Source organism: Physcomitrium patens, chromosome 6 (genome assembly GCF_059467195.1).
Source record: "Physcomitrium patens ecotype Gransden chromosome 6, ASM5946719v1, whole genome shotgun sequence".
Taxonomy (NCBI): Eukaryota; Viridiplantae; Streptophyta; class Bryopsida; order Funariales; family Funariaceae; genus Physcomitrium; species Physcomitrium patens.
In genome coordinates this window covers 19156331-19228101 of record NC_143415.1, presented here as the reverse complement: position 1 = coordinate 19228101, position 71771 = coordinate 19156331, and the positions used below count along the sequence as shown (strand labels likewise).

Sequence of the window (71771 nt, the reverse complement as noted above, 5' to 3'; positions counted from 1 at the left end):
GAGCTCAACCTTCTCCATGGACTTGAGCAACAACAACACCTCAGAAAACATCACTTCAGACACACACGGCGTCATGGAGAGGGCATGTGGGTAGCGGTGAAAGGGATTCAGATATGAAAAAAATGTATATTTCTCCTTCAATAATACAATTCAATCTGATTACTGCATCTCCTGATGATTATTCTTATTCTTATTATATGTTTTGATTAAGTGTATCAATCAATCAGGTTGAGGTACAATTACCTCAGATTAGAAATGCTTGTGTAGTAGTGGAGGGCCAAACTCCAGCTATTGTACATTGTATTTCCCTACTGTAACGGCCCCACTTCCATTCAGCCTTAAGGCTGCTTATTTCAGATACCTGTCTGTCATCTTTTTCTCTTTGCAAGACTGCAGTCGTGCATGTACAGTTTGCTATGGTTGTTGCACCTTCGTTACTTCTACGACTTCTAGTCTTGTAAAGTTGGGTGATGGGTTGTGATGAGAAGAGTTTGTGTATTATTAAGTCTAGTTGGGGCTTGACACCTCTTAAAAATTAAATTAAAAAAAGAAAAAGAAAAGAGAAAAGCATTGTATGTCTGCCGCTACTTTCAATAGAGAGTGGGTCACATTGTATTGCAGGCTGGGTGGATAAGTGTTTCCTTGAGATAATAATAGATTTTTAATTGTTTTGATTTATCAGAAGAATGGAAGTCGATAATGAAGAAAAAACCATATATTATAAATTTGCAAGTCAACAATAAATAAATATATATATATATATATATATATGTGCATGAAAGTTGAATTTGAATTTGAAGTGTGAATCATGCATGACAGAATACAGCATACAGCGTTACCTTTGGTAATATGATGATCATTATATTATTGTACCAAAGATTTGTGTTGAGAAACCTATGGAAATTGTCAAACTTAATTAAGTGCAAAACGAAATGAATATTTTGATATAGCTTAAAATTTCACAAATTTCATGAAAAGCGTCTTCAAGTCCAAAAAAAAAGAACAGTGTTAGTTAGATAAATGTCTCTTTAATTCAAATAATTAAAAAATAATAAACACGCATACACACACAATTAATTATTACAAAACCTAGTATATTCCGACATTAGAAGTAGATTTTGTAATCTTATTAAAAATAATTGTTTAGTTCCTTGTTTTTATCTCAATATAAAATTTATTTCATTTCACAATTACATAGTTTTATATTATTAATGTTTTGATTTGAAGTTTGATTCGAGCTCTAAATTTTTTTATAGTAAATTATTTTGTTGAATCCTACAAGAATTGCAATGCACAAATCACACACATAAATATTTCAAATTCTGATTTTATTTGTTTTTATTTTTATTTTTATAAATTTTATTTCTAATCCTGGATTATGAACTACAATTTTGATAGCTATGTATGTTTTGCACGAATTTAAAGGTGATATTATATTGCAATTAAAAAGGATTAAAACTTAGCTACAACTTATAAACTAGGCCAATGATGTCCTAGTAAATATCATAAGAAATATCCCTTAAAAATGATTTACAAACTGGTTGAATTTTTTTTACTAAAACAAAACCTTTTGATGTTAATTGGGTATTGAAATTTTAAATTGACAACTATTATAGAAGTATGAAATTCTTAAAAAAATATTTAATAAGACATAATTATAAAATATAAGCAATGATAGAATATGTATTATTTTAAATACCAAATACTGGTCTGAAAATATATACAACAACCATTTTGAAGTATTTTGATGGTGCAAAGATATAAAAGCCACTATTATAAATTATAAATTTCAAAAAAAACCTACCAAATAAATTAACATATAAAAATTGAATGAAATAAAAAAAATAAAATACTTCATTAAATTTTGCCAAATCTATTATTAAATCATTAGAAATAGACAATTCTATTTGCAAAGCTAAATTATTAAATTAAAAAAAATCCAATCTGCACACAAAACTTTACATGCACACAATAACAGAACTAAAAAACATTTATGATAAATTTTGATAACATGATATGTTATTGTTTGATGTTTTACTATGTCATAAAATACAGCAAATATTTACAATGTCACAGTTTATTGATAACATGACAACCAAAACAAAACAAAAAAGCGATACATATAACTTATTGATATTCACAGAGCCATTCAGTATGGACGAACACGCAGCGAACTCTATAAACATCGGTCCTCTAGAATTCAGCATGATTTCTAGCTATCAAAAAAACAAAAAAAAAACAAAAAACACAAACAGCCCTTCCCTTGCAAATTAAACTATTGCTTATATTGGCTTGTGTGCAAGTGGCACTCCATCGACATTATTTTTACAGCAAATACCTCACTTAACACAACATCGAACTGCGTCGAAATGCTTAAGTGTGAGGTCTCACTCTGATGCAATACTTGAAGCAACTTGTGTAACTTAATCGGTTTCTTTCGTGCAGTCGGTGTTGCGAAATCCTGTCGACTCGAGGGTGGAGTTCACAGTGTTTGGATCAGATCGATGAAATAAGAACGTTGTGACTGGAGTGTTGGATCCGAACCAACATTCGAGAAGGTGTTGGATGCAGCAGCCATGTCGAGGATCAGGGGTGGCGGGCGGGGATCGTGGGGATGGGACTCGATGGATGTGCATCGGTGATGTGGAAGACTCGATTGTGTCCAAAGGATCTCAACTACAAGGCAACAATCTTTCTGTTCCGTCTCGTTGTTGTTGTTTTGCACTTTCGTGCAGTGGGTGGGGCTGCGACCATTGGGTCACATCCTCCTTCTGCTCCTCCAATTGCGACTGTGGAGGACGAAAAGATTCAGCCAGGCTGCAAGGTGGACATAAAAAAAGGGTTGCCCAGCTGGGTTGTCCATCGCTGTGGGACCATTTCCGGAGGCTTGTCCTGCACGATTTAGCCTCGAGAATCGCAGCACTGCACTGCATTCCATCGGAGCTGATTTGGATCGGAGACCTGATGCATATCAGAACACAACTCTGATCCGACCTGCTATTTGTTTCCCACAGTGAAAACAATGTCGCCACGCAGCAATCGGAGTGTGTCGATTCAGTTGCATTAAGAGGAGCTTGGCTTTCCACATAAGCGCCAGTTGCTCACCAGTTCGATTGTTGTCAGTTTTCAAGCAAAGGTATTGAGGAGAAACGATTCAGCGCATGCTGATCGACATCTGTGAATGAATGATACAACCAAAACCCTTTAGGATACTGATCTCCTGTGATTTTTTTATTTTTTTATTTTGTTTTCTACAGGATCTGGATCTTAAATACTTTAGGTGCTGTGATAATTCAGAGGTTATAAGGCCACCCCTTCTGTGAAAATTTATCTGGACAGTCTCTGTAATCATCAGTTTTTTAGTATGATATTCAACGCATTATTTGATTGATGCTACATTCAATAATTTAGATTATTGTATGATAAGTAAACTAATAATGAACAATGGGGTTTGAAAACGAGAGTTTAATTTTATTTATTTATTTATAAACAATGCATGTACTTTAATTAGCATACACTACCTATTTTAGTATTCTGATGAATATTTTATACATTGTGCATAAATAAAGTATTCCCATATATAAAATTGTTTTCAGTATGATTAGATTCATTGGTGATAAAGATTAATATCAATGGTGGGAGGTATTTCTATAATTTGAATGTTCAATTCAATTCTAAGTTCAATCACAAGTCTTACAAAGAAATCAAATGTATCTAATTAATCATTTTATTGGGATACATATAACATTTCAATAAGTGATATAGATTCACATCTAAGGTCTATACAAAATTTTAAAAAATATTTTTTATACAAATATAATAACTTTTATGAAAGAAAGAAGTTTAAAATTAAGATAAATTTGATAAAAAAGACATGAATTTTTTAGTCACCTTAAACTCTCCTTTCTAAAATAGTGGATTAATGTTCTTTGTAATAGTATTCAATCTCTTAAACCAAAAGATTAAATAGATCTACATCCAAATAATTCAATAAGCCTACAACTTAACTTTTACAATCTTATACTATTAAATGAAAGTTATTAAAAATAAATAGTTTTTTCTTGCCAAGTATTAATAAAGTCAAGATATTCTAAGTAAGAGTACCATTCTAAACCTTGCATTGTAACCAAAAAATCTCTATAATCTTAAGTTAAAACAACACTAATACATATAAAGCCATAAGATCCACAATAGAAGACATAGCTGAATTAATTCAAATATTTCATTTAAAAATATTATACAATAAAATTAATTCGGTACTCATATTAAGTTACAACAAAAATATTTATATTTTAAAAAATCAACAATATATATATACATACACACACAGACATACATGTCTGTATTTGTGTATATAAAATTTCATGAAAACATTAATTTCGATTTAATACAAATAAGTATGAGCGGTATAATAATAGTTCTACTATAAAATTTTATTTTTATTTAGAAATATAAAATAAAATTATTATAAATTATTATTTTTTTCAAAGAACCAAAACAATTCAAAACTTGTAAAATATACCTCAACTATACCTCAAACTTCACTTATCTAAATAAGAGCAATTGGTAAGATATATATATACATATTTTAAATTCATACCTTGTATTTTAATGCAAACTAGAATGCAAAAGTAAAAAAAAAAAAAAAAAAAAAAAAAAAAATGTAATTTAGTTTATATAAAATTAAATGTTATTCTTAGACAACTATTTAAGAGTTCTAACAATTTTTGAACTTATGTTAAGATTTGTTAAGAATAAACCATTTTAAAATGGATTCCCTGAGTAATTGGTTTCATGATAGATATTGTATTTAAGAATAAATTTAGAATGACAACCCGGTTTCCTTGTGCCGAGTTTTAGGGCCCATCTGGGTACCCAGTTTTGAACAATTTCTAACACCTTCACTTGTTGCCATATTAGAAAACTCGTATGAAAACAATCTTGTTGCAAGCTCTTCCACGTTAGTGCAGGCTGTGGCAAGCGGCGCAAAGGCTCAAGCTTGCCACCATCAGCGTTAGCAAATGGAAATGTAGTCATCGTGGAGTGTGCGGTGCGTCCTTCAGGCTCACTCAGACGAGCTCACATGAGCAATGGCTTCAGTGTGTTTTTCGCCACAGATCTTCAACTTCTTTCCTCTTGGCAAGTTTCTTTGTTGTTTTCAGACGAGATCAGAGCAGCTAGTCCCGTATCTGGCGCGCATTCGTTGCGCCGTGAGTGTCGTCCTCCATCCGGTGACGTCTTCACCGACGACATGAATTGAACAATGCATGCTAAATTTTGGTGCAAAGAGAGAGAAGGAGTTGGATTGATAGTTCAGTCCATTGAATCCCTCCACATTGTTTTCGCAGAGTACATTGGATTTTGATAGATAGTATTTGCAATGGCTTTTAAAGTGAGAGGTGCTGCATAAAATTTTCCACCTTTCAATGTTCTACTGGATACGAATATTATCGTTATTTTAGTACGTAAATTTAATTCTTCAAAATTATTAAAGTATTAAGCTGTTCTGCATCCTGATCATGAGCTTGTCTCTGCCAAATGAAGAGGTTCGCTGTTGATATCGTCTCTGGTCGAACTCATTCGTGTTGTTATTGATCGTAGCTACAACTAAGTTGGACACACGACTATTGTACAGGTATTGCGATTAATTCAGATTTTTTTGAAAGACTGTTACTGAGGGGCATGCATATGCAATTATATCTGCTGAAGAGAGGTTGCGATTGAAGGTTAGAAAATGGTGGAGAAGTCCTCTCTAGTTACACGAGTACAAAAAAGGAAAGGAATATTGCTCTTGCATATGCTCGCGCTGGTGCGCAGGATCGGTCTGAAATTTTCCTTGGGTGTCTGCTTTGATTTAGATTGTGCTTTGTGTTAAGAAGGGGCATGCAGTCAAGAACAAGAAGATTTTCTTGCCAACCTCACATGATTTCAGGTACGTGATCAGCTCAATTGGAGCAAATCGCTGTCTTGCTAGCAGATTCTGGGTTCAAATAAATGGGGATTGTGAGTACTCCATTTTATAGCGCAAGCCACTTACAATTGTAGGTACGAGAATTGCGATGGCAAGCGTAGCGTAGACATTTTCATTTAATATCAATCAGCATGCACCGAATTGCAGTTGTACCAGTAGCTGACTGGAAATGGAAGTGCAAAAAACAAAACATTCCAATGCTCTTCCCCTCCTTGACTTTGGGTGGAAGTTTAACGTCTGTGTTCAATGGTTTGTGGCTTCATCAGACCGCATAATCTGCGGAGTAATTAAGTTTGGATGATTTGGATGTTTGTGTTATTGAGTGGCAAGCGGTTGGGAGTGGATGTGATTTTTAGCTGATTTTGAAGAAGTAGAGCATTTAATTGGGTTGTGAATGAATATTACCTTCAATAAATCACAAAATGTTGTGGGGGAGAGAGAGCCACATGTTGTGCACTGTCAGGTAGTTGCGGCACTCTCCTTTTTATTCTGTTTTTTTGGGCCCATATAAAGACAAAAATATTAATGGGATTGTCAGACTTCTAATACCTTATGAAGGTCGAAGGTACATATGCTATTATCAACATTCCTAGAATCAAAAAACAATATATATGTGTGCTATTGTCAAGAATATAGGAATATTGTTGATATTTTGACATATTTAAGGGATACATATGATATTTTTCCAAAAGAAAAGACCATATAATATTACTCAAAATTTGTCTTTTTCAAAAATTGGATGATAAAAGACTGTGAAGAAAATAAATAAATATTTAATTAAATCATTCTTTCTATTTAATATATGTTGTAAACTTTTATTTTTAAAATATATAAAATCAAAAAATAAGCAAAGAAGAGCTTTTACAATATATACTACAATAATTAGTAGCTTAAAATTTTAAATTATTAAAAATAACTTGATTAGAAGTATAAAATATACATATTAATTACTAAAATATAAAGGAGCAAATATCAAAAAGTTTGTTAAATTTGTAAATAATTAAAAGAATTTATATCTTTAATTAGATATTAATATATGATTAATAAATAAAAAATATTAGCACTATTATAATAAAAAAATAAAATATCTTCTAACTAAAATCAAATTGAATCTCCAAAAATTATAAAAATATTTTATAATAATTAAAATAATAATTTTAATAATAATCAATTTTTTTAATATTATATATATAATCGATTTACAAATAAGTAATAATATTAAAAGTAATATTTAGATTTAATTACCTATTTATAAATGATTATTTTTAAATTTTGGAACTAAAAAGTCTTGGAACAAGACTAAAGACTAAAAAGACATTGATAAGTGTGAAGAAGGTTTCACTCTGCTATTGATATATATACTATCTAACTAAGAGCTATGTTGTGATGTTCTACAGGACCTCCAAAATATATTGACATTGCAAGATACTATCTTAACTTACAAGTTTTTTACATGTGTGCCATATAGTTAGCTTGTTCTACAAGCTACCAACACATGGTTAATTTGTTGTCCAAGTTTCTAACCTATTAATCAACTACAAACACATATAAAGTCAAAACAACATCTATAAAGCTTCTAAGAAGCTTTTCTCAAAAATATTATGAAATAAATCTATTTTTATCTACTTCTACTTAAATATATAAATAAATATTAGAGTAAATATGTATGTTTATGATATTATCTCTCCTTCTAAAGATGGATTCCATAAAGAAAGGTCATCATATGTTGAAAAAATCCAAAATGTGACGAATTGTGTTTGCCGCATATTCTGATCATTGTTTTCTTTGAAGATGGTAGATAGATCTTTTCAGCTACCAATACTGTCCTATATCAAGGCGAAGAGACTATCTTATTATTTGATCATTGTTGAGGCCTTTATAACTCTCTTGAAATAAAAAATTTAGAACACCATCAAGAATTTTTTCTATCTCTAATAAAATCATCAAACATGTTGTATCTTGTCATCTATTTAAGGGGTGATATGTCATTCTTAAGGATCTTCATCTTGATTAGATTATCTTAAAGGTTGTGACGATTGCAATATCTAGTTTGATAAGTCAGCAAGTAATAGCTCTTAAGTTGAATCTATTGATTATTGATTTTCTATCTTCTTAGCATCATAAATACACAGAAGTTATGAATAGGAGTAGAAGGTAGAATGCTATCTTCTCTAGATCTTATTTCTTTTATAGTAATATTTTGCTATTTTTATCTTAGTTTTGATGGATATTATTGATGAAAAGCCTCAATCTTCTTTATTGTATTTGCAAGATTCTTTGTTAGCTCCTATGTGCATTTACTAATATCATATTTGAGCCAATGAACAAGATATTTTAATATATTTTAGCGCCACTTTAAATCTAAGACTTCTTCCACCTCAAACTCTTCATCATTATCTACTTCTATAGAAAGAGGTGGCATTTGTCTTCTTGCTAAAATATTTACTATCTTAAATGGCTCAAAAAAAAATATAGGGAATATGAAATAGATCTTTATAAATCTAATAGATGTAATTGGAAAAAGTCGAAGCCTACGATAGTCCAACTTACCACAAAAACAAATATTCTTGATATTGTGACAAGGTAACCATATCTTTTCACAAATGTTGAATTATGGTTGTTCTTTGTGACATACATCCTTATTGATCTTTTGTTGTTCTTGACCTTCTTTTAATTACACCTTCATTATTGTATGTAGCTTTGATAAATGATTTGCCAAATCTTCTATCATAGGATTATCAACTTTTGAAAAGTTAAAAGTATTAAATCATGGATGATAACTATAATTAGAAAAAAGTTCTTTGTTGAATAGAAGAATATATTAAATTATTGTATGTAAACTATATCAATGACAAAAAAGTTTTCTAATAATCTTAATGATAGTTGATGCTACATATCAAATACTATTGTAGAATTTGATTTATCCATTTTACTTACCTATTAATTTGAGGATGAAAAGCCAAAGAAAGCTTTATATCCACCTATAAAATCTTAAAAAATATTTTTATAATCTAAATTCAAATTTAATCCTTCTATCCAATATAATGTCCTTGGACAATCCTTGATAGTAATAGATATTATAAAAAAAAAAGCTTAGCCATTTCTTCACTTATGATAGATTTTGTACATGGTAAAAAATGTGTCATCTTTGTAAAATGTCCTATTATTACAAATATAGAATCATACAAACTTAAGATTAGAAGATGTGATGAAATCCATAGAAATAGAAAACCATGATTGCTTTGGAATAGATAATTGTTGAAGAAGTCTATAAGGTCAATGACGAGTAGTTTTTGATTTTGAACAAATTCTACACTTCTATACAAAGTCTTTAATAGCCTTATATATTTATTACTATAAAAAATCTCTTGATATTAGCTTCAAAGCCTTGTTGTATCCAAAATGTCTTACCGTTAGAAAATTGTGAAGTACTTGAAGAATATATAAATATGCTATTATTTTGAGAATATATAGGCAACCTTCAAAATAATGTAGTTTTTTTTTGAACTCAAACTTAGAAGTATCATGAAACTTAAAAGAAGTATTTTTAAGATCATGATTAAAAGAATCAGAAGACATACTTGATTGGACTTATTTGACAAAGGTTGAATCAATAGTCAATGTTGATTTTATTGCTTAAAAATAAAAATATTTCAACTTCTAGAAAATTATTCTTTCTTGATGTAAAGATGCATTTCTTTCTTTTGATGTAAGATAAGAATGTCTAGAAAAGATATTTGACAAACTTTGTTATTTTTTAATCGATAAGTGATCTTGAAATCAAATCTTAATAAAGACATGCTCCAATGAGCTTGGCAATGATTCAAAATAAGTACCAACATGAAATACTCAAGGTTCTTTTAATCCGTATATACAATGACTAGATTTGAGGCACCTTCTAAATAATGATGCCATTCTTGAAATTAATCCATGATTATAAGAAGCTCTTTGTTGTGGATTTTATAGTTAATCTTAGTTGCTAAAAAAATTTTAGAATATAAATCTAGTAAATGGAGCTAGTCATCTCCTTCTATTTGTGACAAAATAATATATATAGCAAAGTATGATGCATTTATTTCCATGAAGAATAACTTAAAAAAAAATCAACATGATACAAGATTGGTAGAAAATAAATGATGTTTTTAAGGCTTCAAAAAGATGTTTTAGCTTCATTGGTCTACTCAAGTTTGTCTTTACATGTTAGGCGTATAAAAAGAGCCACAACTTGAAAAAAGTTCTTGATGAAGATCTTTTAATAATTAATAAATTTCAAAAAATATTGTATAATTTTGACTATTTTTGGAATTTTTCAATCCATGATAGTCTAAATCTTTTTAGGATCTATTATAAGATCATTGTTTGAAATAATATATCCTAGGAAGTCAACTTAAGTAGTATGAAACATATACTTTTCTATTTTGGCATATAAACTTATATTTTTTAATTTTTGTAATATGAAATAAATATGAACTTCATATTCTTTTATATTTTTAGAATACATTAAGATGTCATCTAAATAATAGATAACAAAATTATCAAAAAATTCAAAAAACACATCATTCATTAGATATTGAAAAGTAGCTAATACATTTGTGAGTCCAAAAGGCATGACATTATATTCAAAATGTCCATACTTGGTTTGAAAAGTAGTCTTTTATTGATCTCTTTCTTAGATGTGGATCAAATTATATGCTCCTTATAGATTTATTTTTGTATAAATCTTTGCTTCATTGAATTATTCAAAAAGTCTTGAAATCAAAGGTAGAAGAGATCTATTATTGATGATGATTTTGTTAAATCTTCAATAATTTATATATATCTGCAAAGATCTATTATTTTTCTTCATAAATAAGATAAGAGCTATTGATAGAGAATCCAACTTGAATAAATCTATGAAGGTATTAGAAAGGATACAACCTTAGATAGAACTTAACTTATTGTAGAAATCCTCAAAATTTTAATTTTGTTCCATCAAATATTTTGAGCATACTAATTCTTGTCTCTATCATATTTATAGAAGCAAAACTTCCTAGATTTGGTCATGAGATTGATCTACTTACTTCTTTCAACTGTACAACTTCTTCATGTAAACTTTAAACTTTTTTCATTGGCATAGAATTAGTGTTTTTGTGGTTGGTATTAGTGATGCATGAAATTTCCATCCTAAAAGTGTTGATAAATTTGTAAATATGTACAATAGTTATAAATCTATTCTCACTTTTACAAAGTGTAGTATCTTTGATTTTTTCTTCTATTTTAAACAACTTAACAAATCTACAAGTCAAATTAGAGGAAGATAATTTGTAACCTCTAATATCAAATGAAAATTTCCACAAAGAGGGATAATCTACTCTCTTTAAAGAAAAAATCAATATTAGTATTTGGTTTAAAATTTGGTTAGAATTGGTTTAGAATTTTATTAGGATTTATTAAGGATTATATTAGAATTTGATTAGAATTTAATTAGAATATCTATTTTTGATATTTTTTAAAGATTTATATATTATATATATATATATATATATATATATATTTAATTAAGATTAATTTATTATTTCTTTATATATTTTTTTATAAATTCTTGAAACTTCTTTTGAATTTAATTAAAAATTTATTAGCATTTTTGTAATTTAATTAGATTTTTTTTAATTTTTTATTAAAGTTATTAAAATCATCTTGTTATAAGTTCTATTTTTCTTCCATAGCTAGGTGTCTAGTACATTCTCAAGCAAATTTCACATGATATGACATAATTTGGTGAATCCAATATAAGGAGCTTGAAGTGGAAGGTATTTGGAAATTTTTGGTTTATTTGAATTATGGAGAAAGAAGGCAAGAAAGTAGAAAGAAGAACTTTTGGTGGTACTTCAATTGGTGCTTAAAGTGAAGTTGGAAGTGGAGCTACAAATTGAGGATAAGGTATATACCTTGATTCCAACTCTACAAGCATGTTTGAGGCTTTTGCTCTATTCATACAACAATAACAGGTTAAAGATTGCAAAGAAGGTATGACAAATAAAGCATTACAAGCAATTGTAGAAAATATTGATCAATTTATAAGAAAAGATATTACAAAGTATTTAAGGTGTTATATAAAAAAATAAAATTGAAGCATATTTCTAAAAAGAAAATAGTTCAATTATTTAAATTGGCCTCTATACCAAAAATAAGAAATCATGTAAATTTAATTATTGGACATTTTAGAGGTTCATGGGAGAAATTTTCTTAAGCATTGAACGATGAGTTTTTCTTGGAAGATAGTAATTGGGTTACAAAGAAGTCATTTTTTGAATGGATTGAAAGATCTATGAAGGATCTTTAAGCAACAAAATTATTGAAAGAGTTTGAAAGATAATATTTTTATTTATCATAGACAGAAATACAATTACTAGGTTGAAGAAAAGTGGAGCTATTTCTTCAATTAGTTGATGGAAAATTGTAAGAAAAGTTGAAAACATTTCTTGTAGATAAAAAAGAAGAAGAAGGATTGACAATAAATTTAAAAGAAGTAAAAGAGGCAATAGAGTTGCTTGCAAAAAGAAGAAAAAAAAAGAAAAAGAAAAAAAAAGATATTTAAAGACTATTGCAAACATCTATGATAAAAATACATATTAATTATCTTATGTCTATGATTCAACCTTCAATGGTTATATCAAAGAAAGAAGAAATGGACATTGATGTAATCATATGAGAAATGAGAGATTTATAAATAAAATTTGTAAAACTTGAGGAAACTTCCTTCCACAATCAGATATTTAGTGCATTCTCAAGCAATTTTTTTATAATATGACAATGCATTTAAACATAAAATAAAATAAAATAAAATAAAATATTTTTAAAATTAGATATGAAAATTTTAAATATAATATTATATCTTTTGGACTTATAAATGCACCTCCTATTTTGCAACATCTAATAAATGATGTCTTTTGTAAGTTTTTTGATGATTTTTTCGTCTATTATCTTCATAATATTTTAATTTATTTTATAAATATAAAAGAGAATGAAGTTTATTTTTCTTGTGTATTATAAGTACCAAAAAATATGAGATTATATGCCTAGATGAAAAAGTGTGTATTTTATACTATTCAAGTTGATTTTTTATGATACATAATTTCGAATAATTATCTTATGATAGATCCTAAGAAAGTTTAAACTATCATAGATTGGAAGATTTCAAAAATAATAAAAAATATATAATATTTTTAGGATTTTCCAATTATTATTAGATCTTTATCAAAAACTATTCTTAAGTTGTAGTTTCTTTTACATTTTTGACATATAAAAATAAACTTGAGTAGAACAGAGAAGCTAAAGAATCTTTTGAGGCTTTGAAGATAAAATATATTCTTGAACTAAGCTTGTATTGAATTAAATTTTTTTAGGTATAATTCATAAAAATAGACATATTAGATTTTATTATAGATGTGATATTATGACAATTAATGATATTTAAAAGTCACTTCTAATTCAATCACTATATATACAAATCATAAGTACCTTGAGTATTTTATAGCAACATCTATTTTGTTGCTAAGCTTGTTAGAGCATGTCTTTATTAAGATTTTATTTCAAGATCACTTATTGATTTAAAAAAATAATAAAATTTATCAAACATCCTTTTAGACATTATTTTCATATATCCAAAGAAAAAAATGTAGCTTTTGATTGACAAAAAATGTTTCTCTTGAAGCTAGAGCATTTTCATATTTGATTAATGAAATTAACATTGATTGTTGATTCAATCTTTTTTAAGCAAGTTCAATCAAGTATGCCCTTTGATCTTCTTATTCATGGTATTAAGAATAAATTTTTTTAGTATCATGATACTTTTAAGTTTGATTTCAAGAATAATTTATTCTATTTTGAAAAAAAATTATGTATTCTAAAAGATGAAATATGATTACGTATTTTTCAAGCTTATCACAACTTTTCAACAACAGGATATTTTGAATACAATAAGATTTTAGAGCTAATATCTAAAGATTTTTGATTGTCACAAATGTCGAGGATAATTAAAGACTTAATACAATCACGTGACATTTATTCAAGATCAAAAATTCTTCATCATCAATCTTATGAACTTCTTTAGCCATTACTTATTCTAAAATAACCATAGTCTTTAGTTTTTATAGATTTTATTTCAAATATTTTAGTCTTGAATTCTTATAATACTTTATTTGTGCTAGTAGATTATTTTATTAAAATATCACATATTGTACTATGTACAAAATCTATCACATGTAAAAAAATAACTAAGGGTTTTATTAATAACATCTATTGCTATCATGGATTGTCCAAGAATATTATATTGAATATTGAGGCTCCATTTGTATTAAGATTTTAGAGAATTCTTTTCAAGATTCTAAAAGTCGACATAAAACTATCTTTAGCTTTTTATTTTCAAATTGATAGAATAAAAGACCATGTAAACCAAGTTTTGAAGTAATATTTGATGTGTATTATCGATTACCAACAAGATAATTAGACAATTTTTTTTACTATTGGAAAAATTTACTTATAATAATATAATATATTATTTTACATAAAAAATATCTTTTTTTCATTATGATTATCATCTCGAACTTCCTCAATATTTAATAATCACTTTTCATAGTTGTTAAAGATTTCAACAAGTTTATAGGCTTTACTAACTATTCTTTAAGCAATTCAAAATAATAGTTATACTTAAAAAAGAGAATATTTAAAAATTGATAATAAATCATATTCAACCTATAATCTTTTCTACAATAGTCTTAAGAATATATTATATACAAAAATCAATGAAAAGATAAAAAATAAAAAATAAATAAAAAAAAAAACTCTTATTTTATAATAAACTTAATTTTTAATAAATAAAAATCTTTTAGATTTTGTTGCAGCCTTCAATGATCTTATACTTATATGGGTTAGTCTCTATGCAAAGTTTGCCTTTAAAAACTAGTCACATTTATTGATGCTTATCAATCAACTTCATACATTCAAGATGCCAAAAGGAGGATTGATAGTAGAATATTTTAGCAAAATAACCAATATGAAGAACAAAACTTTTTTCTATGGGAGAAACTATTTCAAATCATATTATCTACTAGTTCATGCTTAGTAGACTATCTAGAAGCTACAAAGATTTTCTTCAAACTTTAAAAAACTTTGAAAAAAATATTATATTGTAATACAAATATAGGTTAAAAAAACCATTATATTATTAAATAAATTAATATAAAATATTCTTATAAATTATATTAGAAGTATAAATAATAGTCAAGAAGGCAATAAAACTAGTAAGTATTGATACTACCTCTTTAGAAAATAGGCTTCTACTTATTTTATATGATCATAAATAAAGTAAAATAATGTAGATTAAAAAAATTGATATGAATATCTTTAGAAAAGAGACGAATTTAATTTATAGTAAAAATTACCTTAAAAAATCAAGAATTGATACTTAGAAAGGACCAATTATAAACTGAGGTCGAAATCAGATCTTGAGGTTCAAAACAACACACTCACAGTAAATTTGAGGTATTTTTTTTATTAATCAAAGAGCAAAGTTTGAGAAAAAACTAAAATAAGATTCTTTAGATAGTGATTTTTAGTAACTTATATTTATAATAAATTTATAAAGGCTTTGCAAAGTAAAGATTGTTTTGAAGTGGCATTGGTTTTTTTGAAAAATATAAAGGATTTATATTTTGAAGAATTTTATAAGATTGATAGTTGACTTATGGGTGAAATTTTGTAATTTTATGATTATATTTTTATTAGATGTATACCATATATTTGAATTTTATTGAATGTTTCATTTGAAAGTTGTCAAAATTCAAGTGTATTGGAATCTAAAGAATTAGAATTTAAAATATTAATGAAGATTTCTAAAATTTATAGTAATCCATTAGTTGGATTAAAATAAAGTTTTTTATACTAGTAGCAAATATGATTTTTAATATTTATGCAAAGTTTAATTTTTTTTGTACTTGTTGCTAACTAAATAATTAAAAGGTATAATTTTTTTTAATTAATATTAAGAAGTAAACTATTAGTTATTGAGGTTTAAATCTACTATATGATTTGATGAAGATTTTATTAGGATTTGATTTGAATTTTAGTTTGGTTTAAATTTGATTAAGGTTAAGATTTAGGATTTAAAATTTGACTAGGCTTTGAAATTGAAGATTTGACTAAAATTTAGAATTTAGGCTTTAACTGAGATTTAAGATTTAAAATTTAATTAGAATTTGGCTTGAAGCTGATTAGACTTAGAATTTAGGATTTAAAATTTAACCAAGGTTTATAATTTAGAATTTAGTTAATATTTGATTAAGATTTAATAAAAAAAATTATTAAAATTTTATTGATGTTTATTTAAAATTTATTGAAGATTATTTAAAGGTAATTTTAAAATTAATTAAAATGTGATAAGATTTACTTAAGATTTTTTAAAATTTTATAAAATATACTTTAGATAATTGTAAGCTTACTAGGATTGTTCAATGATACCAAAAAGATGTTCCTAAATATCTTATGTATTATTTTGATTTTTAAATCAATCTTCAAGGTAAGTTCAAATCCTTCCACATTTAAATGCATGTGTGTTCTCATGTTAATTTTTACATAGCAAGACAACAATTTTAACATTTGAATGTTTTTTAATCAAGTTACTTACTGACTAGCTTGACAAAAGTTGAGAATATTATAACTTGGTAATAAAGAGGCTATAGTAGCCTATTTTTAATACAAAATCAATATTTAACTATTTGGCCATAATGCACCTCAAGCTAAGTACTCATGTGGTTCAAATTTCAAAACTTGCAGCATTTTCAAAGGAGTTGAATACCTCAATAATAAAGCATAATATAATAGAAATTTTTAGTACTCTTCTTTTAATTGCTAAAATTAATATTAGCTAAGTTACATTCCTGAAAAATATAAAAAATAGCTATAATAGGATAATAATATATAGAGAAGTATGTTTAATTTATTTATATATGCAAATATTATAAAAAACTTTCAAATAGCATTATAAGAGCTATCATGACATATTCACAGTTTTCAACTTTAGTACGTAGACAATAAAGCAATACTTCATATGACTAGTTCTATTGCCAACTTTAATCATATTGAACAAAATAATACAAGAGCAAAAATACATACAATTAGTAGAAAAAGCCATGTTGTCTAAGAAACTAGTATATTAATTTTTAAAATTAATTTTGGTGAAATAAACTTAACAAATGTTTTGTATAATCCCATTTTATATAAGAATTTTATTTTAATAGGTATAATTTTAGATAATGATAATTTAGTTATTTTTTCAAATACTTATTACTAGATATTAGATAATCTCTACATAAAATACATTATAGCTATTGATTTTTGAGATCCAATATGTAGAATATACAGATTTAAAATTAATCACTAAATAAAAAATATAGTCAACACAAATCATAGTGATGTTTGGTATTGAAGATATTGTCACTTTAGTCATTAGGATCTCATACATTTGCTAAAATTTAATTAAATAGTTGGCTTATTCATAATAGATTTTCTAAAATTTTTATGTAAAAATTGTCTTGTTAGGCAACAATATAGGAAAAAAAATAAAATAAAATAAAAAATAAATCTTATCATTCTAAGAACAAAGTATCCAAATTTGTAGAAGTGATGTACTTAAATCTTGTTGGTTCTTCATCAACCAAGTCATTAGAAGGCTCTTAAATCTTTATATTCTTTATCAATGACTTATCATTAAAAAAAAGTTAAAAATACTTCCTAGGTATTAAAGTAAAAACATTCTTAAAATTTAAGATCTTCAAATAACTTATAGAAACAAAAATTCAAAAAAAAATCATATTATTAAAGACAAATCATAATGGTGAATTTTTATCACATAGATATTACAAAACTTATTGTAATATCTATGGTATTTTTGGAAAATTTAATGAGATATTAACTTCTAAGCAAAATAAGGTTGTTGACCAATATAATAGATCTATTATTGAATGCATCTAATCTCCAGCACTTCATGCATGTCTTCTTCAATTATTATAGATAGAGGCAGTAGCTTTATCAATATGTTTGGTCAATTAGAGCCCTATCATAGCCAATAGCAATATCACACTATAAGAAATATATACAAGTAAATTATTCAAAATAGACTATCTTCAAATTTTTGATTGTATTGCATTTATGTATGTTTTCAAAGAAAAAAATTAGATATAAATAAATAAATAAATAAATAAATAATACATCTTTATAGATATTATAATATTTTAGCTACATATTTACTGTTTAATGAATTATTTCCTCTTCTCACCTCAAATTAGAAAATTTTAATGAATTCTTTGACATAAACATCCATTTGGAATCTATTGATACAACATACAACTTAGGTTTTTTTAGATTCAATAATAAAATTCAATCTAATAGTCCTCAAAGAAAAAACCAATAAAGAACATAAAATAGAGGACTCTTATTAGTTCAAGAATAGACTAGACTACAAGCACAAAAATATCCAACATACATCAAGGCACCATCAATACAACTTAAGAATTATCTTTGGATATTGAGTACTAAAACAATGGAAGAACTAACTATATATAATGAGGCTACATAAGATAAGTGATAGCTTAATTTTATACAAAAATATATATATATATATATATATATTCTAATAAAAATAGGCACAAACCAAATAGATTTTGAAATCTATTAATCATTGATTAGTAATCTCATCTATGTTACTAATACAGAACCAAACATATGCTATGTTATAAGTTGTATGAGTAAATATATGGATTCACTAAAAGATGCTAACTTAATGGTAGCAAAATAAATTATAAGATATTTGAAGGATATACTAGTTTTTGATCTACACTTATTTTGTATAGATGGTGAATCTTATCTTATATTTATAGATGCTAATTAAATAAGAGAATTACACATCTAAAGATCAACATCAAACATTATTTACAAATTAGATGATTCAAGTATATACTAATCAAGCAAATTACAAGATGTTGTCATGGACATATACATGACAACATTATACATAATTACCTATATGATTTAGATAAAAATAGGTAAAAGTAAATTAATTCTATAATATTTTCTATATAGCTTCTTAGAAGCTTCATAGATGCTACTTTGACTTTATAAGTATCTAAAATTGATTTTTTAGGTTAGAAACATAGTCAACAAGTTGGCCATGTACCACACTTATTGGTAGCTTAAAGAATAAGTTAAGTATGTAGCCCACACCTAGAAAACTCGTCTTGTAAGCTAAAGCATGTATCTTGCAAAGTCAATACATATTAGAGGTCCTATAGAATATCACTACATAGTTCTTAGTTAGATAGTATATATAGAGGCAAGAGTAAAGCCCTCTTCACTCTTGTCAACTCCTTTCTTACTTCTAGTCTATATTTAAGAGTCTCTAGTTTCCTTGTCTTTTGGCAATAGCCATTTTAGTTTCTTTTTAATATACATACTATTTTATTGTTATTTTTTCATTTTTTTAATCACAAATTTTTTAAGTTTATGCATCTTTTTTCACTTCATATCCTTGACAAATTGAAAAGTGTACACTTACAATATTAGATCTTTGTCTTTTTTTTATTAAAAATGGATTACCTTTTTTTTTGATAAAACATAAGTGTATTAGAAGTTGCGGATTACCCTCTTCTAAACAAATATTGTTCTTAGTATCTTCTTTGTTCTACAGTCTCCTATTCTACTTGTCTTAAGCAATATTAGACATTTATTTTCTAAGCATTATAATGGCAAAGCCTGTTGAAATGAAGAGTGCAATGGCACAAATGCAAGAGCAATTGAAGGAATTAATGCTTGCGATGCATCAACTAAGTTTACCACTACAAAGAGCAACAAGAATGGCAAGAAGTGAAGATATAGATATGATTAGAGCTGCTTCAACATCTGCACTCAATCGTGTCCCTTTTTTATGGTAGAACATCTTTTCGGTACTAGAGAATCAAGAATTGGCCTACTTGAGAAGTTTGATGGCACAAGATTGAAGTTTTGAGGATTTATTAATCAAGTACAACTTGTGATTAAACTTCAATCTCAAAGCTATCCAACTTCAGGATCACAAGTTAGATTCATTAGTACGCTTCTTTCAAGTTCAACATTATTGTGGTTTTCATCTTTTCTTCAATGATGAGATCCAATATTAGATAATTTTGAGGTTATTTTAACATAGTTTTGATCCATGTATGGAGAACATGATGTAACTTATTTTGCAACCAACAAGATTCATATTTTATAATAAGGCAATTGATCCATAATCATTATAAGTTTTGATAACTTATAATTGATATCAAGTGGGATGATGCTGCAGTTATTAGCCAATTTTTCTATAAATTATAATATGAGGTAAAAAAATTGATCTTCAACTTACCTGATTCTCAAACATTGAGTCAAGTAATTGACTTTGTTGTGAAGTGTGACAATCAACTTTTCAAATTTCAATATGAGAGTTGGACAAGTAGACCTCAATATTACTATAATTCAATAGTAATACCAACACCTCTTCAATACATACATTTAGAAGTAGAGGATATAAAAATTGATATGATATGTTTCAAACCTCTTATTAAGCAAGAAAAGACTCGTTGCTATCAAGAAGGATTGTGCTTATATTGTGGAGAACCTAAGCATACTACTCAACATTATCCAAAAAAGTGATACAATTATAAAATGAAGAGTACAAATATCAAAGAAGATAATATATTGGAAAATGAGTTTGTCCAACTACAATAGGGACCGTGCAGCTAGAACCTTTTACAATATCTAATGAAGGTCCTATTCTCTCCTCAAAATCCTCTCTTTGTTTTATATTAAATATTATTTTAGGACCTATATATTACAAAGCCTTTGCCTTATTAGATTTAGGAGCTTCAACATATTTCTTAGATGAAGAATTTGCTAAAAGACTTAACATATCTTTAGTAAGGAAAACTAAACTTGTTCATATAGAAGTCATAGATAATCGTATGTTGTCTTCTGGAGATGTTATTCACAAAATCCTTCCTATAGAAGTAATAAATAATGGTCATAATAGCTTTGTGATATTTAATATCATTAGATCTCTCTTTAATCCAATCATTTTAGGTTTATTGTGGTTAAAAAAATAAAACCCTCAAGTAGATTGGATTTCTCGTACTCTTGATTTTTTTAAAAGTATAACTAAGAGTATAGTTAATCAAGTAAAAAATCACAAGTCTAGTATAATTAAACCTATGTTTGTAGGTGTAAGAACTTTCTTACATGCTACAAAAGAAAGATCACCTTGTGTCATTTATGCCACACTCATGTCTAATGGTGCAAAATATTCAAGTGTTATTTCAAGCAAATATCAAGATTTTTAAGATGTATTTGAGAAAAAAAATGGAGATACTCTTCCAGAACATCATCCCTATAACTATTCAATTGACCTTCAAGAACAAGCACAACTACCATTTGGACTAATCTATAATTTATCACAAAATGAATTGGCCAAACTCAAAGAGTATATTGAAGAGAATCTAGCCAAGATTTTTATATGTCATTCCAAATCTCGAACAAGAGCTTCGATTCTATTTGTGAAGAAAAAAGATGGATCATTACGGATGTGTATTGATTATTGAAGACTCAACAAGATCACTATCAAGTACAGATATCCATTACCTTTAATATGTAGATTTCTTGATTAGTTGAATTAAGCTAAGATTTATACAAAAATAGATCTATGCTGAGTATACAATCAAGTATGCATCAAACAAAGAGATGAATGGAAGACTACATTTTGAACCAAGTATGGACATTTTGAATATAATGTCATGCCTTTTGGACTTATAAATGCACCAGAGATTTTTAACATCTTATAAATGATATTTTTTGAGAGTTTTGGGATGATTTTATTATCTATTATCTATGCAATATCTTGATCTATTCTAAGAACACAAAAGAACATGAATTTCATGTTCATTTTGTGTTACAAAAATTAAGAGATGCCAAATTCTATGCTAAGATAGAAAAGTGTATATTCTATACTACTTAAGTTGACTTTTTAGGTTATATCATTTTAAATAATAGACTTATGATAGATCCTAAAAAAAATCAAACTATTATAGATTCAAAGATCCCAAAAACGGTTCGAGATATCTAATGTTTTTTGAGATTTTCCAATTACTATCAAATCTTCATCAAAGACTTCTCTTCAATTGAACCTCCACTTACACGTTTGACTTATAAAGACAAACTTCAATAAAATCAAGAAACAAAAGTAGCATTTGAAGCTTTAAAGACAACCTTTGTATTTACATCAATCTTGTATCATATTCACTTCTCTAAGGCATTCTTTATAGAAATAGACACATCAAACTTTGCTTTGAATTTTGTATTATCTTAAATAAAAAAAAATGATAAACTTTATCCAATAGCTTTTCATTCTAGGAAATTTTCAATAGCAGAGATTAAGTATGAGATCCATGACAAAGAACTTCTTGCAATTATAGATTCTTTTCAAGAATGGTATCATTATTTAGAAGGTGCTTCTAGTCCAGTCACTGTATATATAGATCACAAGAACCTCGAGTATTTCATGTTAGCTTGTGTTTTGAATTATTGCTAGGCTTGTTGGAGTATGTCTTTATCAAGATTTGAATTCAATGTCACTGACTGGCTAGGAAACAACAAAGTTTGTTCGATGTCCTTTTCAAACATTCTTATCTTGTACTTAAAGAAGGAGATGTAGCTTTTGATCAACAAATGAAAATTTTATTGAAGCTAGAATAATTTCATCTTTGAGCAGTAAAATCAATATTAACTATTGATTCAACTTTTTTCAAACAAATTTAGTCAAGTATGTCTTCTAATCTTCTTCTTCATGATATCAAGAATACTTCCTCTAAGTCTCGTGATATTTCTAAGTTTGAATTCAAGAATAACCTAATTTATTTTGAAAAATGCCTATATGTACTAGAAAGAGAAGTACGTTTACAAATTCTTCAAGCTTGTCATGACTTTCCAATAACAAGACATTTTGGATATAACAAGTCTTTGGAGCTAACATCTAGAGATTTTTTGTGGCCGCAATGTAGAAGGCTATAAAAGACTTTGTTCAATCATGTGACATTTATTCAAGATCAAAAACTCCTCAACATCAGCCTTATGGACTTCTTTAATCATTACCTATTTTAGAACAACCATGGTCTTTTATTTCTATGGATTTTATCATGAATCTTCCAATCTCAAGATTATATGATTTTATATTTGTGATAGTAGATTTTTTTTATCAAAATAGCACATTTTATACTATGCACAAAATCTATCACATGTAAAGAAACTACCAAGCTTTTCTTTGACAATATCTATCGATATCATGGATTGCCGAAAGATATTATAATAGATAGAGAGATTCAATTTATATCAAGATTTTGGAAAACTCTTTTTAAGATTTTAAAGATAGATGTAAAGCTTTCTTCAGCCTTTCATCCTCAAATTGATTGACAGATAAAGCATATAAACCAAATTTTGGAGCAATACTTAAGCTGTACCATCAATTATTAACAAGACAATTGGAGAATCCACTTGCGGTTGGCAGAATTTGCTTATAATAATACGATGCATTCTTCTATACAACAAACATTTTTTTTGCGAATTATGGTTATCATCCATGACTTGCTATTTTTGTCTTTTTAAAAGTTGATATCCTATGATAGAAGGTTTGGCAAATTGTTTGTCAAAGCTACATGCAATAATGAAGGTGCAATTAAAGAAAGCTTAAAAACAACAAAAGATCAACCTAGATGCCTATCAAAGGAAATAACCACAATTCAATGTAGGTGACAAGGTATGGTTGCTTCATCGTAATATCAAGACTATTTGTCCTCGTGATAAGTTAGACTATCGTAGGCTTGGACTTTTTCCTATTTATCGACAAATCAATCAAGTTGCTTATTGATTATATCTACCGAATGCAATGAAGATCCATCATATCTTTTACATGTCTCTTCTTAAACCATAAAAGACTTTGAATATACCAAGAAGAAGACAAGTTCTACCTCCTCCTATAAAAGTAGACAATAATGAAGAGTTCAAAGTGGAAGAAGTTCTAGACTCAAGGCAGCACTAAAATAAATTGGAATATTTTATCCATTGGCATGGATATAATATTAGTGAAAACACATAGGAGTCCATAAAGAATCTTGCAAATACAGCAAAGGTGGTAGAGGCATTTTATTGATGACATCTATCTAAATCAAGATGAAGAATAGTAAGTCTTTGTTATAAAAGAAACAAGATCCATAGAAGAATATATTCTACCATATATCTTTCTTTGTAGCTTCTATATATTTGTAATGCTAAGGACATAGAGAACCAATAACCAGCAAATTTAACTCAAGAGCTTTTATTTGAGGACTTTCTAGATGAGATATTAAGATTGTCACAACCTTCAAGACAACAAAATCGAAATAAAGATCCTCAAGAACGATATATCCTTCCTCAAATAACTCCTCACAGTATTCCAAATATTTTATTTGAAGGAATTTATGAAGGCATCAACAATGACCAAATAACAAGGTGGTATTCTTGCCCTAATATGGAATATTATCGATGGCTAAAAGGGCCTATTAATTATCTTCAAAGAAAACAAAGATTGGAATATGTGACAAATACAATTTGCCGAATCTTGGATTTCTTCAACATATGAAGATTGCTCCTCATGGAGCTTGTTTCTAGAAAGAGGAGTAATGTTACACATATATACATATAAATCAATAATTATCTACATGATTTAAATAAAAATAGGTAAAAGTAGATTAATTCTATAATATCTTCTATAAAAGCTTCCTAGAAGCTTCATAGATGCTACTTTGACTTTATAGGTATATATAATTGAATTTTTAGATTAGAAACGTAGTCAACAAGTTGGCCATGTACCACACATGTTAGTAGCTTAAAAAACAAGCTAACTAACATGTAGCCCACACATAAAAAACTTGCCTTATTAGCTAGTGCATGTGTCTTGCAAAGTCAATACATATTAGAGGTCCTATAGAATATCACCACTTACTCCTAGTTAGATAGTATATATAGAGGCAAGAATAAAGTCCTCTTCACTCTTGTCAAATCCTTTCTTGATTCTAGTCTAGATTTAAGAATCTCTAGTTTCCTTATTTTTTGGCAATAGCCATTCTAGTTTCTTTTAATATACATATTACTTTATTGCTATTTTATCACTTTTTTTTAATACAATTTTTTCATATTTATGCATCTTCTTCCAATTCATGTCTTTGAAAAATTTAGTCTCTTTATCTAATATTGAAGCCAAATATAGGATTTTCTTCATAAAGCAATAGAAATAATTTACCTCTAGAAATTCTTTAGAGAATTAAAAGTCAAAAACACAATTCTTATATTTCTCTTTAGTAACAACTAATCCTCCATCTATCTTACAGACAACCCAATTATGCATGAAAAGACCAAAGACATACATATAAAGGTACATTTTATTAGAAAAAAAATACAAACGGGACATCTATTCAATAAGCTAACCAAGTTTGTATTCTATATTTGCTATACAAACAATCAAGAAGAATTGGGCATAATACTTTTATCCGCAGTGTTTTCTTCTACTAGAACCTAAATCCTAATGATCTTTAAATCCAAATATAAATCAACCTCCTTCCCAAATTAAAAGAATTGATACTATGAATCACTAAATTCTTTAACCTAGAGCTCACACTCCTCCTACAAAGTATAAATATTGGAACTAAATCCTTGCTTGATAATGTACAACCTTCTCCTCCACAAGAAAAGCAAGGTTGTAACTTCGCAAGGCAAAACACAACCTACATCACTTCCACGCTGTGTTGGAGATCCAATTAATCCCAATTGTTTCCAACTAATTTTTGCATCCTCAATTGGCTTTCTTGCACTTTCAACTAATTGATATGAACAATCAAGGATCAGCTCCATTAGAATATTGATGAAACCTCAAACAACAACCACAAAAAACCAAATTAATACAAGCAAGAGATGCTACTATATTAAGCACCAATTTCAAGAGTTGTCAAATTTGTCTAAGCATTGCAATACCCTAGAATTATTTATCTGCAATGTAAAGAGACACGCACCCGTCTCAAGGCCTCAATCTGTTGTCGACAATTGATTACAACATTGGCAAGCAAAAACCTCACTAGCAACATCTTGCTTGAGAAATAAGGCCAAGAACAAGAGGGGTTGTAAACATGATTGCTCTCAGTGCAAGTTCATGCATTAAAAGCATTACTTACAAAATCCTAAATTTCCTTAAAACTCATTAGGGTAAACACCATAGCTGTGGCTAAGTGGCTCAAACTTTGCACTCTTACTTGAACTGTTTCTCTGTAAAGACAACCTAATAATACATCCTCTTTGAGAAACTGTTGTTTTCAAGAATTGTCAACCTGGACACCATCCGCAGCACCAACTCAGATTGCACGGAACAGTGTTTATAATTCCGCTTGTCGTATCAACTGTTCTTACGACACTACAGATTCACATCAACATTGTTATTTTTGTGTTACATGAGTCATGTGTTAGTTGCCAGAAAGGTTAGTTTGCTACACAACCGGTGTAGCTTCAAAGCAAAAACCAGTGAGATTCTTAGTGGGTCCTGTCAGATTGGACCACAAAAGCCTGTTGTGGAGATACTCACATCCCAAGAGGGAGGAGGACAATCAACTAGATTAAATCAAAGTCAAAATAAAAATAGCACTCTCACTAACCACAGATGTGGAATTCAACAAAGAGTGAAGCTTAAGAAGAAGTGAACACACATGTGCAAAGTGGAATGCTTATGGAAAAGCAATCAGGGATGAAGAACATGGACCTACTATACTACAGTTTTGAGAAGAAACGTGAAGTTGCATGCTACGAAGCTGCTACGGTGTCGGTGCAGACAGAGGGCTCCGATGGTGGGGCTGCTTTTGCTGCGGAAGAATCCAAACCCAGAGCTTCTAGAATGGCGGCATTGGAAGGGTGGTCGCCGAAATGCTCTTGACGAAAATCTAGCAGAGTTTCGCCACCTTTGGCGAGAACGAAGGTGGCTCCCAGTTGCCGGCCATCGCCCTTGAAGTCTCCCGGTGTGTCTTTTGTCTTCTTAATGGCGTCCTTCACGCTTTTGTTGGAGACCATCATTTTCACCGAGCTCAGGATCCCCACCTTCTGGATGTTTAGAGCTTTGTGGATTTTCTTCCCGTTGTCGATGTAGAGCTCTCCTTTCCAGAACCCTCCCTTTTGGAAGTCCTCCAGGCCGACCTTCTCGATACCTAGACGCCGCGCATCAACATCGGCATCACAAACATCCTTGACGAGGGATTTCCATCGTACTGTAAAGGACTAATGCGACGAATCATCATCTTGTGGTGGTGGTGGTGGGTGAGATATGTACCTATTCCGATAATTCGCACTCCGTGTGCTTCAAGGTCGGGGAAAATTTTCCCCATCTCCACTGCCCCCCCTCGGCATAGCTGACATCCGAACCTTCGAAGGACGTGAATGAGAACGGGCTACAAGAATCAACCAACAAAGCGACTTGTCAGTGTTGATGATTTGGTGTGGTTAGAGCGAGCGAGCGATTGTTCTTTGGGAGTTTGTTGCTGCAAGGATTGTCATTCAAGGTAGACCGCATACAAAATTAGAAAATGCTTCACCTGGTCATTCCAGAAGGTGCTCAACGGGACGCTGCTAAGGTCTCCAGTGGCCCCAACAACCTTCTCCACCTCCAGGGCCCCAATGGAATCTGCCACAGTTCGTGTTCCTCTCTCTGTACCCATGTCTCCGCAACAAATTTATCCACAACTGCAAGGTCCGTCGGGTTTCCTTCCGCTCAATGCAACTAAAACATGAAGAAAAACAAGGAAAATAACACCAGAGCCACAAATCTCGTTTCCACGACTTAAATAGGAGTCACCTCCAAAAGCTCCACGACAGACTGTCAAACAACGTGTTTCTTCTGCTTGAAATGCTTCCGCAAACCACACTGAATCTATTACCAGAGACTCTCTTTCCTTAGCTTCCGGATTATGAAAAGTTCGTCCAATTTATCTGAGATCACTCTACTCCATCGTTTCATCCTTCCGCAGCAAACTATTTTCAGTAACGTTGCCCAAGTCAATTCGACAGTTCTGAATACCGAGCCTATTGAGGAGATGGTAACGAGTTTCAGGGAATTACAGCGGCGATTAATTTCTTTAAAAAGCACAGCCACGTACACTCCTCCGAGCCCCAGCAGGTTGTGTTTTTATAGATGTGACGATGAAAAGATGGATATATATATTCATTTATGTATCGATTGGTGTAATATTCAGTGGACATGAAAACTCCAGGTCGGTGATTGTTCATGTCGATGATCAGAGTGAGGGTCCGGTTCTCACTGACTGGTTAAGATCACCAAATCTGATAGAAAAAAGATAAAGAATTCACATAGAGCCCTGAACGTTAATCTCTCCACAATCGCATTTGTGATGAAGGTTTTGGTTTCTGAAGTATTTTGCTATAAAGTTGAGTTTCACTAGTTCCAACTCCAATTCATAGCACTGTCACAATTCATTTTTATTTTTCAACACCATTGGGTAACATTGCATAACGTTGCATTGTATGTTCTTTTTTTATTGCTTTTTTTCGGAGTAGGAACTTTGAGCTACTCCACCACCTCATTTCAACGCATGATAATAAATGAATATATAAATAAAAAGTGTATCCTGGTCATGAAATGACCTTAAACTACCAAATGATGATAGGAATGCAGCATAAAGTATTATACTAAGGGTTGAGAATTTGAATTCCAGTTGTGAAGTTCCAATTATTTTTTATGATAGATTCTGACTTCAGAGTGTGACTTCTTATTGGGTCAAAAAGCTTCTCGAAAATAAGTATTTGTATAAGTCATGTTACTTTGATTTAAGATAGAACACATATGTTGCTATATGAATAAATATACAATTTAATGATAAAATTAATTTCTTGAAAATAGTTGTATTGTCTTAAATATAAATAAAATTAGATTTAATATTTATGCTCTTATGTAATCTATGATAGAAAAATAAAACTTTAAAACATAATATAAATTCGTTCTACAAAAATCAAAAATAAAATAAAAATAAAAATAAATTGCATTTTAAAAAGAATATATATATATATATATATATATATATATATATATACATTAATTTATAAAGAATCAAGTCAATAATATAATAGGTTGGAAATATTGATAGCTGAAATACCTGAATGAAACTAAAGACTAACATTATTTTGATTTTTTAGAATTATCTAAATTTTAATTACATCTCGAACCTTTTGTATTATCTAATTATCTAATTGGATTGATGACAAGTTCTAAAACTTAAAACATTTCTTTATGATTTGTATCATTATTTCAAAATACTTTGCAGAAACATTGTAGAATTTTGAGGTATTTTTTTTTTTCAGCATAATTGCAAAATGCACAACGTAATAGATACTTACAGTTAAATTTCAACAATCAAATAACACAAATCATATATTAAAAGTAGATTATATCATATTATAAAAAATATATATGATAGTTTTTTATAATATTAACAAAGTAATGAGATATGTTCAAGCACAACTTGCAAGTCAATGCAAGTTGATGCATGCAAGTTTTGAATTTATGTTCTTGAAAAAGTAAGTTATTTCCAAAATATAATAGATTTGAAGTTGCTAATTATGTAAATAATTCTTTAATTGATAATCAAAATGTGTCCTTCAGTCACAATTATAAATTTCGGTATAGCAATGAGGGCTTCATTAAATGAGGTATAATTTTGTATTCATGACTTCAGTAGTAAAAAGCCATTGAAAGCAAACCCAAATGAGTTTTAGATTAAGTTTGATTTGGTTTGAATTGCCTAAAATTTACTTTTTAAGAAACAAAACAAATCAGAAAAAAAAAAAAAAAAAAAAAAAAAAAAAAAAAAATGGCACTTTTAAACATAGTTAAATGTTTGAATATAATGCAACTTCTGGAAAAGATAACAAGTTGACTAACTGAAGAAACTACTTTAAAAATTAGATATGTGCGTTTTCGGGTCTCAGATGGCCCTTACTTACCTTCAACAAGCTAATTGTGAACTACCGTATAAATATTGTTGTGCACACTACACACCAACCTAGAACACTCTCAATGAAATTTACCAATGGATAATCAAAAACCAAGACCTGCTGTAAAGGATGGATTTCTCAACAACTGGGACAGTGGTGATCACATACCACAAAACTCGTTCAAAATTGGTTTAATAAAAAGGATGTGATATAAACCAGAGAGAGGGGTTCAATGAGTCTTTACATCTCAACAGAACGAGAGCCACGCTGCACGGGGAACTGTGCAATGCGAAAGGAGCTGGAAAGCAGCAGCATCAGCTCCAGGTATTTTCTGAAGCTCATTCAAATCTAATTTACAGGAACCAGAGGATGCGTGCCTGTCTCATTTGCCGCAGTCATGGCTGAGCTCCAAGTCCAGTTGACATCGAACAGGAAATATCCTCTAATCGGGGTTTACTCTACAGTTATCGCTATGTACCCAGGGCATACGATGATGTCCTGGTGAGATGTTCTTCTTCTTTAAGTCGGACACAGGGTTTTACAGCTGCACCTAGACAAGTGGTTGCTAATGTCTTGATAGCTACATAGGCTGTCCTGCGAGAAGCTGCTCCGGTGTTGTCATTCGGGAGGCTGAAGGCTTCTAGTTCACGGGCACTAGATGTTCGAAGCACATACCCTTCCAATTGATCACTTGACCCCACCCTTGGCATTGTCCTGAACTCTTCATTCATGGCCTTCAGCTGGGCACTCTGCAGTTCCAAAAGTTTTGGCTGGTAACTTAATCGGACAGATCCACTTCCACTTCGAGACGAGGATCGACTCACTGGGTGCTCAACTAGGTCGTACTGAGAAGTAATCAGATCCTGTACCTGCGATATTTCACACAAAGGGTCGCCTATCACTTCGCCTATAACGAAGTCCATAACCTCGGCTTCAGTATTGTTACAAGGCTCATGAGGTGGAGTAAGCCCCAGCTCATGTGAAATCCCCGGACTGACACACGGAGATAGCGGTGCTGACGGCTTTTTAGAGGTCGATACTCGTGACCTGGACTTAGCGGCATGCGTTTTCAACCAGTTGGCACTAGACACTGCATCGTCGTCACACATCTCCTCGTCTATGTCCACCGTCGCACTTGCACTACTGGACCTAAAAGAGGCACTTGCGGACTTGAAATCCTCAAAAGTTGTCTCTGATTCAACTTCGCTGTAATCCGTACTGTAGGGAGTTGAGAGCCTCCAGGATGTGCGAGGATCTTGAGCACTCCCATCAGCTACACGACTGTCGTCGCCTTCGTCAACACTAATTCGTGTAGGAACCTCTTCAACGCAGGTATTTGTCGCCACAGGCTTGTCAGGGAAGACATGTGCAGAACAAACTTCGGCTGCAGTGGGTTGATCATCAGCAGGGGTTTGGCCAGGCCCGTCTTCCTGTTCAGAGTTGATCATTGTGGCCTCCTGCTCTGCTAACCTAGAGACCCGCGACAACAACCTCTTGTGGTTAGGGTGAGAAGACACTTTTGTTGCTCTACGAGCAGATGCTGCAGGCCATGGCCGCTGTGCATTCACACCTCGCATGACGAACCGTGTCATACCATCCACTGCTGAACCCGAAACTTTTTTCTGAATCTCTTTCAAATCATCAACAACGCACAACATGGAGGGGCGCCTGAGGCGAGATGATCGAACGCACTTAAGGGCCAGGTTTATCAACTGCTTGAGAGGCTTGATATTCCCAGGCAGATCCAGTTTCCTGTCCAATAGTTCATCCATTCTGCCCTGTTTGATGAGCGGAATGGCCCATTCGTGAATGCATGGGGGTTCGTAGGCTAGATCGATCGCATTCCTGCCGCTAATCATCTCAAGCAGAAGAATTCCAAAACTGAAGACATCCGTTTTGGTGCTCAGATCCGATGGAGTCTCGTACTCAGGGTCCAAGTAACCCATTGTACCTGCTGGTGGAGTTGAGGACTTCAACATATCCTCGATGTTGCCTCTTAGAGCCAAACCGAAATCACCAAGCCTAGCTTTCCAAGTTTCGTCAATCAGCACGTTAGAGGACTTTATGTCCCTGTGTATGATGGGAGGCGAAGCCGAGTGGAGAGTGAAAATGCCTCTCGCGATTTGCAGAGCTAATTCAATACGCATCATCCAATTGAGCGTAGTTTTGAAGTTGTCATGAAGGTTGTCATGCAGCGTGCCATTGGACATGTATTCTACAACTAAAAGCTTCTCGTCCTCCTCACGAGTGTACCCCAGTAAGTTGACAAACCTTTCACTCCAGATCTTGGACAATATCTCAAGCTCATTATCGAAGGAGGTTTCATCTTGGAGAAGCTGACGCGCATGTGTTGCTCTTTTGACCGCTACTTCCTTCCCATCCTTTAGCACCCCCTTGTATACCAACCCGTGACTACCCTTGCCAAGAAGACGGCTTTCCGCAAAATTCAAAGTTGCATCTCTGAGTTCCTGCTAAGCCATACGAGACAGAGTTACACAAAAGTATCTCCATGAACATTACTGGGATTGAGATGAGATTTGAGAATGTCAGCAACACTCCACGGACAAACAAGAAGGGAAACTTCTAGCCTTTAAAACAATACCACAAAGACTGAAAGTTGCAGAAGATTGCTCGTACTAATCCAAAGACAAATAGAGTGATTTGAACAGATAGTGGCTATCAGAGGTAAACAGTGCAGGTGCGGAGCCAGAGATGAGCTCAAAAGAAAGTCTTTCTAGGAAATCATGTCTGGACAAGACACTTACAGAGAAAGAGAAAACTCGTGGGATGATATTTCGCGGCTTCGTGGCTTTTTTGATCAATTGATTTTTCTGCTTCAAGTGTACGGATTCACAAGTTCCGATAGCAGCTTCCGTTCGACAGGATAGATACCCCATGGCTGAGAAGTGGATCATTCGGCTGCCCGCATAGTTGGCAAGCGCAAGGAGCTATATCGCATAACCTTAAGGATAAAAACAAAACCGCCAAGCTGCAACCTTCAAGCCATATGAGAGGATTGCACCTTATGTTGGCCTACTGGTCGGCCCTCCGTGCACTAGATCCATACTTACGTCCAAAAAACACAATCACGAATTCTGTAGGTCCAGATGCTAAATCAACAAAGCCCAATAGCGCCACTCCGCCTGTCCATACCTCTGAACCGTTCTTAGTATCAATCAGCACTGAGAGCATGAACCCTGTAAATGCTGTTTCGCTGTGAAATGTGGTTAACTTCAGCGATACAGCACGGCTGCACGTGTTCAAATTGGTCAAACTATCTGACTGCAGTTCTACTCCTAATCACCAGCTTGGAGGTTTGAAACCACCATCATCGTCCCATCGAATGCAACTTCTGGCACTCCTCCAAAGTATCATCCGGTTTAGGTCTCACATTCTTTCCCAAGGATTGCAGCGATGATTTGACCCAAACCTGCAACATCCATTTTTTTAAAACATCCGCACTTGATGCATTTCAATGAATGAGTAAGATTGAGATCAATCTAGATCGACATGTGTTCACTCAGGTTGAAGCAGCATCTTCAGTCATTTCTTTAGTTCAGGAACCTGAAAATATAAAATGAGAAAAAGTGAATAAAAATTAAAATCATTCAGCAAGTATTATTGATTTCAGAGACCACGATACAAATAATCGTCATCACTATCGTTGAAGGAAACCCCAATTCCGTGCAGAATATGACGAAGGAAGTTCTTTCTAAACAAAGCTTATCGTCAAACTGTCAAAACTACCAGCGACGTTCGATGAAGAGAATTAGCATGAGCGTCTCATGCATTGCGATCAATGCTACGCACTCAAAGAAAGCCTTCCGTGCTAGATTACAACTAATCACCATAATACACTGGGCTCACACGTAGTTTCTATCTCAAATCCCAATTTCCTACATTTCAAGGAATGAGCTCCGTGTGCGAGAGAACTCTCAACACCCTCTTTGCGACTACATTACTTCCCAAAGTCTGATGGGCACCATTCCGCATTGTTCCCCTGAGAATCCCGAGTTTGTGCAATGGAAGAATTAGCGTTGGCAGTTCGGAGATCAACTCAAGCATCCACATTGAGGAGAAATGCGACGGCTACCACTCAGGAAATCGATCATCCCGACATCCCTACATATGTCACTATCGTATAGGCCCAGCATTTAATCTGACATGCCTCAAATATTAAGTTGTAGAAACTGATTTCCGGCGTGGGCAATCATGCCACCAGAATAGCACATTGCAAAGCAGAACCCAACACACGTGCTAAAACTCCTTCCTCCAACTCTCCCAACCGGCCCCACTGAGAACGCGTCCTACTCAACCCGTGCAACACCTTCACTGTCAAAAGGCTTCAAAAACCTCTGAAGACCCCTAAAGACCTCCAGGCACCACTTCAAAACGAAACCAGCGATGGCAATATATCGAAAGCTCAACAGCAACCAACTCACCACACCCCACACGCCACAAAACGCACGAAATCTTCTCCACAGAACCTAATCCCCACGCACCCACAGTGCAATAAATTGAAGGGCAACTCACCGATGCAATACAACCACTAACAAAGCCTCTGTCAAATGCAGCCAAGTTCCAGCCTCGGTCCTCATTCGAAAAAAAAAGACCTCCAGCTCTCACACAGAACTCCAATAAGCTTGCTTCAAGCTTTCACAAGTACATCTACCGAGACAAGACCCAGCTCCGCAAAACACACACATACACACAACTGGCGCCGAGGATGAGCAATGAGAGCGAGCAAGGGCGATGGAGTGAATGCACTCACGATCAGCACCGCGTGTAGGGAGTGATCGCTGCGACAGCTCCACAAGCTACACAGGTGGATTCGTCCCACGCTTCAACAGTAGCCTGTGCGGTGAAAGGAGTCCGTTGGAGCGAGGGCGCGACATCTCCGGGTCGGGGAGAGAGGCGTGGATCCCTCAGTGCAGGTACCGATTCTCCCATTTCTCCCATTTCTCCCACCCTCTCAGTTACTTTCTCCGCACACATTGTGTTTTCGCTTTTCCATCTGCTGCTGCTGCTTCTCGCCGAAGCTTTCTTCCTTTCGTTATCCATCGGACGACCCAGTTTGCAGTGTTGGATGTTTTTGCACGAAATGGTTTTTTTACTGCGGTTTGGTTTTTCTTCTCTCTCTCGCTCTCTCTCTCCCGCGGCGAGGCAGAAAAGGACGGAGGAGTCAGGGGAGGCGGGGGACCATCCTCCTCTCGTGCGAGTGAGTGGCTTTCTTGGTCCATCCGTGAAAACCGAAGCCACGTTTCAAAGGCCGCACCGTCTCCATTGCTGCCTGCCTGCCTCATCATGCCACGCTCTCAACAGTCATCCCCGATCGCGGCGGTGGACTTATTATTTTTATTGTTATTATTGATGATGAATTTGGGTCCCTCCCTCCAAGCTTGGTTTGCCACCCCCATTTTCCAACCTATAAGGTGGGGTATTTCCATTAGTTTGGCAACCTATTGTCAACCAGGTCTGACATCCATTGGTTGGAAATAGGTTCGGAGTTAGTTAAAATGATGTTAAGCTATGATCAGAAATAGGTCGGAGTTAGTTAAAATGTGAGTAATAAATAAATTTTATTGTATTCAGAATGAGTATACATGAATTGATGGTATAAGTGGCAATTGTTGATTGGTTGCGGTGGAATAATATAACATAATTATATACTTATAATGTTGATATTGTTCATCCATGTGGATTAAAAACAGCAGTATTGAATGAATGGGGGAGAGCATCAAATTTGTAGATATAAGTAGGATTAGTATTGGAGGCCGCTTCTAAGCTATGTTGGAAGAAAGCACAATTTTGATGTATTAGTTTCTTTAGTCAGTGCTTGAAATACCTTGCCTACAACTTTTCTTAGAACATACATAATATTAAAAAAATAAATTACATGTTTTCAAGGCTTTTCATAAAATTGTTCTTCTGTTGAAATTTGCTTCAGAATTGCATGAATTCCAAAAATTCATGAACTCTGGATAAGCCACTCAAACATCCAAACCTTATGACATATTCTGTAAAATAATGATGAAACTTATATGGTTGTTTGCACATGTTAATATATATATATATATATGTGTGTGTGTGTGTGTGTGTGTGACATTGAACTGAGCTATAAACAAATCTGCAAAACTGATGTTCTTAGTAATATTGAAATACTTTGATTGTGTTTTGAAAATTTTGAAAATACTGCACTCATGTATATTAATGTATTGCAAGTTTAAAAATGTGATTATAAAAATACGGATTATTGGTAAAAATATTAACATATAAATTTACTCTAATTATCACAAAAGATAATTGTATAAATTTATTTTTACCTCTAAATTTACACAAACATATTTTTTACACACTTGCACACCTGAATTCATTTTCATTTATATTTACAGTTCTATCCCAATAAGTTTACTTTTCAAAATTATCAATCATATCATATGAACTGATGATACAATCATACTTATGTACCCTTTTCATCTCTTTCTATATATGTATATATATATATATATATATATGGGTATGTGTAGCTGTGGAAGGGGCACAATCATAATAAATTTAGCCAAAAATAACCAAACAAATTTATTTGTACATCATAATAATTTGAATCAATTGTGTAAGCATAATGCATACACCTCCATTTTTTTGTATTTTTTTCATCACTGAATATATATTTCAGTTCTCAGTTATTCACTATTATTATTATTATTATTATTATTATTATCCTATATTCCAAATTGGATATTTATTAAATACAACTAACCTCACACAATATTGAATTCATATGTGTACCATTACCTTGAAATTTCAAGACAAGACTAGCAAATCATGTTTTAAAGGTTTTAATAAGATTTCCAAGTAAAAAGAGTAAAACATGTGTTGTTTATACACAAGACGAAATATCAACAAATTAGTTAAAACCCTTTAAAAATAGAGTTTGGAAGTTTGCTTAAATACCCTAAAGTGGTATTGTACCACAATGACAACGTATGAATGCCATAGTATAATTTCTTCTTGAGTTTATAATTGTATTGGTTTTATCTTATTTTTGCCGTGTAATGTAAAGCAAATGTTTCCCATGCCTCATAAAGTTCATACTCAATGAATAATGGCACAATAATAAAATCTGCAAACCGCTACTTCTGATAATACAATATTTCTTCATCCAGTGCCCGTGGAGAAGTATGGACGTTTCATCCGCTTTTCGGATGAAATACATCCTTCCGGCTCCAGCTGTGAATGCGTGTTCTGTGTAAATAAATTATCACAAATGCATCAAGTGAAGTCAGAAAAGTCATTCTATAATATAAATGAATAGAATAAATAAATGAATAAAAATTAAAACAAAACTCATACTCATCATTAATTCACTCAAGAGTGGTCAATAAAAGACGGATTTCTTTTGTTATCATTTGTGAGTGAAATCATGACAATTTGAGAATTATTTGGACCCACAACTGACAAATAGTAAAAGGATCAATGTACATAAAAAATAAATAAATAAAAGAGAAAAAAAAGAAAGGAAGGACAATGAGAATTCAGAGATTCAGACCCTAATGTAAATAATTGAGTAAAACATGGCTTTTTGGGAGATAAATATGAAAAAAAATATATAAATAAATATATATATATATATATATACACGACAGATTTCCTTTGCTATCCTTTGCATAATGTAATAATAATATTAATAGTATTTGTATGTTAAAATTAAAACTTTGAAATACAAAACATTACAATGATGTGATATTTTTTTATTGATCAAAGCTCCCATTTTTTCATCTTGTAGAAGTGATCCTAAATTTAATGTATTGAATATCTTTGTGTGTACGTAAGCATGTAAATATAGAAAGGGCAGGGTTGCCAATCTTGGGCACCATGAGAGGATCAGCATGGACACCGCATGTCGGTGAAAATCCCGGAGCTCACTTGAGACGGGCGACCTGGCGGAGGCATCTGCATTTCACAGTTTAGCCTACGCAGCAGGAATTCTGAACACGGCACCTAAGCATCCGTCAATCAATCAGGCTCCAGTCCCAACGGCTCTGGAGCGAAGGGGCCTGGTGTCTGAATGCCCTGCGATTCGTCCGCTCCAGTTCGCAGCAGAGTATCCGGCGACACTTAGAAACGATGCTTCGGAGGCATACTTCGGGTAGATTCTTCCGTGGTTTGTCCGTATTCTAGGACACTGCGACGCATCTTTCTTCCGAAGGTTCGCCTCCGGTTGATCCAAGTTCAAGGTGATCCTGGTGGGAAAAAGGCTGCAGGGAACTACTTCGGGTATCATTTGCTGGTTGCCTTTTGGTTCATGACCTGAGTCGCGACATGGTTGGTTGGGATCAGGCCCTTGTGAGAGATCGGTGGACAGGAAATCTCTCGACAGGGGGGTGGGTTGATTGTAGAAACCGCCTGGTGTTCGTGAAGCTTGGTTTCTACGTTATTTTTTAACGTGTGAGTTACAAGTTGTGCTAAGTCTGTGGCGCAACTTGGCCTTTAGAGTGAAATTCCACCGCAAGTGTGTCCCCCGTAAGTGGCGGAACGTGTGCTAGAGTACTGAGGAAATGAACGAACAGAAGAGACGAAAGAAGGGTGCCCAAAACCATTTCAATTATCATACAGGTATTTTGGCAAAAATGGATCAGAAAACCTTGTCAACTTTGTAGTATCTAAAAACATAGCCGTAGTAAGGTCCCGGAGAGCCTTTCCGTAGCAGGGCCAGTTATGACATGGACCCTGATAACTCAAAACTTGAGGAAAGTATCTGTTGAGATGCAGCAGAGTCTGGCCACATGATGCTCCGTGGGCTGTAAAAGTGGTCCAGGTTTAGAGCTCGCTGCAGGCTTTCGTCAATTCTCAGTCACACTTGAATGGGTCTTGGGAACAAAAAAAAATGAGAGATGGTCGCCAAAGCGCTATAACGTGGTTTGTCAGCTTCCCTTGTGCAACTTCCGTACAGGATCAGTGGGTGGCGAGTTAGAAGTCTCTGGTGAGCACTTCCGCTTGGCTCGCCGAGGGTTGGGTTTCCCATTACCAGCACTGCAACGAGGACAAATATATTCCAGACCGTCCGTCTTTGCATAGTCCTGCATGGGATCAATTGCACTGTTCAGCATGCGAGAACCCACCAGTAAGGGAATTCAGGACTTACAACCTATATCCACAAAGAACCATTCAAGTTGGTTTTAAGATATGCCGAATATGTCGCAAGCTGCTAGCGTGGTTACCTTGAACGCTCCTAGTCCAGTTCGTTGATCGCACCCGAAATGGGCCCACTCACTGCAACTTCCACAGTTGACCCAGTCACCTTCAGCCCCACTGGAGAAACACACAGCATGAGCACGAGGTTCATGTATGTGAGTAAGAACAGGGAATCAATCCTAATTGCACGTCAGCGAGGCACAAACATGTACTCAGGAGGATCCATTTCCGAAATGGCACGTTTGTGTTAGATTTACTACTTCTATCTGACGATCAGTCAATACTTAAACCCAAGGTCCCCAAATCGAAAAACTCGGATTAAGCAGAGAGAACTCGAATAACAGCCAAAGTAGGGTTGATTTTCCGATTATTTCTTCTCACCTGTGGCAAATAATGCAGCAGTCGCCACCGACGTCATCGTGGGCCAGTTCGTATTCCAAGAGGTATACTTCATAATGCTTTTTTAGTGTGTTGCCAACACCCTGCGAGATTAGAGCAACCATGGACATCTGGCTTTCATTCAGTTAAGGATGAGGGAGACGTACGAATTAAACTAAAATTGTTGAATTTCGACCCTGAAGTTACTTCCATGAACAGAACAACACACTCAAGCAACACTTCGGTAAATCAAGGGTCGCACACCCTGCGGCTTACGAAAAAACGCTGAAGATGTACTAGAGATAATTAAATTAAGGCGAAGTTATTTCTCTATACAACAGCCACAAATATCAACGCTTATATCCACAACGGAAGGCAGAAGACGCACCGTCATTTTGTTCACTGATGTATGATTGCGCATCTTAGCAAAAATCTGCCCCTTCCAGTTGATGCCATTTCCAACATGAAAACCTCCTCTTGAAACTACCTGGAAATCCAAAGCATTATCGATACAGTATTCTCAAGATAAAAGACATATGTGAAGTAGTGAATTATTGCGAACAACTTACATAAGGGATGTAAGTTATTCCGCATTAAGATGAAGAAAATATAACATTTCGGTGAACATTTAAAAAGATAAAAAGATAATAAAAAAGACCTGGTTGCAAATAATTTTATATAAATCAAATACAACGGACACAAAAAAAGCAGGACTTGGTGCGCATTCCCGAAGTCAAGGAAAATACCTCTCTGTACAGGTTGTAGAGGTCGAGTCGTTTCCCATTCAAGACCACCTCAGGGAAGGCATCCACTCCGGCTGGTGGAATAAGACGACCATGACCTCTTGATTCCAGAAAACTCACAAGGTCTGCCAGAAACTCCTCCTGATGCATCCAAAAATTAAAAGTAGTTGCACAAAAATTCTCAGCGGGAATTGATGAATATTGGCTTCTTAGAAACTTTGACAGTATGTGAACAGCAGCGTGGTAGAAGTAAGTTGAATAAGCAACAGAAATTCATGTATCATACCTCTGTACATCGTTCCATATGAGGTCGTTTACAACCATGCGACTTGACGTTAAGCGGAGGTAAAAATGGAGCTGCGCCTCCTGCATTATGCCCAGCAGATCCGGGCATGAAGTACGCAGATCTTGGTCTTGCAGACTCGGGCCTTCTTTGCCTTCTTCGATCCACCCTGGTTCAATATTTAATTTAATTGTTTGTGGTTCACGCTACCATTTCCAAGTACCCGTAAAATTGGCGTTTCTTTAAGAACTGGTTAAATATTCAGACAAAGAGAAGAATTACATTTGACAGAATTACTAAGGTCAGACAGACGAATTTTCAAGGAAAGCTAGCTTCCTCAACTCTTCTGGTCTTCGCACAGAGAACTGAAATTTATAATGAAGAGTTGTCACTGACCTACTCGAAACGTCCAGTTTCATGGACCATCCAGCATGCTGAGCGGCCATTACAGCATTTGCAAAAGGCATAAATTTCCTTCTTCCCGTGTGTGGTAATGGTTTCATTGCAGCCAGTAACGCGATATTCCCTTGCTTGCTAGAAGAAGCTGTCAAGGAGTGCCAAGAATTCAATTATGAGTATTTAGTACATTATTTTCAGAAAGCGAAGGTACTAAGAAGCATAACATACTGCAAGAATTAAGCCATTTGTTAACACACCGCACCTTCTGACTGTTGGTAATTTATTAAAATTGGAATCATCATTGCATTTAAAGAGGATTGTAATTCATGGTGCGCAAGACTTACCCCCACCATTACTTGCTTTTGATGCTTTTCTGTCTTCCTCTGCAAAATTATCACTCGACTTCACAGACGGGAGTAATTTCAGCCTCTTGCGACTTGCAGCAGGAGGGGCTAACCATGGAGGTAGTGCCAAGTGATTACTCAACCTGTCATTGTCTGAAGCATCATTCCAAGTGCACTTTAAAGAAACTAAACGAGCAGCATCTTCTTCTTGAAATGCAGCTACGGGGGCTCCCTCTACACCAGCTATTCCCATAGCGACAAGACCACGATATGATGATTCAGCTGCCAATTGTCGTAATACCTGCACAAAAAGACTCGGAGTATAAGCAGATGAATCTTGCAATCTCTCAGCCAAGCACTTTAAAGAATCAAGTATTGAGACGCATATTTAACCTAGGCAGTCAGATTTCCAGAGCTAAAAGCCGATGGAACGTCCGAAAAGAATTCTGCAAAGTAAGTGGTTGTAATAGCATGCAAGACTTATGCATACAAGGTATCAAAAGCTTTGTTAACCTTCATATAAATCGAACACGTAATGATTAATCCGGTCGCAGGTGACAGACCTAACATGGATTACGTACCTGGCCGACCCAAGTAGGAGCCTTGATCCTAAGCTCAACAATAGAAGCACCACATGCCACAGATACAGATCTCCTCAAATTAAGATTCAAAGCTGGTCTTCGTGACTCATCCTCAACAACCACCTGGATATGTTCACATTTGTCCAGCATCTCTTTCTTGACGCTGTTTTCCAGTACCTGAAAGATTTCAAAACTTCTGTTGATACTTTACTCTGGACAGGTCATCACATGAGAAGCTTTAGAGAACATCTTAGACAACCTATGCAATAAGATACTCGGCCTTGTACACTCTAACCTGGTCATCAAAACAAGTTTGAGCAGCTCCAGAAACCAGAAGCGGAACCCGTGCGAAGGTGGAAGTGCAAACATCACACCGCATGGTTACAACTCCACGAAGTAACGATGTTGCAGCGATAGGTGGTGGTGGAGCACTACAAGAATAAAAAATAAAAAATAAAAACAAAAAAAACTCAGTCTCTACGTCTATACATTCTGCACTTATTTGTACAATGAAACTAGTGGTAACTAATCAAGAGTAACAAGCAACTATAGTTGCCTACTAATAGACCTTTGCACTACCAAAGATGTTCCTTTCAGGATTATGAAGTGCTCTACATTAAGTGACTTGTTTAGTTTTCTGTTCTTCATTTGATTAGGGCTACATCCTGCCAACCAGCATAAGTTGTTTTCATTCAGATCAACGAAATCCTTGTCACTTTCTTATACCGTTACCTACAAATGGTAGGTAGAAAACCAGAATCCTATTAATATCCTAGAAGTCACAAGGAACAGGTAACAAACCTGACACGATGCAAGAGTCTGGCTCCTTTAGCCTGATCACAGAATTCGAACAGGAGTAAGGATTGAGATTCGGAAGAGATAGAAAACATATGAAGAGGCAACAATTCCTAATGCATTACTACGCCCTTCAAAAAATAAAACAAGCTTCGCTTGATGTCTCAACAACAAAAGCAAATTCCTGGTTTATCTATGGATGGAACACATAAAGTTGGCAACGTACTTCTATAGTTAAGAGTGCACTTAGACCATCTTCGATGGCTCCAATCCAAGCGGAACTCTGCACACTCAAGTAAACAACGAAACAAATCATGAACAATGACGATATTAAGACATGGAATTCATTGTCTTCATTAAATCACCCTGTTACATTAAAACCAATCTAATCCATACATCCAGAGGTCTCGTTATAACCCTGATAGAGTTTTGAAGCATACAGGTCTGCTAGCTTCACAACAGACAAGAAGTCGAATACTGTGGTTCTCGTCATAAATCTGGACGGGTGCCGTATCAGAGCTGATTGGCTCGTTGCCATTTTCCTCGCCTGAAGAGTCGGACATTCGGTCCTCTGAGACTTTCGACAAAGGAACTTCTAGTAGCACGGGTATCACACTAATTGTTTTCTCAAGTCCATTGACACTGGCAGATTTTGTCTGCCCACAATGCATTTGGAATGAAGCCGAAGCTATTTGAAATGCATCCTTAGCTCCTGTCGCACAACTGTTTGGAGAAATGAACAAAGAAAGAATCAGATGTATTTTGACTCCTTCCAAGCACAATCACTGATAATGTACTCAAAACGGTCAACAAGAGGAGGAAAAAAATCTATGTTGCCCGACAGAATTCACAAAATCTAAACTTCCTGGACAAATAATTACCTTCTTAAGGTCGCCAGTAGAGCTCGGCGGAAGTGGGTTGCTAGAGAAAATGTCGGTGACCCTTTCCAACATATGACGTGCGGTACACGCTGTACTCCGCAGCGAACACATACAACAATTAAATTCTGATAAATTCTCTATTGAAGACAAGAGCTTCAAAAGAGAAAAACCGTAATGTACGGTTTGAGCTTAGACAGTTTCGTACAATGCTATCATGCTATCATACCTTACTCAGGACCTTTGTTAGAGAATACCTGAGAACGCAGCAATTCAGCCAATCTCATGCCAGAAGTCTCTAGGTACACCTGGAGGCAAGACGCGACCAGAATCAAAACCACAATTCTATATTTCATGAACTCAAGTGATTTATGGTGAATACACCAAGATATTAGAAGACAATATCTCCTTAAACAGCCTACACTTAAAGATATAGCGGCCTCCTCAATATTCATTTATATCCCCAAAGGAGACTAGGCTTGGGTAACATAGGCATCATTGAGTTCCGACAGAATGAACCTGCAAGATACGAAACAAGGAAAAACTCCATTGTCGCACTAACCAGCTCTGGGATCTTTGCACTTATGTATGGACTGAGAAATTCTGAAGAAATCACTTTGTCATCTCTTGAGACGAGATCACCAATTACATCTTTTTCAAAGCCTAGCTCTCCGTGAAGCATAAGAATATCAGGCCGTAGTTTCTCAAGTTTCCGCCCAAGTTCCTCGCTCGAGGGACTCTCTAAGATGTGAACCTACACAATGCCAGTTGTATTTTGTTAACACAAGTACCCTAACGCCAGAAATTCACAAATTCCACGCCATGAACCAAAATAAAACTCATTACCGCGTGAACAGGCTAAGCTACTTCCACACTCACATAAAATCAAAGCCTTGTCTATGTGAAGAGATGCAACTTTTAATCCAGCTTTGCCAATGCCATATGATTCTATGCTCAGCAAACCAGTTCCTGAAAAGAAAAGACAAAGCTTTCTTGGCTACACGTTGCAACTTTATCATGGGATTTAATGTTCCAACTCAGATGAATTAAACAGAATGCATATTATGACCTAAAAGAGCATCACCACTGAATGCATCCATGTATTTTTTAATCCATATTTAAAAAACCAAGAATACCGCGATTACAGATTGTTCAGAGGTTTAGAGAACACATAAAGGTTCGAAAATTGGGCCATGGCAGCAACCATATTCACATTAGAGAGGATCGCATTAACTACCTCCAGATATCCAGTCTTCTTCAAGTCTTCGTAATCGATTGGTACAATCCCGCCATCATTTCTTTCAAGACGTTGACTTCCCCTCTCCTTGTTATTGATCTCCACACCCTGCTCTGAAAGGTTACTTTGCGTGACATGTTTGCCGCAAATCACAGCAAGTAAAGTGCGGATTGTACGAGAGCTCTTCGTGACCCTGGGTAACCCGGCAGTGGAATTGCGCAGCATCTTGCACAACTTCGAATTTCTATGGACTAAACGGAAACTGACAAAAAATCCTGATCACTCCACAAGTATTTTCGACAGAACTGAATGCAGCGAACCTTAACCCCAACAGCCCAAGATATTCAGCCCCAAGAGGCTTTCTGCTTCAGAAATAAGAGCATGCTGTTCCCACTAACCCGGCCCTCGTAAACAAAAAATAGCAACGTAATATAATGAAATACAGCCCACGGTTGGGTTGGGCAGTTAGGCATTGATGCTCGAACTATGGTAAAAGCCCCAAATCGCAACGGAGACTGAGTAAACAATTCTCGGCAATTTTTATTTGTCATACCCAGCAAGCAAGGCTCTCGACGACTTCGCTTGAAGGGAACGGACAATGCAACCTAAACTATCGTCTCTTAAGGGAAACACCAACACCACCATTGACGCGTTACTCGCTTCTACGAACTGAAAGCGTCTCATTCTGCCGTACAGGTCCCAGAGAGGAACCTGAGCATATCCCAGAGTTGGCGAAAATCAAAATCCTCAACCAGCAGAATCCCACACTCTCCTCACACCCAACCCGCAACTCAAAATGAAGTCCAACAAAATTCGCTGCGACAGATTCTCAATGCATGCACCATGGCGCCCCTGACACCATCCAACAATCCCTCCACCCTCGAGCCCGCAGGAAACCCTGGATTGAAACCCTAGCAGGCGCGATACCGCACCGGTTACAAACACGGGCTTTAAATTCAACAAAAGATTAAAAGGGGGGACAAAAGTTGGAAGCTTTGGCCGATGCGTCAACGATTGTCGGGCACACGTACGCCCTCCTCGGCAAGTAAAAGGAGCACCCGAGGGGACAGTCGCTGGATGCGTGAGAATATTAGAGGCTGATGTACCCATCGAGAGAATCCGGTACAAAAGGGCTGGTTGGTTTGCTGGCCTATCTCGCCTCAAATCTCACTGCTCACCCATTTATAAGGCTACCACCCAAATTCGTTTCTTTCTAACCAAGTGTGACTCACTCTCTCAGTCACTCACGTAGCGTGGGCTGCCAAGTCCGATTTGCCTGCTAAGGCGTGATGAGAGACACTTGTGGTTCATCAGGGTCGTTGTCGTCCCCCACCCATCCACCACTTGGGATTGGAAATTTGACCCCATCAACCAGGACAGACAATCGGTCGGGCCCTCCAGCACCGCCTGCTCCCCTAAAACTGGTATAAATCATGTGATGAATTTGAATCAATCCGATCAGATGATGTTGTTTCACATCTGAAACTATTTCGCCCACCCTTCCCAGTTTCCACGCCCTCAACAACCAGTCCCGATTGGTCTCTCTCTCTCGCTCTCTCGCTCTCGTCTCCCTGAGGACATGTCAGCTCTGTAGCATTTAAGGTTAAACCCCCGCAAGGATAGCAAAACGAGCAGGCAATTTCTAGTACCACGTGGGATCCACATTGTCACACATCTGATCTCACAAATGCTTCTTTAGTGGGTAAGCTTTGAACTGCTGGGAATTTTGTGGTTGTAACAAAACATTGATGGTTTCGTTGGGTTTTGGATCAATACGTCGAGTATTTGGACCTTGATCGTCCAATTCTGCAATTCCAGTACCTGGTGTGCAGGGCGTCTCTGCCTGCTTGCCATTCGTTCATCCGAAATTCCCGTCAATAGAGTAAATTGTAGCAAGTATAGAAAGAATTGTTGTAGCGATTATTACTTGAAATTTGTATGTGTTGATGGTCGATATTCGGTCTAGTGGCGACACGGCATCATGCGTTGTGAAAGTATATTAGAGGAGAGCAATTTATTGGTTTCATTACAGTGTCGGTTCTATGGCAAAATATATTAACCACCCTGAGAGGTTTTTGGCTTTGGACTTCATGCTGTGGGAAGAATTTGGACAGGTGATGTTGTTTCGGCCCTTTCGGCTACGTACATTGGGTGTGCGCTTCCCGGCGTCCCATCGTTTCATTGGTTTTCTCTCACAATTTGATGTTCAATTAATTGACTTACCCGCCTGCATGCGTAATTCTGAATCTTGAGTAAACATTTCCCGCTTGCGCTTTACATAATTCCTTGGTCTATTTAACTACAATCGGAAGTATTTAAGTGGAATTAATGTCTTAACAGTAAGACTATCCCGGTTCCGAAACTGTGAGCCGGACAGAGAGACGTGTTTCTAAAGCCTTCATCACAGGTAAGTTATTATCAAGGCTCACTCTCGGAAGCTGTGCGTCACACGTATCATGTAAAGTAAATTTCAACAGAAAAACGGGTGATATGACGTACTTCATTTGTTACTCAAATGAAAGGTCGTGGGCAAACAATTAAATTCCACCTTTTATGCATCCAACCACCGATCACTTCCTGCTTCGTAAACTCCTACATAACCTTCGCTCAGTACACCAAAGTCTATTGCAATCTAACCAGAGAAGACAATCAAAACCTCGCTCTGGAAGTTGTGCTCAAAGAAAGGCTTGATTCACTTTCGATAATCCATTTACTACGACCTCCACCACATCAAGATTATTCTCTAAAATCGAGTTGGGTGTTTCAATGTCGGCGTTCACTTCAGCATTTACGAGCTCATCATGGGCCGAGTTGGGACCAAATCCATACCTGAGTAATTGAGAAGGTGCTAGAGGTTGTAAATCGGGTGAGAGCTCGGTTTCTGATTTGATTTCCTCATGTTATCGAACAATGTAATAACTCCTCTAGCCCACTAGTCTGGCCGCTGGCTTCATGTTGTGGCCTCTTGTGATCCACTGCAAAATCCCGAGGATTCATTTATGTTGGCACGAAAATTTCTACGGTGATTCTGAAGGTCATAATACTTGCACACTGTAAGCTCAAATGAAAAGCTTCACGTGCAACAAATACATCAAAATTTGAATCCATGGAAAAGAGAGCGGAAAGTTTCTTACTCTCAGGGAGCATATCCGTTACACCTTCGCGATTAAATTAGATTCCACAAATATCTGCAGGACCTTGACCTCTCCTACCCCGAAGAAGGAAAACTGTTGCCGTTCCGGAACATCAGCTACACTCCGATCATGACCGTCTGAGATTCTGCACCACATCAATCAGTCAAGGTAAGACAAGCCAATTCGGTGACCATTAACCTCAACAAACCGTCTTCTGAGGAATCAAACGCAAAATCCAGCCCTCCTGAAGAACAAGAAGGATATTCAACATCATATTATACACATCTGTCTCTTGGCTTTCCTTAATTGCGAAGTTTCTCATGAACAACGCGGACCTGTTTTCGTCTCTCCCTGCAACCTCCGAGGACGTTTACTCAGCGCTGTCACGTTCTACTTTTGCCTTTCCTTTAATCGCACCCCAAGGTTCATCCGAGTCAGTGGTCTGGCGACCCTCCTCTTCTGTAATCGCCAGACATGAAAGTGAAATCCTAATCTCCATGAAGACTAAAGAACTGAAAAGCATCTATTGCAAACAACTCCATCAACCCATACATAGTTTCAAATGTTTGTAGTGCATGCACGTAGGTAAAGGAGATAGTTCTTTCAGTATCTTCAAAAAGGATTTACCAGTAAGTGATGTGCACAGAACGTTTCTTGTGAAGAATCCAACTAATGCAAAATCATGACCACAACATTTCATGGTCTTCCTGATTCCAAGCTTTGTTTCTCCTTCACCCCGTTCTCAGCCGCCTGAGCTCGAAGTACAAGAATCATGCGCTGGGTATCATCTCCGCTGTCTGGCATATCTCAAGACAAAGTAAACCTTTCTCCCTTCTCCTGCTTACTCATGATACAAAGCTCGTGCCTGGCAATATAGATACAGTAATCTGAAAATACTACATAATAACCAACTCTGAAGAGAAATTGTGCACCGCCACCTCCATTACCATCCTCGCACATCCCATTCCACCGCACCCACCAAAGAAAACCTAAAAAGCGGCACCGGGCAACTCCATTATGGACACCCATTGCTGTGAGGACTGGTACCCAATGCTCGTAGCATCGCCATACTCGGCAGGAGTGCAGAGTAATAAGCAACAGAGACTTGACCTTTGCAACTATCTCATCAGAACATAAGTCATTTCTTCACGCACAAGCTGAACTGAAAATGTTGCTGGAACCAATCAAGCATCATGATAATATTGTCCTCAACAACCATGTCGCCTTCATCCGATGCCTTTCTTTCTCACATAGAATCATCACTCATATTAACTCATCACAATAACACAACAACTCTCATAAAACTCATCGCAACAACACACTCACAGTACTACCCACAATCACAATGACACTCACAGCACTAATCACAACCACAACAAAGCTTACAAAAATTCATCACAACAATAACAATAGCAACAAAGCTCACAACACACTTATCACAACCACAACAAAGCTTACAAAAACTCATCACAACAACACTCACAAATCTTACCACAGCCACAATAATACTAAAAAAACACTTTCAAAAATCCACAACAAATCTCACTACACTTATCACAAGTACATTCACAAAGCTTTCCACAACCACCATGAAACTCACATCGAAGGTGATGAACCGATTTCATCAAGTTTTCATTTTTGTTGTCCTATATGGTAAAGCATAGATTTTGATAATGAAATTGATAATGTGTGTGCTTTTTTATCAATCGCATTTTAATAATGTTTCATTGAAATTTTATTGAAAAAAAACTGATGCGGTATTAAAACTAACTATTAAAGTTTTCAATAAGCCACTCATTTGGGTAGTTCAAAACGAGAAAATGAACTACAATTGTCAATTCTCCAGGTGATCATTTCTTTTCTAATGAATTAAAAAAATCACATTTTCACTTGTTCAAGATTTAATTACCAAATATTTGCATATGTGAATGTAATATTCTGTTTTTGATACTGATATAAAGGTGGTATCACTAGCTTGAGAAGAAGAAAAATAAAATAAAAATGTAATAAAATAAAAATCTAAATCTGTACAAGAATAAATATTTGGGTAGCCTCAAGCTTGATGCTTATGAAAAACAGAGAAATAGAGATTCTTCTGTTTCAAGTTTACTAGTTAAAGAATAATTATTCTAAAACCTTGTCATTAACAACAAGGATATGTTTTTAAAATTTTGACATCTCATTAAACATAACTTTTAATAGTTAATTTTTTTAAAGTAATGGTTGAAAAATAAGATATGCAAGAATATTAAAATATTTTATGCAATGTTTCTGTCCAGTGATACAAAGAGTTGAAATTCCAAATATTAACAGTCAATTCCAGATTGTATTCATGAGACGCTGCTGCCACTGAATGTTTGTTCGAAAAAAAAAAAAAAAAAAAAAAAAAGGCAACCAGATAGGATTGTGTGTTGATTTATGTATTTATTTTTCTCTCACAGTGACTGCAACAATAATCGATCCTTTCAAAAGTCCTTCAGTCAATCATTCCACTCACATGAACAAAAGAGAGCCTGCAAATCATTGAGCCACAAATTGACAAGCAAGCCTTTGTACTTACAGACTGTGATCAAGCTTTTTAACCTAAAATCATTAAAAAACCCCACGATAAAGTACAATACATATATATATATATATATATATATATGAATCATGCGAATATCTTGCGCTATGTGGTATGAAAGTCACGATGCGAAGGCATCTTCTACGTCGTTTGCCGAGTCACGGCCGAAGCTCACTCTGCCTTCCAAATGATGTGCTGCTCGAAAAAGCTGCAAATCCAGCAGCAAAAATATAACTTTTACTACTGATGCCATGTTCCAAGTGCAGAAAGGTGGTCCACCGGCGCACACCAAAACCCATGAGAGAGAGATGAAACTTCACAGTCAAGCACAGAATCGTGTGAGAAAGAGCGAGAAATCGAAGAGGCAGCAGCAGCAGCATCTCAGTACACATCGATATGGCTGTCGGTATATTGACCTCGGGAAGGGGGAAACCCTCCCCTCCCCACCCCCACTTTTCGATGATATTTGAATGCCGCGCAGGGCACGGCGGAGATACCGTGGGCTCCAGGATCCCTCGGCCCCATCGTAAGGATTCTCGTCAAATCACTAACCACAAGCCCATCCGATTACGTGCAATTTCGCGCCTGCAAGTATACTAATCGGTACACTCGTAATTCAATATTCACAGCTTCGCTGGCTATGGATTAGCGCCTCGGGGTTAACACCGCTTGCCCCCCAACTTAATGAGCCGAGTGTTTTTTTTTTTTTTTTTTTTTTTTTAAAATCTTTTGTTTTTATTTTTTATTTTTTATGGGTGGGTGCTGTCTGTAAGCTCAGCAGCATCGTCGTCGTTGTGTGCCCAATGCTTGTTTAGCGAAATCAAAGCTGGTGTGCTTCCCACGGTTGTGTACTGAGCTCACCAGAAAAAAATGAGGCTGTGCATCTGTGCATCCCTGTGAATGTGAAGCGATGAAGCTGTTGTTGGCATCCCCGGGAGGATTGATTATGTGTGATGAGAGCCTGCTCGCCCACGAGTTTCCTTTCTCTTGTTGTATGCATTGCTCACGGTCGCAGACTGGCGGCGCCTTGTGAAAGTCCAAGGTTTCCACCCTTTGACCTGGTCTCCCCGCCGAATTCCTGCCCGTTTAACGTGTATTCCTCGTGCACCAGTGCACCGAGCTCAGCATCTCCTGGATCCTTCGTTCCGGCCGCCCATCTTGGTTTTTTTTTACCGTGCACATGGTATAATTTTAGTGTTTCTGGATTGTCGAGGTCTTTTTCGGGTGCAGGGAGTGGGAAGTGAGGCGGAAGGTTTAGACCTGTCAGTTTTAGCGAGCGACTTCGGGAGACTGTTGTGTGTGTGTGTGTGTGTGTGTGTGTGTTTGTTTTATTTTATTTTTTGGAATTAGTGATGAGGTAATTTTTCTGCTGTTGCGGGCGCGAGTTCGGAGTATCAGGCGGGAGAGCTTCAGCTAGGTAGGAATCTCTGGGAGTGTCAGCTTCGGGCGTGGGAACCTCTCTCGCAGGCTGTTGACCCCTTGGGTGCGAATTGGTTGAACTGCAAGTTGGCTTGTGGAGCCATGGAGAGGGCGACGACGTCACCATGTTGTTGCAGGAACCTCTAAGGTGAAGTTGCACCACAAGGTTGAAGAGGGTAAGCCTTGCGTGTGCCCTAGTGTAGTGGAGAATGAAGGGATTAGAACATAGTACAAGCCGGAAGTGGTCTCGTCGTGAAGAGATGTTAGAGGAGGAAGATGAGGAGCTGCCGGTAATGAGTAAGGCTATGGTGGCGAGGCGAAAGTGGTTACAATGGCGGTGGTGTGGGCTGAACGTTTTCGTATTGGTAATCTTCATGGCTGTGGCGCTTGTTACTGAAGTGAGTGCAAGCGAGGGTGTTGAGCAGTTGTCTGCACGAGTGGAGAATTTGGGTGAGACTGCAGTACCGAAGGCCATGGCAGGACGTTACAGTACTGTCGAAATTAATTCTTGGATCCCCATATTATCTTTTTGCTTCGTGTTCGTTGTTGGCGTGAGCACCGGGCTCTGGTGGAGTGGTTTCCACATAATCCCAAGGGCGGAGACAGCTGAACCTTCGTCTTCTTCGCCACCGTCGTCTTCTTCCCTGGGGGAACTGCGCAACCGGCAGATCGCTCGGGCGAGCTCGGTAGGCACGTTGCGGCAGTTTAAGCTGGCTGAGCTAGTGGAGATGACGGATCACTTCAAGGAGCCGATTGGGCGAGGCGGCCAAGGCACAGTGTACTCTGCTCATCTGCCTGAGGGCTGCAGCAAGGCCGCAGTGAAGAAACTGCAAAAGCATGAAGCGAATCTTATGCTCCGCGACAATGTGGTGAGCGACCATAACCAAGAGGAAATGGAAAGGGCATTTTGGGAGGAGCTCAAAATAATCTCCAAGCTCCACCATCGCAACCTTGTGGCTCTTTTAGGCTACTGCGTCGAAAAGGACGACTTGTTTCTGGTGTATGAATTCATGGGCAAAGGCTCCCTCAGCCAATACCTACACCCCAAAACCAAGGCAGAAGAGAAGAGCCTGAGCTGGAAGGAGCGTATGCAATGCGCAGTTGATGTAGCGCAGGGTTTGGAATATCTTCACAACCACGCAAATCCTTCTCTCGTGCACCGGGACATCAAATCTGCCAACATTCTCTTCGATGATGAAATGAATGCTAAGATTGCAGATTTTGGGTTGAGTAAGCCTGTTATACTGGAACAAGAGGCAAGCATGTCGATTCGACTGCGAGGCACTTATGGATACGTGTAAGTGTATCGAGAAAGCCCTATTGATGTTCAGTGTTTTTCGGTTGAATGAGCTTGACGGAAGCTTGCAGAATTTGTTTCAGATCACTCATAGAGACCTTAATCAATGCGGTGTAACGCAGTGATCCTGTGTATTTGCTAAACGGCCGACCCTGTGCCAAGAACGACGTGTACAGCTACGGCGTGGTACTGTTGGAGCTTATTACAGGTCGGCGTGCCCTTGAGAACAAAGGCAATGTGAACTTGGTACAATGGGTCAAAGAGTCTCTAGGCACACATGATATTCCGATGCGTCAAATTTCGCGCATTGTTGACCCCCAGATAGCCCTGGACATCCTTTACGACCAGTTCTCTGAGGTTGTGAAGCTGGCCCTAAGCTGCGTCCATGAGAGGCAGGATAGCCGGCCCAGCATGCAAGATGTGGTTGCTGGATTGTATAATGCCAAGGCCATAGAGGACGCCCAAAGCACCGAGTCTCCTCTTGCTCATGTAAAGACTATTCTTCGTCTCTGCGTTGAACGGCCTACTTCCATTGATCCTACCGAGCTTTTGTGAGATACCAACATAATTAGGAGAACCCTCTACTCTTATTAACGCCAGTCTGTGAAATTGCAGGTATTGCCTATGAGTCGCAATGGTGGCTCTGTTTATGATGGTAGTTCGATGGGGACTCCGCGAACGCACGCGCTGCACGACTGGTACGCTTGCCTTCTTGTAATAGCAAGCAATTCTTGCACCTATTAACATGTTATTATTCTGAAATGACACTTTTTTATCAGATTATTGCATCTTGCTAATGGACATCTTATCTGCAACCGAGACTCAGCCCCACTTGTGTGTGTCTCCTCCAATTTATGTTTGTGCAGGTCATCATCTTATGAGATAAAGGACAACAGCATCCTCGTCAAATGCACCATCGCAGGTTTCAGAATCATGTTGAGATGTAAGATATGGCCATCCCTCAAGAACTTTGGGTTGAACAAGGTGGAGGCTTCATTGAACGATGCGTTTCTCTGGAAAAAGGGCCTCTGGTTCTACAATGCAAAGAGCACTCGTGAGTTCACAGTTGGTGATGATATCAAGGTGATCGCTGAGTGGCATGTCGCACTAAGAACCGGATATTACAATCTGCCTGCTAACGATCCAAGAAGAAGTCAAGGCCCTTTCTGCGTCGAGTACTTAGCTCTTAAGGATGTGAACGGTCCTTTGGTTGAATACCTTGGTGACAAGTCACCATGGCCGGAACCCGTGGTAATCAATCCATTTAATTTCAATATCAAAAGCGTTTCTGTATCAGTTGTATCCTGTCGATGATGATGATGCCTACGGCACTCTCTTCATTCCATGTTCCCCTTTCCTTGTGGTACATTATCGGTGGCGAGGTTAGGGGGTTTACTATCTCGCTAATTGCTAATGAAGTGCTGATTATGTGGCATTGACAGCCCCAAGAACGGAGGCCGAGGAGGGAGAGTAGTGGGGGGTCTGGTTCCGGCTCAGTAGAACGTCGGAGGAGTAGTGGCCATCACAGGCGTCCCAGTTAACACCCTTGCATTGTTTTTTGATGCACCCTGAAGCCCCAACTTCCAGAGCCTTACTACTATGTTCACGTATGGCGCTGCTCTTGAGCTTTGTCAGCGCTTCTGACCTTACAGTGAGGATTCACGATTCTCAATCTCGTTAGTTGACACGGTAGAGCTGGTGACTATTATTGTATATTTCGGAGATGTAACATTACACATTTATTTCATCAGTGGGTTTCAAGGTATTCGACACTGTTATTGAAAGTCATCGCTAATTTATCTTACTTCATTTGAGACCGAAAATATTTTTAAGAGTATAAAGAAATTTTGTGAACTTCACTCTGTACGATCTGCTTGATTCAGGTCAAATGCTGAAGCGTTCGGAAATAGAGTCCATAGCTAGAGTTCTCACTTTTTGTATTGGATGTGCCTTACCAGGTCAGAATGTGGATGAGAGAAGATGCAACCACGCAGGACATCTACTTCAGATACTGTGCATAATTTATTTGCGCTTAGAGTTTGCAGACCGGTGGATTGTCGATTTTGAAACTAAAGCATATGTTGACCAATTTTTTAAACGCTAGCTGATAATCAGCTACAGATCTCCACTTTGAAATTTATGTGTAAAACTGGTTTTCTTCGAGAATGAAATGTTACTCTTGCTTGAATTATTTATCGCGTTGCTGCACTCCACATGAAGCTGTTTTCAGTGAGCATGATATCTGAATATTGCTCGATTCATTCATTAATGCACCGAAAATCAAACGATAATCATGCACCCTAAGAATCTACTTGAGGTGGATACGGAGTGTGACATAGAACAATTATCATAATAACTGAACTCCTCCGATCGTAACCAATTGGCATAGATCAAATAGATTCGCTTGTATATTAGGTGTAACATCAATTTAGAATCTCAGCATATCTCTTCATAGAATATGATTGACATCGCAATTGTTGAGCATATCGGTAGGCAATCTAACCATTTCAATAATCCTAAACCAAATTGCCATCCATGACACAATCGCATGTTGAAAAAAATCTTATTTAGACTGAAATAGTAAGCAAACATGTTGATTTCATATGAGAAACCAAATCACTGGGGTTCAAAAGTCTGAGAAGAAATATACAATATTCGAAAACTTCACCGAGTCAAAAGGCTGTACAAACTCTTACAGTTGCAATAGCCTGTTGACAGGACGTCCAGAAAAGATTCTCAACACATTACATAATGAGCACAGTAAAAGACAATTAATAGAGTCCAAGGATTGTAACATGCAACCCATACATAAATCCTGAAAACCCTGAGATGCTGGACACGAAGGTGACCCCTGTTTTACTATTCCTCTTCCATTGCATCACCTTCCAGAACTTGTACGTGTTGTCGTAGCTGCGTGATTTTGGTCGATAGAACAGCTGTCACAGAATCAACAATATTTCAATTTAGATTTCAAATAACCCTAAACGCTTTCAGAAATTAAACCGGCAGGTTAATCGTAAGCCACTGCAATGACGTACCAGTATGTCCAATCTTGAAATCATAGCCCTTGGAACGAGAGTAGCTGCGAGGATTAGGCTGCTGGTAATTGCGCAGATATTCCTTTCCTTCCTGTGAGAATGACGCAGCCATTAGAAAAGCGTTTAAATTGCACTCAACTCTGAGAGGTGAATGCTAGTAAAAAAGGAAGAGATAGCAAAGTTTGAAGCAGAACTTGCCTTGGTTATGATGCATAGGTCCACATTACTACCACTTCCAAGATCGTTGAAGATACCAGCACAAATTGCAGCAGACACGATCTCCATTCCCTCTTCTTTCTGTGATTCAGAATACATGGTAACAGACACCCAAAATACGTGCATTAATTAACATATTGCCGAGATTCAGAGTCGATTCAACTTCGCTGGGCAATGTTAATTACCAGCATCTATATGCTAAAGGGTAATTGGACTCTATTCTTTTGTGAACGTGAACTTGCACTGAAAATCTTCCAAGCTACCCAAATAATAAGTTCCTTCTGTAGTCGGTTGATAAGTTCAAATATTTTGTATTTCAATAAGTAGAGAAAGATTTACCGTCAAGTTTTCCTTGTATCTGGATTCAAATACAGACATGGCAGCCAGTGAACCTGAACCCATTGTGGCAAATGGAAGGGTGTCTGTTGATCCATGTGGATAAACCTGAAAAAATCATGCCTCTCGACATCACACTTTCGTTACTGAACGGAAATGTTAACTTTGCTGACAAAGAATCAGCACTCAAAACCTAAGCAATCTGGAATCCGTATTAAAAATAAAAAATAAAAAAAAATAAAAAAAGAAACAGATAGAGCAGCTGATAGACCTAAGATATGGCTGAGATACACACCGCATGAAGGTGAGGTCCAGTGACATCCACGCCCCCAAGAACTAGAGCTGCGCTAACTTGACCTTGGTATCTGCAACAAGGGATTCACAATCCGTGATACACGAATCAAAGATCAGACAAACGTACCTGATGCTGTTCAAAGGTCTACTACTGTAGCATGGCAGCAAGTATTGCCCCAAAGACAGATTACAAACTTACACGACATGCTCAATAAAATAAACCTTCGTTAACTAGAAAATACCATGCGGTGTTTCGTGCAATCAAAGGCAGCACTATAAGAAGTTGTACCGGAAAAGGTGAGATTTAAGCATTGTCAATGCCGTTACAACGCGAGACTCTCTTCCAGTGGCATATCGATGCAGTACCAGCTGGGAACTCACCATATCTACAGACAGACAAGCGATCTTGTTCAGACTATCATGTAGTAGGAGTCATAAAGAACAAATCTTCGAGCCCGTACACCTGATTATGTTGAATAATTAAGCGAACCCCAGTCAAATGAAAGCCGAGCAATCCAAATGTTCAGGGTGCAAACTGAGGAATCACTGGGCACCTTGCCATCGGTTTCACACGGCAAACTCCGAGACAGATAAAATCACAAAAAAATCAAAACCCTAGAAACCTTAAAAGAGCACGCATGAATAACCAAGGAATCGAGAAGAAGCAGACCTGTGACATTTTCAGTATCGGCCGCTGTACCGGCTCCGCAGCAAGAGATATTTGGCGCAAGGTAGTGGATCTTCTCACAATTTTTATCACAAACAATTTCTCCCTCTGTTGCTCGCGTATCAGCTCCCAAAATGACTCCATCCTGACACGAACCGCAAGGTGAGGTATATAAATCGAAACCCTAGAAACAGTCAAAAAAAAAAAAAAAAAAAAAAACGCAAAAAGAGACACCAGGATAAACCGTTTGATGAAAGCACAACCTTAAAAATGAGGCCGACAATGGTAGTTCCCGTCTTGCGGAATTTCGGAAGCTTAGCGCCTTGTTGCTGCAGCATAGTGTTGCGACGACACAAATCGAAGGTGAAACCCCCTTTGGGCGGCACCTCCATCACGTTGGATTTCGTCATAGCGACAAAGCACGACAAAGCACGATAAATGGATTTGCTTCCGTTTTCCTCTCGATCTCGATTGCACTGAATCACAATCAGCTCCCGAGCTCTGGAATGAAAATCTAGAGTAACCTCGGCGATTGCAAGTGATGGTGTCCAGCACAACCGACGAGCTTGGCCACGAGGCCCAAAACAAACCTTGCGAACGAAGGCACAACCTCGCGAAACCCTAACACACCATTATTTATAATTTATTATTGTTATTGTTATTAGTGTTGTTGTTATTTACTGAAGGGAGGAGGGGGAACCGCTCTTGGCCATCGTTCTTCAGCCTCATTCATTCGCTAATCACTCTCGCAAATTGGTTTAGTTAGTGATTTAATGAGTTTCACACTTGATTAGTGGAATCATTATTGAATTGGAATTACTGGTAAATACCCACCAGCCAAATCATTACTATCTAATCGTGATTATTGGGAAAGTTATTTAAGAATTTCAGATGTTACATATTTCTAAGAAAGCATAATCATATATTTATAACCAACAATTTTATCAATGAGGTTGAAATTGTATAAATATGTATATATATAGTATGATAAATTAAAGGGTGTGTCGTTGTAACAGTTTTTTTCCTGTAATTTTCCCAATGCTAACCCTCTGTCTCTTTCAAATATCAAGGAAAATGAAACGAAATTACATTCTATTTAATGTGTTAGCCAAATATTAGTCTTTAAGATTTCAGATCTATAACAATCTGTTAAATTTGAAATTTACTCAATATTTCCTAATATATATTTTAAAAATAATAAATCATAATGAAAGGAAGAATTTCAACAATGGTACATAGTAAATATACTATATTTTTATTATATATAATTTTAATAAAAAATCTAATTATTGAAACCTATGATGTATTTATAAAATACTATAAATAGTTTTGTAATCTTACAAGTTACATCCATCCTTCTAATCAGAACCATATTCTTCAATTTGCTATAGAAATCAATGTTGTAGAAAACCACTTCAGAAGAACTTCTGCCATGGTTTACATAAATCACTAGAAAGAAAACTTTTAAACTATTTTTTTTTTTTTCTTTTTACCAAATTCAGAAATTGTAATACATTCATTTGAATTGTTTTCAGTAGTATTGCAATCTAACAATTTTGAATGCAATTCTACCAATAGAGTTTCTACTACATAAAAAAAGAAAAAAAAGAAAAAAAAAGAAAGAGAGATTTTAAAAATCAATTTTTTAATAAAAATTTTCAAAAAAAAGTTGTAAATTAAATGAAAGAATAAATAAAAAAATAGAATCTTTCTTTCTTAAATTTCTTCTTCATGTTATGTAGTTTAAACTACATCACTATTAAACAAAACAAGAGATTTGGACAAATACTACATATAAGTCTAAACTTTTGATCAACTTTTTCAAAGTTAAAATAAAATTCACTCAAGTCTTTAAGACCTTATAAAAAATAGTTACATCTTAATATATGGAAGAGTTTCTAAATTTTAAAATTATATCACAAGCGACATTTTTTTAATTCAAATATAGAAAACATCTTGTTGAATGTAATTATATTTAATCTTAAATCTATATATAATTAAATTATTATATTTATATTAATATGTTTTATATTTAAATTAATTAAATAAAGAATAAGAGTTGAAAAATGAATATACATATAATATAGTGTTATATAAAAAAACCTTGTAAATAATATAAAATCAAAAAATAATTTCCATTCTTTATAATTTTTATAAGATGAAGAAATCTTAAGGTAATTTTAAGTGTGTTACTATAGATGCTAAGACATAAAATATTTTAGATTTATTTGAATTTTTTTAATTAGATGAAAGAGATTTGTAATCACCCCTTTATAAATTAGAATTTAAGAATATTGCATATTATAAACAATTTCATTAATATACAACTATTAAAAATTTTTATTACAGACATACATATTTATTTCAATAGTTACCTATATATTATGGATAGATAAAAGTAGGTTAATTTAATAATATCTTGTAAAAAAGCTTCCTAGAAGCTTCATAGATTAGATTTTATCTTTATATGTGTCTATAGGTTATTGATAGGTTAGAAACTTGGTCAACAAGTTAACCATGTATTACACGTCTTGATAGCTTATGGTACAAGCTAATAATGTGGGACACATATAAAAAACTTGTCTTGTAAGTTAAGACATATGTCTTGTAAATTAGATTCATGTCAGAGGTCCTATAAAATGTTGCCATATAGCTTTTAGTTACATAATACATATGGAGGTAAGAATGAAGCCTTCTTCACTCTTGTTAATGCCTTTTTAGCCCTTACTCTTGTTTCAAGACTTTTTAATCTTCTTATTTTTGGCAATAGCCATTTCAATTTCAATACTATATTAGTTTTGAATGAATATCTATTCTTTTTGAGTTACACAAGAGTGTATTGAATATTTGATTCTTCAAGATTTATATCCTTGACAATTTGACAAGAATGCTAACTGATTGTCGTTGTCTTAATTTTAAAAGTGAGTGGACTATATATCTTTGAAAAAATATTCATTTGATATTAGACGTTACAGATTACTCTCTTTTAATTTAACTTTTGAATTTATTTGAGTTGTTTACAGATGGAAAAATTATTGATGCTACTCTCCACAAAAGAAAAAATAGATTTGCAACAATTGCAAACCTTTACGAGTTTTTCAATACTCTTAGGGTGGAAATTTCATGTATCTCTAATACCGACAATAGAGGTAATATTCTAATACCTAAAATAGATGATCAATAATGAAGCTCAAATTCTATGCCAAGAAATTTCGTAATTAAGAGAAGCAAGTAGATCAAGTTCATAACTAAATTCAAGAAATCTTGCTACTACAAATATAAGAGAAGTAATGATTAATATATTAGAAAAGTTTAATGGAACCAAATCAAATTTTTAAGAATTTCTACTATAAGTAAAGCTATATTTGAGGTTGTATCTTTTTCAATGTCTTGATGGATTTACTCAAGTTGGATTTATAAGTGCATTTCTTTTTGAAAGAGCTTTATCTTGATTTATACCTTTGCTAGAAAAAGATTTTTGACTATTCTATGATTTAAATTCATTCTTAAAAATCTTCATTATTATATTTTTAAAAAATGATCAAAAAAGAATAATAGAAAATAAATTTGTATCTTTACAATAAAGATCATGTCCAACCACCATATATATTGTTGAATTCTAAAACCTTACTTGCAACATGGATTGGAATGACAAAGCCCTTATCAATCAATTTTCATATAGATTAAAAAATAATGTCAAAGATTTATTATTGATAATGGGAAGAGTAGACTCATTGGAGTAATTTATTATTCAAGCCATTACATATGATAATCAATCCTTTGAAAGACACCAAGAACAAAGATTTGGTTAGAGAGGTATAAGTCAAGTCATAGCGATAGCTTCTAAGTTCACAAAAGCTTCTCATCAAGATTGAAACCTATGCAAATTGACATGGTACATTTATAACCTCTTATTGAGCAAAAAAAGACTCAATGCCAACAAGAAAGATTGTGCCAATATTGTAGAGAACCTAAATACAATACTCAATATTATTCAAAGAATATAACCACAAAATGAAAAAAATGGTTGCTAAAGAGGATAATATGTTAAAAAACTAGTGTCTCTAACTACAATAGGAACCATGCTACTTGAATCTTATGCAATACCTAGTAAAGGTCCTATCCTCTCTTCAAATTCTTCACCTTCTTTTATAATAGAAAATTTATTTAAGACTAATAAATCACAAAGTTTAAGCCTTATTAGATTCAAAAGCCTTGGCTTCTTTTATAGACAAAGACTTTGTCAAAAAATAAGAATTATATTTAATTATAAAACCAAATCTATACACGTAGAAGTAATTGATGGTTGTTCATTGTCTTCTAAAGCTATCATTTGTAAAACCGTTCCTTTAAAAATAACAACTATTGGTCATAATAGCTTAGTAATATATAATGTCATTAAATCTCCTTTTAACCTAATTATTTTGGAATTATTGTGATTAAAAAAGTATAATCTTCTAATAGACTATATTTCTTGTAATTTTAAATTTTTCCATAGTTTAATCTAAGATTTTACTAATTCCATAGAAATCTATAAGTCCAATATGTCCAAATTCTTATTAATAGATATAAGAACTTTCATGCATGTTGCAAAAAAAGGATCAAATTTTGCTATATATGCCACATCTATTTTTGATGGAGAAAATATTTTAAGTAGCATTCTAAACCAATACCAAGATTATTAAGATATTTTTGAAAAGAAGAATGTAAATATTTTTTAAGAACATCATCCTTATGATTGTTTCATTGATCTTAAAGAAAGGGTTCAACCACCATTTGGACCAATCTATAGCTTATTACAGAATAAGTTGGTGGTATTTAAGGAATACCTTGATAAGAACTTGGTTAAGAACTTCAAATATCACTTTAAATCTCTAATAAGGACTCCTATCTTTTTTGTGAAGAAAAAGATAAATCTTTGTAGATGTGTGCAAACTATCAAGGATTCAATAAGATCACCAATAAGAATAGGTATCCTCTCTCTTTAATTTCAAGACTTCTTGATCAAGTCAATCAAGAAAATACCTATATTAAAATATATCTATAAAGATCATTCAATTTTACATGCATTAGATAAGGAGATAAATAAAAAATTTTATTTCAAATCAAGTATGGACATTTCAAATATGATGTCATTCCTTTGAACTCACAAATACACCAATTATTTTTCAACATCTAATAAATGATGTCTTTTGTAAATTACTTGATAATTTTGTTGTTTGTTATCTAAATAATATATTATTTTACTTTAAGAATATAAAAGAGTATGAATTTTATATTTATTGTATGTTACAAAAATTGAAAAATAAGATTATATGGCAACTTGAAAAAGTGTGTATTTTATATTATGCAAGTTAATTTCTTAGATATATCATTTCAAATAATGATCTTAAAATAGATTTTAAAAAGGTCTAGATTATCATAAATTAGAATATTCTAAAAATAATCATAGATTTATAATGTTTTTAGAAATTATCAAATATCATTGAATCTTCATTAAGAATTTTTTTCAAGTTTCAACTTTTTATACACATTTGACATTTAAAGACAAATTTAAGTGGAACATAGTAATTGAAGCATCTTTTAAAGCCTTAAAGATAGCATTTATTATTGTATTTAATTTATATTGCATCAATTTTTTTAATATATTCTTTATAGAAACAAATACATCAAACTTTACTATAAGTGTGGTATTGTCACAAATGAGGGTTGATGACAAGCTCCACTCAATAGTTTTTTATTCTAAGAAATTTTCAATAGCCAAAATCAGTTAAAAGATCCATAATAAAGAACCTCTTGCAATTGTGGATTCATTTCAAGAATAACGTCATTACTTAAAAGGTACTTCTAATCCAATCATCACATATATGAATTACAAGAACCTTGAGTATTTTATGGCAACACATTGTTGTATAGTACCAAGGCCATTAAGTCAAAAAAAATTATTATTATTATAGAAGAATCTAATTAAAAATATATAACAAAAAGATATAAATAAAAGATAAACAAATAGTAAAATCTTATAATATTAGTACTATCTTTTATAAAAATTGATTCTATTTATTTTACATAGCCATAAATAAAATAAAAAAAGATAGATATAAAAAATAAAAATATAAGCCTGTATAAGAAAAAATTAGAAATTGATTTTAACAAAAATTATCTCAAGAAAATAAGAATTGATACGTAGCGAGGATCGATTGCCAACTAAGATTGAAATCAAGCCCCAAGTCACAGAATTGAGCATCTATACTATTTTTTGGAGTTTTTTTTGTCAATTAAAGACTAAAATTTGAGAGTAGACTTGAAAAAAGATTTTTGAGAATTTAATTCATATCATTTAGATTAATATTAAGGTTTTGATGGATTTTTAAAATTAGTGATGTACTTTGTGGATTTAGTTTTTGAGAAATAAAAATAAGTTTAAATTTTGAAGCTTTTGTGAGTTTTGTACAGTATTTATGGGTGAAATTTTGGAAGTTTTTTGTTGTGCTTGTCGTAAATGTGTGTGAAAAATTTGAGATCAATCAAGCAGTTAGATTAAAGAGTATAAGAGTTTTATAGAATACAGTCTCAAAAATTGGGATTTAGATGCTTAGTGAAGTTTTCTAAGATATATGTTAATCCACCAATTGGATTGAAATACAATTTTGCTCAAAGGTAGTTAATTTGACTTTTAGCAATTATATATGGATTGCAATCAATTGAATGGTGAAATTAAGAGATTGTGATTTGGAAATATCAACATCAAGATTGAAGAAGGAGGCTAACTTATAATTGAGTGGAGTTTAAGAATTATTACTTATTTGATATGTGCAATCTTCTTCAAATATTTTGTGCTTGTTGTTAACTTAGTTGTTGCAAAGTTTACAAATTTAAATCAAATTAAACAATTTAAGCATTAGTTATTGAATTTCCAATTTGCTATAGGTTTTATTAAGAATTTATTTAAGATTTAGAATTTTTCTTAGGATTCATTGGGATTAGTTTAGGAATTAGGATAAAATTAAGGTTTGAATAAGATTTTATTAGGATTTGATCTAAGATTAGGATTTAGAATTTGATTAATATTTTATTAAGATTTAAAAATGATTTCATTAAGTTTTCATTAAAGTTTGATTTAAGGTTTGATTATAATTGATTTAAGATTTTACTAGGATTTAATGTGAGTTGCATTAGGATTTTATTAAAATTCAATTAATTTTTTTATTTTTAATATTTTTTATAAATTTTTATAAATTTCTTTAGGATTTTTTTATTGTATATATTTTATTAAGATTAATTTATAATTTCTTATATTTTTTTGTAAGTTCTTGAAACTTTTTTTAGATTTAATTAAGTATTTATTAGTATTATTATAATTTAATTAGAGTTTGTTTAGGATTCTATTAGAATTGTTAGGTTTATCTTGTTGCAAGTTCTATTTTTTCTTCAATAGCAAGGTATTTAGTGTATTTTCAAGTAGACTTTATATAATATAATAATATATTTTGAATCATCTTAAAGCTCATTGTAGCATTTTTTTTTATTAAGATTTGATTTTAAAATTAATTAATAACTCAAAAAATAACAAATATTAGTAATTGCCTTTTCTAGACGTTTTTACGTTACATCAAAAGAAAGAGATGTAATTTTTGATCAATAAAAAATAATTTTCTTGAAGTTGAAGCATTTTTTATATTTGAATAATGAAATCAATGTTAACTACTGATTCAAATAAGTTCAATTGAGTATATCATCTGATTTTCTTATTCATATTATTAAAAATAATTCTTCTAAGTCTCTTGATATTTTTAAATTCAAGTTCAAGAATAATCTAGTCTATTTTAAAGGACATTTATACATTCCAAAAGGCAAAATATGATTATGCATTGTTCAAGCTTGTCATGGCTTTTCAATAATGAAGTATTTTAGATAGCATAAAGTTTTGGAACTAATAACTAAAGATTTTTGGTGGCCTCAAATATAAAAGGCAGTTAAAGACTTTGTACAATCATGTGATGCTTGTTTAAGATCAAAAACTCTTTGTCATCAATCTTATGGACTTCTTCAGCCCTTATCTATTCCAAAACAAATATAATCTTTTATTTCTATGGACTTTATTACAGATCTTCCAATCTTCTGTTTTTTTGACTTTATAATTGTGATAGTAGATCAATTCACCAAGTGGCACATTTTATACCATGAACAAAATCTATTACATGTCAAGAAATAAATAAGTTTTTTCTTGACAATATCTATTATTATCATGGATTGCCATAAAATATTATATCAAATATAGAGACACAATTTGTATCAAGATTTTAGAAAATTCTTTTCAAGATTTTGAAGGTGGATATAAATCTATCTTTGACTCTCTATCCTCAAATTGATGGCCAAATAGAACAAGTAAATTAAGTTCTGGAGCAATATTTGAGATATATCATCAATTATCAACAAGATGATTTGACATTTCTTTTACCATTGGTAAAATTTGCTTATAATATCATGATAAATTCTTCTTTTCAATAAAAATCCTTTTTGTTAATTATATTTATCATCTTTAATTTTATACTTTTGACTTTTTAAAAGTTGATAATCTTATGATAGAAGATTTGGCAAATTATTTATCAAAGCTATATACAATAATAAAGGTAGAACTAAAAGAAGCTTAAGAATGAAAAAAGATCAATGTGGATACTTATCACAAGGAACAATTTCAATTTCATGTTGACAATAAGACATGATTATTTTTTCATAATATCAAGATTATTCATCCTCATGATAAGTTGGATTATGGTAGATTTGGATCATTTTTTTATATGTGAATAGATCAATCCACTTGCTTATTGATTATACCTATTGAAGTTTATAAAGATTCATATTATATTCCATGTGTCTCTTTTTGAGCCATACAAAATAATAGATATATCAAAAAGACAACAAATACAACCTCTTCTTATAGAAATGGATAATTAACAAGAGTATGAGGTTGAAGAAGTCTTAGACTTAAGGTGGCACCAAAGTAGGTTAGAATATCTTATTCTATGGTGCAAATATGATATTAATAAATACACATGAAAGTTAGCCAAGAATCTTGCAAATGTAGTGAAGAAAGTTGATATTTCTATTGACAATATCTATCAAAATCAAGATGAAGGATAACAAATCTTTGCTATAAAAGAATTATGGTTCATGAAAGATTGCATTTGACTTTCTATTTTTATTTATAGTTTTTTTGTCTTTTTTATGCTAAAGAGATAAAAAAACCAATAACTAATATATTTAATTCAAAACCATCATTTGTTGACTTATTGGATGAAACATTGTAATTATAACAACCTTCAAGATAATGTAATCGACATGAATACCTTTAAGAACAATATTTTTTTTTTCAAATAGATGGCAAAATACAATGCAATTGATATCATGACCTTAGAAGAGATTCCAAATGTTTAGTGATTTTATCGAAAGTAGGAACAACTCTTGACAATGTTTTAAATATTTTATTTGAAGAGAGTTACAAAAGCCTCAACAATGATCAAATAACAAGGTGGTCTTTCCATCTTAGAATGAAATATTATTAATGGCTAAAAAGAGCTATCAACTATCTTCAAAGGAAATAATGATCATAGTATAAGACAAGTACAATTTGTTGTAACTTGGACTTTGTCAACATGTGATCACTGCTCCTTGTAGGACTTATACTTAGAAAAAGAGATAATATTAGAGACATACATATTTACTCTAATAGTTATTTAGATATTATGAATAGATAAAAGTAGGTTAATTTGATAATATCTTGTAGGAAAGCTTCATAGATATAATTTCACCTTTATATGTGTTTATACATGATTGATTGATTAGAAACTTGGCGAACAACTTAACTATGTATTACATATAATGGTAGCTTGTGGTACAAGCTAATAATATAGCACACATATAGAAAACTTATCTTATAAGTTAACACACATGTCTTGCAAATTAGACATGTGTCAGAGGTTCAATAGAATATTGCCACATAACTTCTAGTTACATAGTATATATAGAACCAAGAGCAAAGTCTTCTTCACTCTTATCAATGCCTTTCTAGTCCTTAATCTTGTTTCAAGACTTTATAGTCTTCTTATTTTTGGCAATAGCCATTCTAATTTGAATACTATATTAGTTTTGAATGAATATCTATTCTTTTTGAGTTACACAAGAATCTATTAAATTTTTGATTTTTTGAAATTCATGCCCTTAAAAACCTTTTTTATAAAAAATAGTGATAAAAAATAAAAAAATAAACTTATGTGTCTAGTAAATTATATTCAAATTAAAGTATTGATAGTAATATTCATAAATATATATAAGTATATATGTATATATTCATATATTTGAACCAAAATTCAAAAATTATTGAGATAAATAAATATTAGATATGTATCTTGAAATAACAATATTTACAATCTATAACAATGAAAGAACAATTAAATTTTTTAATACATTTTCAAACTTAAGATTAAAAAAATTAGTAGTACAAATTAAAAAATGAATCTACAACTAAAACAATTATCTAAATGAAATATTTTTTCATTTCTAACATGATCAGTTGCTTATTCTAAATTTTTTTTTGTATCTACTTTTTGATTTAAAATAATACCTCTTATATTATTTTTTTACAAACAATAATTTAATCTATATAATACTTTTATCATATTGTAATTTTCATAAAATTTTAGAAATGTATCAACTTTCTTTAGAATACTTATATAATATCAAAAATACTTTTATACATTCTTGTATGTTGTATGCAATCTAAAAGTATTTTATTAATATAAAATATAAAATTATACATTATATTTATATAAATTCTTTAAAATTATTTCAAAATTCTTATGACTTGTCAAAAGAATTCCAAAGTTTTTTTTATAGACCTTAATTTTATTTCAAACATTTGAATCTATACACATAATTTTAAAAAATTGGAAATGACTATTAGTGTCATACATATCATCCATACATCTTACTTCTAGGTAATCAATTTTTATAATGCCTTGAACTTACAATTCAACCAAATAAAAATCAATGATATATTTTGCATATTGGGCTCTAACATTGCTCAAGACATGTTTTCACATATCTACAAGCTTCTTACATATTTTAATTTCTAGTAATCAAAATGGATGATAATTTTTAAAAAAAATTAATACTACATCTCCAATTGATATTTCTACATCCCACATGACCTTTATACAACTTAAATTAACTAAAAAATATGCTTCTACACTTAAAGCATGTTTAGCACTCTAATATTTAATCTCAATATTGACCAATTTGTATTTTTAGAAACAAACAAACAAAAAAAAAAAACAATTCTCTAACTTCATTGGAACAATAATTTTAATCCATCAAAAGTATTGTTCCAAATGCTACTTCACTATTCACTATAGGGACTGCATAAGCACCAAAGACAACAAAAACATTTTGAACTGACGTCTATTATGCATTGCAGGTAAGGCACTGCTTGGGACAAGTTGGGTACTTAATCTCATGTCACTACAGACAGTTATTGTTGCTGCTTTGCAGAAATCCTGCCCTCGGTATAAACCAAAACCATACCCAAGTGCAAGTTTGCTTGGCAAGTAACATTGATCAGCTGAATGGCAGAACATCTTCCTCAGAACCCATTCGGAACTGAAATGCTTGCAGCGATTCGGAACCGAGCTGCTTTGTCGAACGGAGCCCATGCAGATTCGCAAGTCATGTTGTGGTTTGGGTTCAAAGACAACGATCTGATCAAAATCGGTCGTTTCTTCAACACCGATTACTGCAGTTGTGTGAGATGGGTACAAAGCTAGGTGCAAGCATGAACTGATATGTGATGAGCTTGATGTGGGCTACATGTTTTGACACTCACTGATAAGCTCTAAATCAAGGATCGCATAGATGGGTTACTCTAAAAATGAGTCGAGGAGTCTTCGTTTCTGAACTTTTCAGATACTGTAATCCAAAAGAAGTTCTATAAATGAAGTGGCTCGATCGTATGATATCCCTAACATACCATGAACGGAATCAAAGAAGTTTCGCACGACGATGAGCTACAGTTGACAAATTTAAGACAAGGAGGTTAGCATGATTTCCTGCGGCTGCAAGAGAGACCAGGTTCAAGTTCGCCGAATCAACTATTTTCTCTGAACAACAGGAATCATCCAGAGTTGAGTTGATTAAGTTGCGTACTAAACATGACAGAAGGAATGAGAACACTAAACTTACTGACTTGAGAAGGATGTAGAGGAGCTCCGCTGAGAATCGAGATCAGATTGATGGCGAATCGCAGTCCAGTTCACGTCGTCGGTGGAATTGTTACATGAGAGACGTTTCACCGTAGTAGCAATTGCTTCTACGACATTACACAGCACCTCAGCAACGACATTACTGGCATTCGACAATCCCTCGCTTGAAAAATAATCTCAGTGCAACATAGATGCAGATCCGCCTTGCAAAGACAAAACGAGATTAGTAGAGAAAAGCCCTAGACATCAATGCAAAGTATAACAAAACTCAGCTTTTGCGCAGTAGAAGTATAAAGACTTTCTTCATCATATTTAATGCTGGCTTCAAGCCCCTCCAGATTGAACCTAGACTAAGAGGGAGAGACGAGGTGATTCAACTGATGCATCTCCATTTTGTGTTGCAAGTGTTACTTCATCACACACACATGCACACACTTTGGTGTGCAGATTCCTGATTCTGAATCTTCCTGTCCACAATGCACTTGCAATCAGCGTTTCATGAATGAGTCTAGATTTGGGTTATTGGGCCCAGTAAGACTGATTTATTAACATTCAACTGCAAGGCACTGTGACCTCCAAAAGAACAAAAGCTAAAAAAGTGTGACTATTTCAATGAATGAACTGGTTTCTTGTACGAGAAAACAGCACCAGGGAGCATTAATGGCACACCCTGGGAATCACTTAATGTTTTAAACAAAGATATTGTGCAGCAATATATATAAATTAAAAACTCTCAATAAAAGCGGTTGATTGTTTGAGAAGATATAAAAAGGCCCATTGTAAGCACTGGATGTAAGGGATTATAGTGACAGTTGTGAGCCTACATCTCATACTAATTGGAGACAAAAACAAGGGAATAAGACCATCTTATAATGTTGTTTAATCACTTGGTGATGTCTTAATAGGCTAATGCACATGAAAGATAGTTTGCATTTTTGAGAAAAAAAATATGAATCATCAAAAAGAGGTGGCAACTAGACGTAGTAAGGTTGTTGGACCTTTAAGGGGGTGCCAAATGTTCAAAAATACATAGTTCTTTTGAAGAAGCAATGAGATAAGTGAATAGTATATCAATGTTTTTTGACAACATATAGATAGTTTGTAAAGAAGGTTGCATACTTTTAATGAGATGATATTATTGGTGGCATATGCTTAAGACAGTTCAAAAGATGCTCCCAAGAACAAAGGAATTGTCTTCTTAAAAAAAGAAGGACAATTGTAAAATAAAAAGTAAGATGAATGGATAGTATTTCGTTTTTGTACCCTTTTAAGATACAATGAAAGTAGTTTGGAAGTGCCATCCAGAGTAGTGAAGGATAGGCCTCGGTATTGTAGACTTTTAACATTCTAGAAGCGTTGGAATATTATTTCAACCTTCTTATGTTTCTCTATGCAGTATAAAGATTCCAATTATAGTAATGAACTTGAGATATTGATTAAGTCTTATAAATTTCCACTATAATTTTTTTTTTTTTTTTTTTTTTTTTTTTGCATTAACCATGCTTCATTGTTTTGTTTAATATGATTCAAATGATGAAGTCTGTATAATTATCATAAAATAGTAAGATATATATAGCAGATAGTGCCAATAACATATAAAAGGATTAGGTCCATGATTATATATATATATATATATAT

General features: G+C 33.9%; 6 protein-coding genes and 1 long non-coding RNA gene across 13 annotated transcripts in view; 2 read left to right on the top strand and 5 right to left on the bottom strand.

Moving 5' to 3' along the window:
- LOC112284134 (aldehyde oxidase GLOX) overlaps positions 1-167 on the top strand; it is a 4271-nt gene extending 4104 nt beyond the window's left edge. For both annotated transcript variants that reach the window (XM_024523721.3, XM_024523722.3), the window contains exon 5: positions 1-167. This exon is cut by the window's left edge and continues 1214 nt beyond it. The gene's annotated coding sequence lies outside the window, so the exon portion shown is untranslated.
- A 26486-nt stretch (positions 168-26653) lies between these two features.
- Positions 26654-27875, bottom strand: LOC112283185 (uncharacterized). The gene is made up of 3 exons (XM_024521606.3): positions 27667-27875; positions 27405-27522; positions 26654-27282 (listed from the first exon to the last, which is right to left on the bottom strand). The coding sequence occupies exons 1-3, from the start codon at positions 27787-27789 to the stop codon at positions 26885-26887; spliced, it is 639 nt and encodes a 212-aa protein (XP_024377374.1). The 5' UTR covers positions 27790-27875; the 3' UTR covers positions 26654-26884.
- A 2390-nt stretch (positions 27876-30265) lies between these two features.
- Positions 30266-35168, bottom strand: LOC112283110 (uncharacterized). 4 transcript variants are annotated; one of them, XM_024521441.3, is made up of 3 exons: positions 34851-35168; positions 32845-33643; positions 30266-32547 (listed from the first exon to the last, which is right to left on the bottom strand). In XM_024521441.3, the coding sequence occupies exons 2-3, from the start codon at positions 32992-32994 to the stop codon at positions 30550-30552; spliced, it is 2148 nt and encodes a 715-aa protein (XP_024377209.1). In that variant the 5' UTR covers positions 32995-33643; positions 34851-35168; the 3' UTR covers positions 30266-30549. The 4 variants fall into 4 exon arrangements, with proteins under 4 accessions (XP_024377209.1, XP_024377211.1, XP_024377210.1 ...); XM_024521443.3 differs by having other exon boundaries at positions 32845-33509; positions 34851-35021; XM_024521442.3 differs by having other exon boundaries at positions 32845-33509; positions 34613-34885.
- Positions 35169-38661: 3493 nt separating this feature from the next.
- On the bottom strand, positions 38662-46459 carry LOC112283834 (AT-rich interactive domain-containing protein 4). The gene is made up of 17 exons (XM_024523063.3): positions 44913-46459; positions 44238-44429; positions 43933-43983; positions 43679-43767; positions 43238-43520; positions 43024-43080; positions 42804-42835; positions 42298-42433; positions 42003-42179; positions 41422-41722; positions 41075-41222; positions 40682-40847; positions 40399-40536; positions 40041-40139; positions 39656-39756; positions 39301-39391; positions 38662-39159 (listed from the first exon to the last, which is right to left on the bottom strand). The coding sequence occupies exons 1-17, from the start codon at positions 45135-45137 to the stop codon at positions 39004-39006; spliced, it is 2442 nt and encodes an 813-aa protein (XP_024378831.1). The 5' UTR covers positions 45138-46459; the 3' UTR covers positions 38662-39003.
- A 956-nt stretch (positions 46460-47415) lies between these two features.
- Positions 47416-49229, bottom strand: LOC141045516 (uncharacterized). The gene is made up of 4 exons (XR_012217705.2): positions 48674-49229; positions 48382-48505; positions 48047-48191; positions 47416-47887 (listed from the first exon to the last, which is right to left on the bottom strand). It is a non-coding gene; the product is annotated as an uncharacterized LOC141045516 (long non-coding RNA).
- A 2036-nt stretch (positions 49230-51265) lies between these two features.
- LOC112283548 (receptor-like kinase LIP2) lies at positions 51266-55516 on the top strand. Of its 3 annotated transcripts, none has more exons than XM_090251495.1 (6): positions 51266-53325; positions 53448-53814; positions 53941-54023; positions 54192-54576; positions 54768-54932; positions 55284-55516. In XM_090251495.1, exons 1-5 carry the CDS (start codon positions 52238-52240, stop codon positions 54864-54866), a joined length of 2022 nt encoding a protein of 673 aa, XP_090107621.1. In that variant the 5' UTR covers positions 51266-52237; the 3' UTR covers positions 54867-54932; positions 55284-55516. The 3 variants fall into 3 exon arrangements, with proteins under 3 accessions (XP_090107621.1, XP_090107620.1, XP_024378141.1); XM_090251494.1 differs by having other exon boundaries at positions 51320-53325; positions 54768-54976; XM_024522373.3 differs by having other exon boundaries at positions 51320-53325; positions 54768-55087.
- A 358-nt stretch (positions 55517-55874) lies between these two features.
- On the bottom strand, positions 55875-58471 carry LOC112283549 (proteasome subunit beta type-7-B). The gene is made up of 8 exons (XM_073534628.2): positions 58140-58471; positions 57880-58021; positions 57499-57595; positions 57211-57280; positions 56919-57023; positions 56558-56660; positions 56364-56450; positions 55875-56261 (listed from the first exon to the last, which is right to left on the bottom strand). Exons 1-8 carry the CDS (start codon positions 58284-58286, stop codon positions 56185-56187), a joined length of 828 nt encoding a protein of 275 aa, XP_073390729.1. The 5' UTR covers positions 58287-58471; the 3' UTR covers positions 55875-56184.
- Between the last annotated feature and the right edge of the window lie 13300 nt (positions 58472-71771).

What these genes read in the sequence shown, in the direction of transcription:
- LOC112283185 (XM_024521606.3), bottom strand. Translation starts at nt 27,789, where the DNA reads ATGGGTACAGAGAGAGGAACACGAACTGTGGCAGATTCCATTGGGGCC. An exon ending in GCACCTTCTGGAATGACCAG is followed by an intron (nt 27,523 to 27,666) that starts GTGAAGCATTTT and finishes TGATTCTTGTAG; the next exon opens with CCCGTTCTCATTCACGTCCT. An exon ending in AGTGCGAATTATCGGAATAG is followed by an intron (nt 27,283 to 27,404) that starts GTACATATCTCA and finishes CGCGGCGTCTAG; the next exon opens with GTATCGAGAAGGTCGGCCTG.
- LOC112283110 (XM_024521441.3), bottom strand. Translation starts at nt 32,994, where the DNA reads ATGATCCACTTCTCAGCCATGGGGTATCTATCCTGTCGAACGGAAGCT. An exon ending in CACGAGTTTTCTCTTTCTCT is followed by an intron (nt 32,548 to 32,844) that starts GTAAGTGTCTTG and finishes ATGGCTTAGCAG; the next exon opens with GAACTCAGAGATGCAACTTT.
- LOC112283834 (XM_024523063.3), bottom strand. Translation starts at nt 45,137, where the DNA reads ATGCTGCGCAATTCCACTGCCGGGTTACCCAGGGTCACGAAGAGCTCT. An exon ending in CTGAATTGCTGCGTTCTCAG is followed by an intron (nt 43,768 to 43,932) that starts GTATTCTCTAAC and finishes TGCGGAGTACAG; the next exon opens with CGTGTACCGCACGTCATATG. An exon ending in ATATGGAACGATGTACAGAG is followed by an intron (nt 40,537 to 40,681) that starts GTATGATACATG and finishes TGGATGCATCAG; the next exon opens with GAGGAGTTTCTGGCAGACCT.
- LOC112283548 (XM_090251495.1), top strand. Translation starts at nt 52,238, where the DNA reads ATGAAGGGATTAGAACATAGTACAAGCCGGAAGTGGTCTCGTCGTGAA. An exon ending in CGAGGCACTTATGGATACGT is followed by an intron (nt 53,326 to 53,447) that starts GTAAGTGTATCG and finishes GGTGTAACGCAG; the next exon opens with TGATCCTGTGTATTTGCTAA. An exon ending in CCGAGTCTCCTCTTGCTCAT is followed by an intron (nt 53,815 to 53,940) that starts GTAAAGACTATT and finishes GTGAAATTGCAG; the next exon opens with GTATTGCCTATGAGTCGCAA.
- LOC112283549 (XM_073534628.2), bottom strand. Translation starts at nt 58,286, where the DNA reads ATGACGAAATCCAACGTGATGGAGGTGCCGCCCAAAGGGGGTTTCACC. An exon ending in TTGTCGGCCTCATTTTTAAG is followed by an intron (nt 58,022 to 58,139) that starts GTTGTGCTTTCA and finishes GGTTCGTGTCAG; the next exon opens with GATGGAGTCATTTTGGGAGC. An exon ending in ATGCATCATAACCAAGGCAA is followed by an intron (nt 56,451 to 56,557) that starts GTTCTGCTTCAA and finishes TCTCACAGGAAG; the next exon opens with GAAAGGAATATCTGCGCAAT.